The 72,089-nt window shown below is 28.3% G+C and overlaps 1 protein-coding gene across 4 annotated transcripts; it reads right to left on the reverse strand.

Moving 5' to 3' along the window:
- Nucleotides 1-28,049: 28,049 nt before the first annotated feature.
- Nucleotides 28,050-37,296, reverse strand: LOC111305740 (KH domain-containing protein At4g18375-like). Of its 4 annotated transcripts, none has more exons than XM_089750005.1 (8): nt 37,228-37,296; nt 36,077-36,850; nt 32,213-32,668; nt 31,821-32,066; nt 31,486-31,695; nt 29,328-29,383; nt 29,146-29,245; nt 28,050-28,671 (listed from the first exon to the last, which is right to left on the reverse strand). In XM_089750005.1, exons 2-8 carry the CDS (start codon nt 36,719-36,721, stop codon nt 28,273-28,275), a joined length of 2,112 nt encoding a protein of 703 aa, XP_089606131.1. In that variant the 5' UTR covers nt 36,722-36,850; nt 37,228-37,296; the 3' UTR covers nt 28,050-28,272. The 4 variants fall into 4 exon arrangements, with proteins under 4 accessions (XP_089606131.1, XP_022759238.2, XP_022759239.2 ...); XM_022903503.2 differs by having other exon boundaries at nt 37,165-37,296; XM_022903504.2 differs by having other exon boundaries at nt 36,077-36,918; nt 37,165-37,296.
- Between the last annotated feature and the right edge of the window lie 34,793 nt (nt 37,297-72,089).

A 72,089-nucleotide genomic window follows, 5' to 3' on the forward strand; every position in this document is an offset into this window, starting at 1 on the left:
GTTGTTTTAGGTTAAGTGAAGTTCTTTTCCAATAGATCATTGGTAGTTGAATTTTTACTTTTGAAATTTCATGCAATTATAGTACACAACAAATGCAATCTAGTTTCTGTTCATTTGTTTCTCTAATTTTTGCATGCTTTCTTCTACAATTTTTCTTTTCATTTAGTTCTTCAATCTCTTATACATCAAGTTTAATTGAAGGTCCATTTGATTAGCTTTCAATTTTTATTTTTTTTATACTTGTTGTGTCCACATCATGTAGTTAAAGCTTCTGTCTTGTTACATCAACGTGTAGATTCCTTTAGGTACTTTCATATCTTCATTCTTAAATTTGTGTTTAATATAGCTGCTTAGTGTTTGTGGAAAGTTCATATAGCATGTTGTAGATTTATTTTTCCTTTCATGATCATATATAGGCATTAAATTCAACTTCTCTACTTCTAGAATGTATGTGTGATTTTCATGAAAAGTTTGTAATTGCATTTTTGCATTTGATTTTTACATTTTACATTTTATCTTAGCTTTTATTTGATTTTTCATTTTAGGTTTAATTTTATTGAAATTGGTTGCATTTAGATATAGGCTGCTTTCATTTCATGTCTCAGTTTGTCCATTTTAATTTCAGAGAAATAATGAACTATTTTCATGACTTTTTTTTTTATTCGGTTTTAGCTTCTTACTTGCATTTTGATTTTCCTTTATTTTTCATATTAGTTTTTTTTACTTGATAATTTTATTTTAGTTTATTTTTCATGGATATTCTTTGATTGAATTAACTTTGAAAAAGTGTGGGGACAATAAGTACTTAGCTTAAAAACCTCTTTAACTAATAATCCTTATGAGATTGACATATAAGCCTTTTAGTTTTAATATTACTTGAACGGCCTATGCGCTTGCAAAGTTTTCCTAATCAACTAGTCGATTGGCAATCTAGATAATGTAGTCATAGGCATGATATTCAATAAGGATCCATTATCAATGAGCACCTTAGCTAGTGTATGATCTTTATATCTTGTGGAGATATGTAAAGCCTTACCATCACCCTTACCACCAGGCAAAATTTCATCATCGCTGAATGATATAAAATTTCTCACTGTGATGTTTTCCACTATCTAGTCAAGTTTCTCTAAAGATATATTATGAGCAACATAAGCCTCATTAAGTACTTTGAGCAAAACATTTCTATAAGGCTCAGAATTCAACAATGAGAGAATAAAAATTCGAGCTGGTAAGCGATTCAATTACTTCACCACACTATACTCACTATTGCTTGATAAGTTTCAAAAACTCACAAGCTTTTTCTTTTTTTTTTTATAATTGGATTCTTACATTCTCAATTTAGGATTAGGACTAGGTGAGTCTCTTAATCGTTAGGTGGTTTACCTTCTATTTCTAGGCTATCTCCCTTTTCTTTGTTTTTTTTTTTTTTGTGCTTTCTTAATTGCTTTTGAGGTATAGCACCACCTACTTCGAGTTATGCCCCCTACACTAATTATGTTTACTACATTTTTATTAGACAAGCCACATTGTAAGGATACATTATCCAAACCTAGTGATATGACATTCCAATCATATTTCTAGGAAACTGCCTTATTAGTTTCGTATGGAAATGGGTTAGGGACTTCAATTGTCACTTTTGGCATAGTTATACAAATTGGCTTATCCACCTTAACGCTTGATTTCTCTTCATAAACAATGGTGATAGGCTCGAAATTTATACATACTAGCTTATCAACCTTAACACTCGAGGTCTCTTCATAAAAGATGGTAACAGGCTAGAAATTTATTTGGTATGGCCTCCTCTAAGACAAATCTCCTATCACAACATTCATTAAATTCTCTTCATATTCATTATAAGATTTGACCAAGAAAGCATCATCATCATCTGCAACTCTTGTCTAAAGTCCTCACAATCCTGAAAAGAATGACCAACTGCTCCTATATGGAAATCACAAGTGTGGTTATGATTATATGTGAAATCCCCATTATCTAAGTCCCTAAGTTTTGGACAAATCATAATGGCTTTCACTAGGGTAGCAAATATTTGATCCATAAGAGTTCTGATCTCGTTGACCTTTTTTTTTATGTTCTAAATTATCTCGCTATTTAAAGCATGTATTGATCCTCTGCCATGATTAGGCAACGAATTGGCATCAACACTTGGTTTGACCTTTGTTATGGAATTCAAAGTCCCAGTATCAATCAGCCCTTGCACCTTATGTTTGAAAGCTATACAATTTTTTAAAGAATGGCCTTGAACCCTATAATGGTAGTCACAATAGGCTTCAGGATCATACCGCTTTGGATAAGGAAGTTTTAAAAGCTTTATAGTCAGGCCACCAAGCATTTTTGGAATAGTTGAAGGAATAGCTCTTTGTAGGTCATAGGAATTGGGTTAAATTGTGATTACGGTTGATTATTTTGGGGTTCCTTTCGATTAAAGTCTATGATGTTTGACTGGGTGAAAGGTCATGGTAGAAGTGCTCAAGGATAAAAATTGGTTTGGAAGGTAGGTAGCTGGGTTTACATTGGATGGTAATGGTACTGGTTCTAAGAAATGTTAAAAATGGTTAGGTATGAAGATTTGTATGTGGGATATGAGTGGTATAAAGTATAAGGTCTAGGTTTTGGTTTTTCAGTGGTGACAGCTTGTATTTCTGCTTCTTTCTTTCTAGGTGGTCCTTTTTTTTTTTATCCAAAAACATCACCCCCATCAATCTTCCCATTCTTAAAGGCATTTTCTATTATCTCACCTATAATCACCATATCAGCAAAGTTCTTTATGGCATAACTAATGATCATACCATAGTACAGGGCTTAAAGGATATTGATGAATAGAATAGTTATGTTTTTTTAGTAAGAGGAGGCTAAACTTAGGCGACAACATCTTGCTATCTTTGCGTATACTCCTTAAAGCCTCTGGTCTTTTTTTCCATGTTTTGTAAAAATAGTCTATCCAGAGCCATATTTATAACATGTTTTTATTGAGTAATAAATGCTCTAGCCAAATCTTTCTGTGAATATATTCGGCTCTTATCTAATTGACTACACCATCTAGCAACTAATCTAGTAAGGCTATCCTAAAAACAATAGATAAACAACTTGTCATTGTCGGTATGTCCCATCATTTTTTAACAAAACATGGTGATATGTGCCATGAGGCATTTGGTTCCATTGTATTTCTCAAAATTTTGCACTTTAAATTTTGGTGGGATTACCAGATCTAGGACCAACATGAGTTCACTTGCATCAATTGTACCAAAAATATTGACAATAGCTCGTAACCTTTCTTCCAAGAGGTCAAATTTTTTATGCACCTTTATATTCCTAGATTGTTCAAACATACCTTTCTTTAATTTCTTCTGTTCTCTTGGATTATATAAATATAAGACCATGATGGGATCAATATAACTTGCCCTAATGTTTAGACCAACGTGTCATTGACTTCATCATTGAATCATGAAGGAAGGTAAATTAAACTGAGCATATGGTTGTTTTTCAGGCTATGTCTTCCCTAATGGATAAAACGGATCTTTTCTGTCACTGGTGTTTTCTTAAGCCTAGACTCTTTCTCAGTGGTCACTTCTTCAGTTACTCAATTTTCTTTAATCATTTTTCTTATCATGCCCATCATGTAGCCATTTCTTTTCAAGTCTCCTCTCGAGACCTAGTCTTTTGTTCTATCAACTTATATTAAGACCTAATAATATGCTCTTACATCTCAAATTGAGTCTTCTCTATCTTTTCCATTTTAAATGCTTACTCATTTTCCATGATTTTGACTTGTAAGTGTTGTAACAATGACAAGAGGGCTAATATATGTTTCCTAATGGCCAAACTATCCTTGCACTTAATCGAGTTAAAGGGAAACTCTTTAGGATTTGTTATTTCAAGGCCCCTTTTATTCATTTTTAAAATTTCATGGTGCATTTTTTTTAAATTAATATTAAATGGAACACACGTATGATGCATGAATGCATGAATGTAAAGAATATGCTTGTTATGTATCCAATATTTGCAAAAGATCTTAAGTTAAACTTGAACCACTACATCACAATGTTACATTACTCAAATCACAATATTACAACCTTGAGTTTGCCATATTATCTTACTAAAGACTTTTTACACTCATACCACAATATTACAATATTAAAATTTTTAAAAGGAGTGCCCTAAATGCTTGTATTAGTCATAAGTACTATCTAAAAAATTAGTCAAACATAGGCCATGCTATCTTGGGTAGACTTCTTCCCATACTTACTTAGCTTCTTGGGCCATGTCCCTCACTTTAAAGCTGACTTCTCTTATCTGTTCTACCAGACAAGTGGCCTGAGATTCCTTCAGTAGACATTCATCATTCCAATATTATGCTTATTTGGCTCTAAGTTTCAATTGATCATGTTCTTCTCTCAAGACCTAAATGGCTTGACATTGATAGTGTACTTGTTTTAAGTCATCAACAAGACTTTGTAGCATTTTTTTTCTTCCACTGATTGACTAAGCTTTTCTTCCTTAGACATCAAATTGAACTAAAGCTTTTTTCTATTCTTTTTTCATTCTTTAATTTCATTGGTCATCTAAATGACGGATTTATGTAGGCTTTTAGATCTCTTCTTGTTTAGTTCAGAGTAATCCGATTATGGGATAAAATGTCAGATTTTCACCAGTACCTAAAGTCCCAAAATCAGAAACCCTCCTCTCCCTATGGTATTTTAAAATTCTAGGGAAAAAGTTATTTTATTTACAAATTTAACCTGAATAAAAAAATTGTCACATACCATTACCCTTTTGAAAAGCAAGTCTGAAACTTAATTTTAGCTTTTTTTTTAATTTTTCCTTATTTTTAATTTAGTTTTAATATATGGTAATTAAGGCATTTTTTCCTTGAAATTGATGATCAATTAAGGCGTTTCCTTTGAACAAAGGGCTTATTTGATGCTCTTTTTAGTTACTTTACAAAAGCATCAAACAAGGTGTTTCTTTGGATAAATGCCTTATTTGACCCATTCAAATAAGGTGTTTTATTTTTACAAATGTCTTATTTGATAAACGATCTTCCAGAATTTTTAGAAAAGCTAATAAGGTGTTTCTTTGAACAAATACCTTATTTGATGTTTTTTCCAACATATTTACAAAGCCCATTCAAATAACGCATTTTCTTTTTACAAATGCCTTATTTGATAGACGCTCTTTCAAAATCTTTACAAATTCAAATAAGGCATTTCCTTTGAACAAATGCCTTATTTGATGTTTTTTCCAACATATTTACAAAGGCAAATAAGGTGTTCAGCTTTTCCAAACAAATAATTGATTTTTTTTAATTTTAATATAGAAATTATGGCTTCATGTCTAGTTAAACGCCATAATTTGATATATTTAATTAAAAAATTATATTTAATTAAAAAAATTAAAATCTTTTTTTTTGTTATTAAAGGCATCATTTGTCGTTTGGGTTTTTTTTATTAAAACAAAATGAAAGGTTACCTATAGCTTGTCAAGGAGATTATGGTAATTATACACGAATTAATAAACCAAGATCCCCCAAACCAAATGAGTGAATCTAATTATGGGATACATTAAAAATCAAATAAAACCTCGAGTATCAAACTTTCTCACATATCACATTTTCCCCCAGAATTCAAGATTTCATGAACTAAACACCTCCTAAATGCTTACTAATGTAATCATGTAAGATTTCCCATCGGATGCAATCACTTTTGCCTTTTGTTTGGATATATGAGTTCACATTCTAAGTGGAGACCTTTATCATGTAGGCAAGTTTCTATCAAGATCCATGTTTTGACCTCGTCGATAGATTTTATTTGGATTGGGTAAATGCAATCATAGCAGTATACTTTTTGATCATTGAGGTCATATCTATCTATTGAACATGAAACATCTATAAACAAGGTCTCAAAACTAAACAAGGGAAGCAATATTACCAAATTTTTCCTTGAAAGCCATCTTTCTAAGTGTTGTTACACGATGCCAGATCTAGACAAACTCAGATATGTTGTTATGCTAAAGCCCCAATTCGATTTCTTTAGGCAAAGTTTCCTCTTCAAATTTTTTCAGATAGTTTTTTGTTCTGCTTTTGGTTTCTAATGATAAAGTTATTACCTCATTAACCTCTTCATACATGGTGGGCTTCAAAGTTAAGAACATCATATTTGTGTTTTCAAAGTAAGACAAAAAATCTTTTAATTGATATTTGCATATTGACAAGCACATCCCATATGCAAATGTTTTATGATGATGCATGATCATAAAAAAAAAAAAAAAGAAAGGAAAGCAAAACAAATTAGGGCTAATAATCAAATTAAAATAAATGTTCCTTTATATGTCCTAATTTATGGCGCCATTTACAAAATAAGTATGGCTCTATCTAAAGTTGGTCTCTCAAAGTTCACAGTTTAGTATTTAACAAAGTTTAAAAAGGTTCTCAAATTAATCCTCACTATCGTCCACTCCGGACTAGTAAGGCCTCCGATCCTCACCCATAATGGACTGCCAACGAAAAAGGTTTAATTTGAGTAAAAGTATTTCAATAGCTCCAGCGGAGGCATTAGAACCTTACGAATGCATAGATACTTTACTCTTTCCTAAAATGACAGATTTGGTAGCTCAGGTATAGAGCTCATGCATGAATGCAAATGAGCAAGTGTGTTAGAGAACACAGCAAGTATTAATTGAAACAATATAAATATTTCATAATTAGCAACAATATAAAACAAATAAACAAAATAACATAATTAATCGTGAAAAGATATTAAGAACTAAACAAAATTGTTATAATTATTTTTTTGGATTTTAATAAGGGATTAAAGTTAAATATTGAAAAGACCACAAAATCAATGTTTGAATGACTCATGCTTAATTTTTTGGCTTGACTCTCAAGTGTCTCCAGTGACTTTACCAAACTGTCGAAACAAATTTTTATCCAAGGGACTCAATCACTAAACTTGAAGAAAATTACATAAGTCACTACCAATCTTTTTTTGTACAAGTGCATTAGCCTCCTAAAAATCTTTTAATAAAAATCTCAAAATTAATTAAGATTTACTAAAATACATTTCAGTTTAGGAAAATCAAGATCAAAACCAATAGTACAGTTATGAGTCGAAAACGTATTAGAACCCTCACATTGCTTGTTCAAAAAATGGTATCAATTAAACATGTGTTATTCTTTAACTTTGATGATATGATCTTTTTTATATTTAAAGTTAATTTCCTTATATTTATTTATGAAAAAAAAATTTTGTTGTGAAATTATTATTATTATTATTATTATTATTATTATTATTATTATTATTATTATTATTATTATTATTATTATTATTACATTCTATAAATTTTTCAATGCTTTGACAAAATTTATAGAAAATCTTTATTCAAAAAAATTTCAAAAAAAATTGACCATTCACAAAATTCCTAAAATTTCATCATAAGATATTTTATTTATCTATTAAAGCTGATTTTAAAATTATCTCGACTCTTTAGTAAAATCCAAAAATTATTTCTCAAACTAATTTTAGAATTATCTAAACTCTTCAGTAAAATCTTTAAAAATCATTTCTCCTAGTAATAATTAAAAAAGAAAAACTCTTCCAATTTTTCTTAAAATTATTTCTCAAGAGATTTAATTAAACATTTGTTTTGTTTTTATTTATTATATATTATTTATTATTTTGTTATTATTTTTTATTTGAATAAATCTTTATTTAGTAAAAATAACTTTTTAGATTACTCCTATTCTTTGGCAAAATCCAAGCATATTTTTAACTTAATTAAAGAAAATTGAACTCTTTCAATTTCCTTCAAACATTGCATTTTAAAATATTTACTCAAATAATTTATTTTTACTTTTTATTTTTATAGCAAAAATAATTTCTTGAATCATTCCAACACTTTGGCAAAGTTCAAGAAATATTTATTATTTTACTTGTAAAATTTAAAGGAAAATAGAACTCTTTTCATTTTTCTTAATAAAAAAATTTTTTTGGGATTTTTTTTAGATTAAGAGTTATTATTTATTCTTGATTTTATATTTTATTAAAATTATTAGTCGTGATAACTATTTATTTTTTTGATTAAATAAAAATATATATTTAAAAAATTCTAACAAAAAATAATGAAAATAAAATAAAATAAAATAAAATTGAAATTAAAAAATGAAAATAAAATGGAAAAAGAAAATCTCACCAAACGGATAGAGGTTAGCACACAGGTCAGTACACAGGTTAATTAATCACTCCATGAGTCCACATGCCTCCAAAACGATGTCATTTTGGCAACCTATCAAATGCACCTTCTTGAGTTTTTCTTTTTTTTTTTTTCCTTCTGCTCTCTCTCTCTACATACTAGAGTTCTTTCTTTAAAAAATCCTCACCTCCACTAGCCATTGTGATTCCTATATTTCGGCTAATTGCCGCTATGTACTGTTGACAAAATCTTCAATCGGTGCCAATAAACCCAATTTCCAACCTAATCATTCGATTGTGGTGGCCAAAAATTTTAAATTTTTCTAGATTCTAAAGAACCCCAAATTTTTTTCAAAAATTCCCAAAAAATCCCAAAATGTTTCCTTTGATCTCCTAATCATTTTTCCTAAATTAGTTTCTTCTAGAAAAATCCTAAATGGCCTAGATTGAGAATTTCATTCTTGGCTCAATTTTTTTTGTTTCTAAATTTTTTTTGTTGGTTCCCCGAAGGGGATGTGACATATATTTTTTTTATAAGTTTTTTTTATGTGTGGGATTATTGTGTATTTGCAGTAACTTCTTCTAATCCCAAATAATGCCCTCTATGTCTCTTATGTTTATGCGAATTAGCTCTATTTATAGAGCCAATTTAGGGATCAAAATCTTAGATTTTTTTGGATTATTGTGAACTTTCTAGGGTTATCACTGATGCTAAGGTTCTGAACTTTATGCTTCAAAGTTAGGCAAAGAGGGCTGAAATTCGATGCATTTAATGCACTAAAGACTTCGAGAAAAAAGAAGAAAAAAAATAGGGAGATGTCAGAAGAACAATAAAAATGAAAAAAAGATAAAAGAAATAATAATAATAATAATAATAATAATAATAATAACAATAGTAACAATTTAAAATAATCTGGTACAAAATAACTAGATAAATTTAATTAAAGTATTTGATAGGATCTAAGTGGAATCAAGAATCGATTCAAATTTATTTTGATATAATACTCGATTTCTCAAACAAATAGGTGTTTATATTTGACCAAAGAATTTTGATCCAAACATAACTCATTTGCTTAGCCATGAAGAAAATGTGTTGCACAAGAACTCTACATATTCCGCCATGTAAAGAGAAAGACAAGTTGCAAGATCATGGACTCTACAAGCTCAATCTATTCAGCCAAGGTAATTCTTAAAGAGCTATCATGTATTTCTTCCATAATGAAGGCTAGGTGCATTCAGCCAAGATGAAATTAAAGTCTACCATGAAGCTTGTTGCTTAGCTTTAAAAAAATTCATTTGGAATAGGATTTTATCTAATTAAAATTCAAGACTTGGATAAAAACCAACTTAGTCATTAAACTCCAAGTCTTAGCCGAATCCAATGGAGGAGATTATCCAAAATTTGATCAAGATGTAAGCAAGGGCCAAGATTGAACCTCCAAGAACCCATTTAGCCAAGAACACTCAAGCGTAGAGAGTTTCATTCAGCCATGAAGCTTTGAAGATCAAAATTAAGCTTATCCAATTGTATTTGAATTAAAATCAAACACTTGTGAAGCCTATCCCCCTTGTCCAAACCCTCCACAATAAATAAAGAGGCTATTCACTCATTTTCATCATCTCTTACTTCCCTATTTTCTTAGTTATTTTAGTTCTTTAGGTGAGTTATTGGCTTAGGTGATGAATTTGCTAATAACCACAAAACTTTTGTTTTCTTTAAATTCTTTAATTCAAAAAGCATTATTTTCAAGATCTTTCTTTTTTGGTTTTCAAGACACAAATCTTGTTTTCCTTTCTTTAATATTGACAAGCAATTTTTTTCCAAGTTTAATCGAAGTTTTCTTTTATTTTTCTTTGTAAGATTCGGCCAACCTTTACCATCTTGTTCTTTAAATTCTTTTCATGTAACTTTTTTTCCAAGGTTTACTTAAAGCAATTTGACAATCTTTAATTTATTTATTTTGCAATCTTTTAAATCTTGTTTTATTAGATCTAGTCTTTGACAACAATTTTTTACTTCCCAAGTGGCAGTTAATGAAGTCAATATCTCTATCCACACATCACCTTTAATCTTTACTTAATCCTTGTAACCCTAAACCCTAATTTTCATTTGTCTAGATATAAGCTATTAGGTTTCACCCTTGGTAGTTGTGAGCAACCCAACAATATATTTTATAATCTCTAAGGAGACAATACTGGAATACTCTACTTTATTACTTAATCTATGCACTTACAAGCTTTATACAAAAAGCAACAATCAATGAAATATTGTTGGTTGAAAATGATAAGAAGTATATCGTTATGGTAAAAAATTAGTTATCTTTAAATGTTGAAATAAAGGACATAGGCAAAGAAGTTTACATGCTTGGTGTTAAAATCGAAAGAGATCATTCCAAGAAATTGTTGGCTTTTTACAAGAGCATGTTAAGAAAATTCTTAAATGATTCAATATACAAGACTAAAAACCAATTGATACACCTATGATGAAAAAAGAAAACCAAAGGCAAAAAATGTGTCCTAATTAGACTTATCAATATAAACATTACATAAAAAAATGAAGGTGACAATTTAAAATTTTAACATAAACAATATATGTGTTTAAGAAAAACCAAAAAATGTATTTCATGTTTTTCATATCGACACGAATTGTGACACACCATTTTCATATGAAATACAAGATGAATACATGAATTACCAATTTTTTACATAACATGAATACATAAATCGAGATGTCTACTCAAAATGCATAAAGCCTTATGTATGCTATGATGTGAATAAGGTCAAATATCTATTATGTAGTTACATGGTATATAGATATAGTCAATCCCATTGGAAAGCTATTAAGAAAATATTAAGGTATCTAAAAGGTATTGTAGATTATTCGTTGTACTATCTAGGTAATGATCTACAATTGATTGGTTATATGAACGTTGATTGGGGAAGAGATTTAGATGAAAGGAAATCTACATTTGGCTTTGTTTTTTGTTGAATAGTGGGACTATTTCATAGAGTAATAAGAAACAGACTTATGTGGCACTATCCACAACAGAAGTTGAAATTTTAGCATTTTTAGCAGTAATGCAAGATGTTGTTTTGCTTAAGAGATTCTTGAATCATTTTGAATTTAATAAACATAAGTCTAACTTAGTGTTAATGAATTACGATAGTCAAGCTGCAATCATATTCATAAAAAAATCCTAAAAATCGTTCAAAAACCAAAAACATATATCCTAAGTATAATTTTTTAGAGCTATGATTGTATAAAAAAAAGTCAACATGCAGTATATTTTTATGCATAAGATTATTATAAATCCATTTGTAAAGCCCATACCTAGATATATGTTTAATAGCCACATGAAACCTCTAGGATTGCATAGATGTTTAAGTATCTATACTAATTAATATGTTTTATGTGAACAACAATGACATTTTTCGTTGACTGATATTGGATATAATTAATACCATTAAGTTTAGTTTTTTATTCATGATGCATATACACATGTATATGCTATGCACATATACAATATGATTTAAAAGGTATAGTGGACTGAAGATTAGCCTTTACATATAGACAATTGCCTTAATACTTTCATGTTATATAAAGATGAGATTAGTTTTAAATTATGAAATTCGAGAGCCTAGCTTAAAACAAAATGGTCTTGGTAACAAATCGTGATGAGGTCAATTGATAATAAGATTTGTAAGAAAATGAAGAATTTTAGAATTCACTTTATCTATCTTAATATATTAGGTAGGAATCCTCTTAATTAATGCCATTAACTTTAGTTTTTTATTTATGATACATATAGACATGTATACGATATGCACATATACAATATGATTTAAAAGGTATATTGGACCGAAGATTAGCCTCTTCACATAGGCAATTGCCTCAATACCTTAGTGTTATATAAAGATGAGATTAGTTTTAAACTTTGAAATTTGAGAGCCTAGGTTAAAACAAAATGGCCTTGGTAACATATCGAGATGAGGTCAATTGATGATAAGATTTGCAAAGAAAATGAAGAATTTTATAGTTCACTTTATCTATCATAATATATCGGGTAGAAATCTTTTTGATTGTGATTAATCAAGTAGAGCTATGCACTTAGTTAGATACTAGAATACCTAAACTATCACATCTACAGTATTGATATATTGATGAAAGATATACATTCCATGAAAAAAGAAGAGTAATGCTATAGCATGTGTCTCAACCACATATGCACTATTTAAGCAACAAGGGTAACAAAAGAATAGATCTTTGCTTCCTAGTTATGTTAGACCCTTGAATCAAAAGGATTTCAATTCAGCACATTCAAATACTTTTGACTATTTTTTAAATTCTTAGTTTAGTGTTAGCTACTTAGAATGTTACCAATGATAATGAATGATTCAATCTAGTGGGACTTATTTAAAGAGTAGTTGAATTGAGCGAAAAGATTCTAAAAGAATGAAAAATCATTTCAATGTCACGCTTGGTTATATTCACTGGTCATCCAATTATGTTTAATGTGTCCATTTTAGTTGTATACTTGCTCTACTTGTGCTTATAAGTAATAGTTGTATAGCAACTAGTTGTGATTATTAACTGTTATTTATACCTAACAGTTGTATAGCAACTAGCACTCAAAGTATACTGGTTGAACAGCTTATTTTCTTGTATGAAACCATTGCAAAGAATAGATAAAATATTCTTTTGATCATGAGAGTTTGACACTCATTCTATACGAGTGGTAGATGTAAGAAAAATAAGTGTTAGGTTTACCCATAATGGGTGGCTAGAACCTAAATCGTTGGAAATTATCTTTTGTGGTTCTAATGTTTTAATCTTGAGCTTGAATTCAAATGATAACTACCTTGGGTAGTTTTTGTTAATTGATCTGAATTCAAATATGAAAAATTATCACCTTTTCCCTTTCTTTTTGTAAATATGGAATATGACCTTTATGAAAAAAAAATGATGACAAAATACTAAAAGAAAAGAAAAGTGAGAAAGACAGTTTGAAACAAAAAAAGAAAACTTGTAAAGGATATCTTACATTTTGATATTGAAGGAATTTTTTTTTGGAAACGAACAATGTTCAAATAAGTGATCTTGTTCCTAATCAGTAAATCAAATCAACAACATTTTTACAATTCTTGTAAGTTTATTCCACATTATGATATTTGATTATCATGTTTATACTTCATTAAAAAAAAAGTAAAAAACCTAAAGGTAAAAACCAATAGCCTTAGTTCTCATAAAGACACAACCAACTATAATCAACACACGTGGCAATAAATAAATTAAAAAAAAAAAAGAGAAACAATAGTTAAAATAGATTTTAAAAAAAGAACAAAAAAAAAAGAGTTTCAAGTAGGGTTTTCTTAAGGTTTTTGGATAACTAATAAATCTGAAAAAGGTTTAAAAATGGAGCTTTGAATGTTTTTAAAGCTAATGATGATTTGAGCTATTTTCAAGGTTGAAATCAAGGGGTTTTTTTACTTTTTTATATGGATTTTTAAAGCTTTTTTTTAGAGGTGAGTAAAGGTAGAATAGGTAACAAAAAGAAAAAAAATGCATGGCCAATAAGTATAGACACCTAATTTTATCCAAGTAGAATTTAGCCATTTAAAAAGCTTTTAAAATCTGACCCAATTTGAATCTAACTTTTTTTAATTTTGATAAGTTTTCAAAGGTGAATTTAAAACCAATTTGACCCAAATACCTCAGGGTCAAACTTCTCCAAGTCTAGTTAAAAAAGTCAAATTTAGTCAAAATTAATCAAAATCAATTAAACGAGATCGAACTTGGATCAATCCTTAAAATTCACAACTAAATGAGATCAATGACCCTTGGAGTTGATATTTGTGATTTTAATGTACTGAAAACCCTATTGTACTTTAAAAAGGATAAAATTACTAAAATGCCCTTTGGGGTATTTTGTAATTTGACCTCCTCGAAATTGGTTTTTCATGAAAACTTTCAAATGTTTAAACATTAATTGATGATTTTCTATGCATTGAAAACCTTGATCACTCCTCGAGAAGTATGAATTACTAAAATACCCTTATGAGCATTTTTGTAATTTGAACTTTTCAAGGTCAATTTTTTACAAAAACTTGCAAATAATGTTTTTATAATATTTAATGATTTTTAGTGTATTGAAAACCTTGATTGTACCTCAAAAAGTGTGAAAGTACTAAAATACCCTTAAAAGGTATTCTTGTAATTTGACCTTTCCAAGGTCAATTTCTTACAAAAATTTTCATATAATAATTTTATATTATTTTGATATTTTTAGTGCTTTAAAATTGTGAAAACAAATAAGGGATCTCAATTTTCCTAGAAAATTGCATTAAATGGTTAAAACTTTAACAAAGGGAATTTGGTCTTTTCACAAGGTTTTAGCTACACCAAAAAACCACATTTTATGCTGGATCTATCATGGACCATTGATCATTTGAAAGCCTTGATCGAAGGGTGAAGGTGATTGCTTGGTGAATAAACATGGGAGAAATAATAACAGTATGATAGAAATGTGATCAAAGGGCTATCATGCATTTATATGAGATATTTACTCATTATTTAGAGAGGAGGCAGTTGGGAGTTGGCATGAAAAATAAGGAGGAAAAGAAGAAAAACTAGAAAAATTTGTAGAGCTTTCTTGGAGGTATAATTTCTATTACTTTTTCTATTGTATTTCATAACATTTCATACCATTTTTCATAGTTTTCATATTGTTCATCCTTTAATTTTTCTATTTTTAAAAGAAAATCCATAGTTGTTTACCTCTTTATATACAAGCTTGATCCAAGTTTACAACCAACTGATCAATAGTTGTGTTTTGAAGCAAGGAAGAATCAAGAAAACATAAAAAAATCCACCATTAACAACTATTGGGAGATTCGGCCTAGCTTTCATCCCCCATAGCCAAACCTCCTCTTTGTTGTTTTTATATGTTTTTCTTGTTTTAAATAACATGCACAGATGTTTGGAGTGTTAAATTATTTGTTATTTGCATGATTGTTATTTAATTTAGTAGTTTGTGTGATGTATTTCGCCTGCATGCATGTTTCCATGGTTTCTTCTTTAAATAGTTTATTACATGTTTGATGAAATTTCTTTCATAGTTAAATGCTTTCATATGATAGTTGTTTTTATATTTGATGCATGTCTAAGCCAAATAAAATGAGCATTTTGTGAAAAGGCCAAATAAAGTATTCAACCAAGCTTTTCCATGCTTGTTCGAACCTCTCACTTGTTCATGATGGCTAAATGTTATTCATGCTATATGTGTTTGTTTGTGTTTTTAAATTGGATTTAATGAAATTTTCAATGAATAAAAATATTTATTAGTAAACCTTTTGGTGATTTTATGTTGTTACATATGTTTGATTCAAAACAAAAAAAAATGGTGGTGACATGTCTTGAGTTTTTGGCCAACAAATTCTCCCATAAAATAGCTTGGCCAAACCTTATGTGGTTTCTAAAACCTAGGTGCTTGATCCATATTGTTGCATGCATGTTTAGTTTGTAATATATTTTATAAATATGCCTAAGTTTGTAATATATTTGTTTTCATACATGTTACATGCATTAAAGTTTGCATTTTTATTAATGGCATTTTTGTTATTTTGTCACATGTATTTCTCATGAAAACCTAAACCCTAAACTCGAAACCAAATCCTAAACCAACCCTCAAACCCTAAACTTAGACATTAAATTAATCCCAAACCCTAAACCAACCCTCAAACCCTAAAACGAACAATTGATCTCATTCATACATTTGCATTTCCTGTTATTTTGTTGTCACGTGCATCCTTTAATTGCCATGCATTCATACTTTATCATTCATGTTAAATTATCATGCATACATCGTATATTATAATTTTGTTTATACATATTGCATATGTTTTATAAATGAGATTTTTCAAAGGAAAATTGTTTTAAATAAGATGACATCACAAATAAATATAGCATTTAAGATTTGGCCTAAATATAGGGAGACTCTCAATGGATATCATTATGAGAAGTCTCATCTCAAATTTTGTAGGTAATTTGAAAAATCCTAAGTTAGATGCATTTATGAAGTTCTACCTAAATGTAGGAAGGTGGAAGAAGTATTTCAATGCTTATAACTTTTTTCATTTTGATCCAAAAACAAATCATTTTGTTTTTCAAAAAAATAATAATAAATGATTTACTTTCAAAATAAAATTAAAAAAATAAAGAGATTAAGTTTTTTGGAATAACTAAAGGAATTAGTTTATAAATAATAAAGTGGGACCATTTTTATCAAAATCTAAGAATAATATACAATTAATTGGTACCATATTTGACGGGTGCTGTAAGGGTGCTAATCCTTCTCTACATGTAGTGGACTCCAGACCCAATTCTAATTTTCATAAACTAATAGACTTTAAAATTTTTAAATGTTTACTAAAAGGATAAAATATTTGGGTGGCCAATTACACCCAAAAAAAATTAATGGTGACTCATTATTTTAGTTTTTATTAAAATGATTTTAGTCCCCTTTTTTTATTTCCCTAAATTCGTCGGTTGGATTCCCAATCCTGCACGCTACGAAAATAGGCTAGTTTGAAACACCAAAATTCAACAACATTCACATGATCCAACTACCTAAACTAGTTCTTGTTTCTTTTTACAAGGAAAATAACGAATCAATTAATCATGCTTGGAGCTAAAAAAAAAGATTTAATATGACAAGTACCATTAAAAAAGATTTTCCCCTGTTATACCGCATATATGCTAGTATATATATTTGCCTTTTTCATTTTAATTTCTAGCATTATTTGCACTTTAAACTTTTGATTTGATTCAAGCTAACCTATATATATAACAGATAACACGTATATTGTAATTGATCTTTGAATTTTGTGTATTTGACATCAGTCACCATTTTTTACTTGAGACTAGGACTTTTATTGTAATTTTTTTGATGAATAGTTTTGGTTGATTTTGGGGATGATCCATTGGTAAGGAGAAATTCTTTGATAAGATTGATGGAGATGGTATTATTTGGGTTCTACTATAAGCTTAATTAGATGGAATCTTAATTAGTTGTTTAAATGAAATGGTTCTTGTTTCCTAGCTAAGTTCTTACGTTTGTTATTCAATGGGATTTAGAAAGCTTGTTGGTCCTTAGGACTTGGCATATATTGGTTTTGGATTTCAACTTTGGGTTTTAAATGGTTTTTGTAAATTAGAGGCTTTCTTTTGAAATGTTGTCATATTGTAATAGAACTATAGCTTGCTTTATCTTTTGAATAATAATAAAATCTATTTGGCTTAAAAAAAAAATTAGCACATATTTGCATAACGATGCAAAAAATTCTATAACAATATTATCGTATCCAGTTCAAGTAAACCAAGTGAGTAATTAAATTTGTTGATATAATTACTATTGCTATCATTGTCTTAAATTAGGTTATCACTGAATGATGTTTTAGTTGCTTTAATTTTCTCATAAAGCTTTGAAATTCTTACTTTCAATGTCTTAAACTCCTAGGATTTGGGCACAAAAGGTATAGAATATAGTTTTGTTTTGTATATTTAAATCTCTAGGGTTCTTTGCTAATAAAGTTTTTTAATGTTTGCAGAGTGTTTTTTAACTTTTCAATTCACAACAACAAGCAAGTTGAAAAAAGAAAGGCAACTTTAAAAGTCAGAATATTAGATGTATCCATAAATCCAAAATTAAGAGGACAATAAAAAAAAGTTGGAATTAAGCTAAAATGTATCTTAAATACAAAATAGAGTGATGGAATTTTAGAATGAATGACAAATTTTTCATTGCTACAGCCCATAGTTTTAAAAAATACTTTAAAGAAAAAAATAGTTTTAGTAATGGAAATGAATGCATTGTCAACAAAAATTTTTGTAGCTGAAAGCCTCTTTATTTCTAACAAAAAATCTCATTATCGACTGAAGACTCATAACAACATCAAATTTTCTTATTGAAGTTTTATGATAGAAATTCTGTAAGTAATGAATAGTACCAACAAAATAATGAGTATTAGAGTATTAGATCATAAATTTGTAAGTAATGAATAGTACCAACAAAACAACGAGTATTAGCAATGGAAAATTTCGTTGCTAAGTCCGTTATTTCTTGTAGTGATAAAAAAATACATGCTTTTAAATAAATAATATTTACGAAAATAAATATTTGTTGATGATTGTGTTTATTGTAAACTTTTTATTTGAAATATTAATAAATAACGTAAATTTAAGCTTTCAAGAATGATTTATTTTTGGAGAATTGAGTAGTGATGTTCGAAAAAAAAAGAAACGAAAGTGATAAAAGTCCTCCAAATATAGACAAAGTATTGGACTGCTTAGAGATTCTTTGCGATACAAGAAATTTTATTTATTTTTCAAATTAAATAAATTTTTTTTAAAAAGGAATAAATTGGTTCTTGTGCATCATGTTTACCTCTTTGTAGCATTTGCATCATAATGGTAAATGTAAATTTGCAATGAAGGATCTTTTGAAGTCCATATAATGATTTCCAAAATTTTTTAGATGAAGAAATTTTTTAAAATGTTGTCAAAATATTAGAGTATTGAAAAAAATTTTCGATACAAAATAACTTCATTAATTTTTCCAAAGCAAACAAATATGACTATTTTTTGAAACAAAAGTGATACAAGAAAAGAAAAAAAAAAGATTTTGCTTGTAATAAAATAAATTAAACAAGTTACTTTTAAATATTAAAATTATGCCATTTTTATTAATATTAGATAATAACATGTGATTAATTAATTTTTTAACGGGCACTATATTAATTTTTTTCACGCATAATGTTATTTTCAAATCCAACTTTATTTTACCTAAATTTAAAAAAAAAATTTAACAAATTTTAATTATCTTTAAATGTTTTTAAAAATTATATTTTTTTAAATTATTAATATTTTATTGTAAAAATTGTCCAACAATGAAGTCTTCAAACCAAAACCATTAGGACAGATTGAATAGAAAATGGGTACCATCACTTCTTCAATCTCCAGTCCAACTTTGTCATCGTTGTAAAAAACAATGTACTTTTTATTTTTTTGTGTCCTTTTCGAAATGATTATATCTCAAAAACATCATTTGAGTAACAAATAACAATAAGAAATCTGGCTTGGTAAATCGAGCATGACCACAAGCCTTTTATTTTTGGTCAATGCCCACCAGACTCATAAAATGTCGACTGAAATGCCCGTTGGGAATATATATATATATATATATATATATATATTTCGAATCAATCAACTAAATTGGTTAAAATCTCAACAAAGTTTGATATACGCAGCATAATTAGATTTCATGCATCCATCTGATCAAGTATTGAAAGTTGTAAAATTTCAAGTTTATTAAAAGTGTCTTCACCTTATAAAGGACGTGTTTGGTAGAAAGTTTTTTTATTTTTAAATTTAATTTTCTTTGATGGTATAAATCGATTGATTAACTTCATCATAGTTAAGGATAGTAATGGGTTGAGCCTAGATAAATTTTTATTCATTTCAAATTGATATTTACTTTATATTAATAATATTTGAATTTAATTTGATCTGAGAATTTTTTTTAATTTTTTATACTCAAATTCGATTTAATTCAATATTGTATAAAATTATTTTTGATTCGATTAAAAATTAATAAAATATTATTTTATAAAATATAAAATATTATTTTTTAATGTAGATATAAAATTATATATATATAAATATAAAATTAAATAATTAATTAAAAAATAATTATATATATATATATATATACTAGGTCAAATAAATGTAAGTTTACCTAAAATCTTGACCACAATATTTTTTGTACTATTATTCAATTTGACCCTGAACATTAAACTCAACTTTCAAAAAAAAAAAATCATTCTTAAGATATCGAGTCAAAATCCACTAAAAACATATTAAATTGTTATCTCTGATCAGAACTCATAGGCTTCATATTTATAGACTAGGTTAGGAACTTTTTTACAAAGTGATTCATTGAATTGTCGTCACATCGTCAACAAAGCAATTAAATTGTAGATGATTATGACTAGGAATACACGTATCTTTATTTATGTAGATTAATACATGCATCTTTATTTATGTTCTGAATGACACATTTATCTTTCAAGACTTAATTGTCGGTTGTACAAGTATCTCAAAATTATTTAACTAAGAATTTTGCCCGGACGCCGATGCAAGACAAAATTTTTTATTTAAATGCTAAAATTTTTTTAAAATTTATTTTATAAATATAAATATAATGTAAAAGATAAAATTAGCATTTAAATATTTTATTTAATTATAAGTATATTTATATCTTTATAAAAGAGTTAATATTGAATCTTCATCCGTAAAAAGTTATAGTTAATAAAAATAAAATAAAGAATTAATAAAATTTTCATGCATTATATCATTTTTTTATAAAATAAATAAAATTTTCGAATGTATTATTTAATTATATATTATTTAATTTAATTAAATATATATTTTTTCTTTTATTAATATCTTTTTTAAATTATAAAATCATAAAATAATAGTATGAAATAAAATATTTTTAATAAAATATATAATTTATTGAAAAACAAATAAGTATAAAATTAAAACCAATTTTAATATTTACATTAGAATTAATTAAAATAAATATTTTTTATTTTTTATTATCACAAAATTAATAGTTTATTTGGTATTTATTATATTTGATTAAATGCATATTTGTTCGCAACATTTTATTTTAATTTTTACATGATAAAATATTTTTATCTCACATTTATTTGTGGATTTTTAATTTACTTTTAATTGATTTTTTAATGATATTTTATTTTTATGGATTTTTTTGAGTTTTTTTTTTTTTTGCAAAAATAAAAATTGACAGTGAGATTTTAATTGGCTGCCAAATGGCAGTCAAGTAATTTTTGGATTTTTTTTACTTTATTTTTTTAAAAATAAAAAACAAAAACTTAAAATCGGTCTCTTAATCGGCTGCCAATGAAAATCAATTGAGCCCTAATTGAGAGATTATCTACAGCGTAATTGTAACTCACTTTTAATATTAAGTTATAGATATGAACCACATTGTTAGTTTCACAAAAATCAGCTTTAAAAAAATATTTTTTGCAAAAAATTTATATTTTTGACAAATAAAAATTTTTTTTGTTGTTTGATTATATTTTGAAATTCTTTTTTTAAAATAATATTGATAAAGTTATTAAAATATTAAAAATTATTTATTATTAATTATATTAAAATTATTTATTATTAAAATTATCAATATTAAAAATAATTATTATTTGAATAATAATAATTAATATTAAAATATAATATTAATATTAAACACTTAAAACAAAACATTTATTATTTATATCATGTTATTCAAGAGAAAGAACTAAAACTTAAAACATTTCAATCTCATGATGTGGAAGCAATTGCATCTCAATAAATAAAAAGGATGATAACCAAATAAGCGTTCAAATTTTATATAAAAAGAATTGAAAATAAACTATCAATTTTTATTACGTAGAATTAAAGATTATGAATTTTATTTTATTATAATTATATTTATCAAATTTAAAAATAGATGAATAAAGTTTAATTTTTTAAATTAATAAATTAGCATTTCCTCCCATATTCATCTTGCTCATTACATTAAATAAATGTAAGATTAACATGTAATTTGGTACTTAAACTATACCAATTTTAACGAATTGGTACTAGAACTTCAATTTCGTGTCATAAGTCATACTATTTTATATTTTTTCAAAAAATTAATTTTTAAATTCAAAAACAAAAAAAGAAAAATATTTTAAAATTAAAACTAGAAAACTAAAATATATAAATATATATTTTTGTTCTTTTTAAAAATAAAATCAAAAACTTCTTAAAAAAAAAATTTATTTTGAAATTAAAATTTTTGAAAAATTAAAAATTAAAATAAAATAAAATAAAAGAGTTAGGGGGAGAGAGGAAGGAAAGGGTAACGTAAGCGGCGTTGGAAGGAAGAGTTATAGCCAGAGCAAATTTCGCCAGCCAGCAATAAATCAGACTAATCTACCTCGAACCGGGCAGATCGGCACCAGTCTAGCATTTTTTAGCCGAATCACCATCAATGTGATTGGGCTGAAGCAAATCGACACAGTCTGCATCTCAACGTTGTTTCTCTCTCTTGATTCCCAGTTTTAATTTTTAATTTTTAATTTTATTTTAAGTTTTTTATTTTTTTCAAAAATATAAAATTAAAAAATATAAAGGCAGACATGGCCTTTTTATCTACACGTTAGGATTATACTGGTTATTTTTATGCTACGTCAATTTAATATTAAGGATGTTAACCAAATCGATAAAATGTTTGACGGAATTAAACTTTAAATACTTGATTATGAATTTTTATTCGTTAGGTACCAAATCGGCCTAATCTGCATCTTGACCTATCCAAGTAGTCGTCGACTAGCCTTCTTCCTTTCCTCCTACTTTCCTCCTTCCCTTCATTTCCCTATCTCTTGACTTTTTTTTTTTTTAATTTTTAATTTCAATTTTTTTTATTTTTTAAAAAATATAAAAACAGACGTTGCTTTTTTAGCCACGGTTACGGTTTTGCTCCTTTTTTTTAGGTCACATCAGTTTAATATTAATTGAATTAACCAATGGGGTAAAGTGTCGGACCAAGCTGAGTTCAAATACTAGATTGTGAATTTTTATTTATTAAATATTAAATTTTAAAATAATTCAGATATCAAATTTTATTTTAATTTATAAATTTATGAGGTATTTTTTATAAATTACATCAACAACCAAGAAGATTTTAACGAAAAATCTAATATATTATAATATCGAGATTATAATTATAATATAAAATAAAAGTTACATAACTTTAACTCTATGCAATAAAGAGCTGAAGATTCATTTTCTTCTTTTAGTAAAGCTTGAGGATCTATTTACTATCCCATAAATAAAAAATAAAAAATAAAAAATTTGGCATATTTTTTCAAGAAAAGGCAGGTACCCTTGTTTTTTTTTTTTTTTTTTTTTTTCATGCACGAATTAAGCATTTGACTTATTGCAATATTGTTCAGAAAGGACAACCTTATTTTGACAGTATAAAATCTGTTACTGAAAAACTTTGTCAACTCCATCCTTTAATGGTTTTTTTTTTTTTTTTTGGTTAATAAAATTGAAAAAATGTAGGGAAAATGCATTTTTTTAAGCTTTTTTGTCTTAAGTTGAATTGAGCAATAGATGAGGCGGCTGAGTGCGTGATGACCTCTCACAGCAATTTGTATAGTTTCAACGTGACATTAGAAGATTTGATTGATAATGAGGGTTTTACCGACATTTTATCCTTTTATATATGAAAATGATCATCAATCGTTCAAGTATATAAATTTCTTTTGGAAACATTTGTAATGCATTTGACTAACTTTAAGTGGATGATGGAAGCCTAATCAAAGATTTAAGTATAAACAACCAATTGCTTCTGTTTTGGGTTTGATGCATGCATTGAAATTAGTTAATAATTTTGAATAAAACCCTAATAAGTTTTACATTTATGGTATGATAATATGTTCAAATAAGTTGATGTAATCATTTAAAATATAAAATTTAATAGATTTAATATTCGAATCTAACACTTATAATCTTACAATTTTTTAATTAAAAAAAATCAGTGAATCCAAAATCATGGCCATAATTGTTTGGATCTACTGCAAAAACTCAAATGTTATACTTCATCATTTTTAAAGAGGGATCACGGCAATTAGGTTAAACCTTTAATTGTTTCAAACATATTTACAAATTCAATCGATCGTGATACGAGGTTAAGCAAGTCTAACCACAACTATAAATAAATAAATATATATATATATGGGAAAAAGAAGCATTATAGATTGATGAATTCCCCATTCCACCTACCAACCACCTCCAAAGAGCCCACCTGCTATCAATGACAAGAAGAATATAACAAGATTTTCAATAAGTTGGCCTCGTGGATCATGGTTAATTAGTGTTTTGACTAGAAGTATGACAAAAAAAACAGGATATATCAGTGGTGGATCTAAAACTTTTTGACTAAAAAATATAAAAAAGTTCTTAAATTATAATTAAAAATCATCTAATTTTTTTTATTACAATCCATCAATGCATTTAATATTTATTTGTATTTATTTAAGAACTTGATTGGCTTAATTGAGTAAAAACAAAATATTACAAACTTGATTGGTTATAATAAAATATTAAGAACTTAAATGATTATTAAATTATAATTCAAGGACATATTTTAGTCTTTAGCTTTTTTTAGAGGATGTCCATTTATAATATATATATATATATATATATATATAAACTTTCAATTTTATTGTCAAAATAAATAAATGTCCAATGAAAAATTTTGGAACTATTCAAGAAAAAAAAAATTTTATTTTTGAACACTTTAATATTACGTGTGGGTTCACCCCTAGATTTGACTTTTGCATTAAGCTTTAAGCACTTGTTCCCTTGAAGATAAAGTAAGTGCTTGACAGTAGAAACATTGAAGTGATTTTCACAAGAAAGACATCCGGCATTTGTTGTTGATTTGAAGAAAGATTTTCCATGGCAACAAAGTTGACTTGTATAGCCCCCACTACATTCAACCATTTTAGTATAATTATAGCCAAAATTGAAATTGAAAAGCCAATATGTTGCTTATGCTTTGATTCTATGTTCCATTGACAAGACAAGATAAAACAGAATGAAGAAATGACTGTTACAAAGAAAATGGAGAAACGTGGTGAATGTGACCTCGTAATCCTGTTGGAATGAGAAACAACCCTTGATTTTTCTTCTACTTCAAGCACGTGGTGACTGCCATACAAATTATCAACAGTTTTATTAATTTGAAATGAATTTAAAAAACAATTCAAGAGAATCCAAAAAAATGTTTCATAAATTTTTTTTGTTTTTCAATTTTTTGATATCCATGTACACTCACTATCAAACTCAGACTCGCCACCATTAATTGCTGCCAACATTATTATCAAATGTTGCAAGGAGATTTTATCAAACCCTAAATCAAACAATGGACACAAGTGTTTGCCACTAAAACCACATGCCCCATCAAGCATCCATGGCATAGCTCAAACCCCGAACTTTGGCAAGTACGGAACACTACTATTAAACCAAACAATTCAATGGCTGGGATATGATCTTTTTTAATAGCAAGCAAAATCCCATATCTATTCCTAGTAGCCTATTTCCCACTTTCAAGAAAACGACTTCGGAGTTTGTTTAATTAATATATAGGAATACCAATTGAAGGGTACTGCAAAATTTGAAAACAATATTACTTACAATTATTTTTATTATAATTTTATAATTATTCAATCATAATAAAAAATTATATACAAATTTACCATTTATAAGTATAAACTTCATATAAAATTTTAATAAATCTCATATAATTTTAAATTATAATAATTAATTATATTATAATTATTGCAAATGTATTCGTCATCAAAATACAATTGATTCCACATGACATGGTTCCTCTCCAATATTGTAGAATATCCCCCATTTTAGGAATTTGATAATCAAAATTTTTATTTAAAGATTATCAGAAAATTGAATTTTTGTACTATTTTTTTTGTTTGAAGATTGTCAAAATTTTACCGATAGATAACGTAGTTGTTTTATTTTATCAATTGATAGGTATGAAATATGAGCAATGAGAATGTTTCTTCCCAAAGATTTTTCCCTCCGATGGCTTAACCATTCAAGGATTTGACTTTAAACTCTCTTGAATATATTGAAAATCATCATAGTTGCATGAAGAGAAAATTAAAAAAAACATTAATGTTATCGAATGCCCTAAAACTGCTATAAAATACCCTTCGAGCCCTCAAGAGCAGACTCATTAAGGTTTTGCATTTGCCTTTTAAGCCTCGTATGTTTTCATCAAGCATGCAACTAAGAACATTGGAGAAAATACCAAATTAAGCATGCAACTAAGAGCCCAAAGTTAGGGGTTTCAGAATTTACCCATAACTAGAATCAGAATCATTTGAGTGAAATGCTGGTCCAAGAATCACCAGCCCGGTTAATTACAGTAAACAGGCATCTGAAGTTTGAATTTGATGAAGTGCAATCCAACACAACTACACAGAGTTCACCTGATAGAAGAAAGTTTAGAACAAATGCTTTGCCCTTTTCTAAGGCAACAAGACAAATTTAATGGCATGAAATGTGGTTGCGTGGGCACTTACTGATTTTCTAGTGCACTTCAGACAACATGGGATGGTGATGCTTCCTGTAACAAATCCAAGACCCTTGCATATTTAATTGAAATGACAAGCTGTATGCACCAAAGAATGCATAAAAAATCATTACTCTTTAACTTGTATATGTTTAGTTTTTATACTATCAAATAGACTAAAAAATAAAAATTGTTCTAAAAAAGACGCTCTGGCGTTTAGGTTTGACGTTCTAAGCTACGGGTCTTGAAATCCAAATCTTAAGAATGAAGAGTTGGATTTACGGGCAACAAGTCTACAAATGTACCACAAATGTACCAAAAATGAACCCAACAAATAAAAATGTGACAAAAATGATATATACGATTAGCAAATTTGTCACCGTAGCTCGAAGGGAACATGAGATCTAGATTTGGAATGACAAGACGAAAAAATTGTCACCAAGGATCTACCACAAACTGCTCATACAAGTTGCAAAGTGGGAGAAGCACTTTCCTACTTGAGGATAGAAAGACAATCTACAAGGAAACTCCTGTTTTTTCATCATGGGTTTTAGGTGTTTGCTAGGCTTATCCATTTTTTTGTTGCATTGAAATGGACTTAGGCTTATAGATGTAAGGATAATTGTACTTCCCTGTACCCAGTGGAAGGCAGGCAACAAAATTTAAGGTCAACCCATGTTTTCTCCAAGTGCGATTAACATGCTATGTCACGTTTAATAGGAATTGACCATTAATTAAGCTTTTGATATTTCACACACTGACAAATGTAATGCCAATTCTGAGTGCACAGAATTAAACAAATAGGATAACAAATATCACTATCTTATTAACATGAATGAACTGAAAAGAGATCTAACTAATTGATCAAAATAATAATGATACTCCAATAACCTCAAAATGAGCCCAACACTAAAACTGTTAATCCATCTACGCCTTGGACTACATAAGATTAAATAAGGCCCTATTTGGTTCGCACTTTTGTTTTTTTTCTCTTTTCAATACAAAGTGAAAACAAAAATTAAAAAAAAAAAAACTAAAAACAAGGACAAAGAGCAAAAAGCAAAAAGCAAAAAAACCAAAGCATCAACCAAAACGGAATCCTATCCATGGTTCAATTGGATAGAACAATTAAAGTAAAACGTATAAGTTGACAAAATCGAAAGAAGATTTCTTTTCAGGAAAATTAGGGATAGAAAGCTAATGACCTTATGAGAAAAAAACCACCTACGAATCTTTAATCTTACATAGTTTTACATGAACTTTACAAATTACTTTATTTGATCCCTAATCTGCTTTTAAGCTACAAAGAGGTTTAGTAGCCAACCTGAGTCCATGTGAGAAGATTGAGTGCAACCCAGCTCCTTCAACAAGGAAGCAAGGCTCTCCCGTGCAAAACATAGCTCTAGCTCTAGCTCACCACTCTACCATGAGAGAGCGTTGCAGCTTGTGTTTCCACCCCAATCCACACCACTCAATTAATGCTGTCAAACGAACATATATGAAAAGTATGAAAATTAGCAAAGATAAGACTGAGCACAAAGAATTACATAAACAAATCGACTACAGTCAAAAATACCATCCATTACAAAGGATCAACAGCATATCCTTTTTCTAAGCTGGTTTACCAATTCAGTTGTCAAACAATCAACATCTAATTTGTCTATACGAAAGTCCAGATACAGCAAGAAAGGATATAAGTTTACAACTTCAACAATAGTAAAAAACTGTCCTTTACTTAATAATTAAATCAAAAGCATCCAGTAACGTGATAACTTATGTAATCTCTAATATGTTGATACCTATGACAAATAAAAACACAGAAGGTAAAATATAGTACAAAAATGCCCCTATTGAAGTTAATACTGGTAGGCGCCTTGCTGTGCACTGTAATTGTGGTAAGCACTTTGTGGAGCATTGAAGTTGGCATAGGCCCCTTGCTGAACATTAAGCGGATAGGGACTTTGCTGCACACTCAAATTATGATAAGGGCTTTGATGAGCATGCCTGTTTTGATAGGGGCTCTGTGGAGCATTCACATTTTGGTAGGGGCTATATTGAGTATTCATGTTCTGATATGAACTTTGCTGAATGTTTGAATTCTGATATGACCTTGGTTGTGCAAGCATGCTTTGTCCAGAAGAAGCCATGAATGAGTGAAAATTGCTTTGAGTGGCAGATAGACGCTCAGAAGATCCACAGAACTCTTCAGAGCCACCGGTTAGAGGATCATCAAGCTTTACTCTTGCACCTGAAGCCTACACTTGATAAAAAAAATATATAAAGATAAATATATATATATATATATATATATTAGCAGTCCTATCCCTTTCTTTTTCCATTGTGCTTAACCTAAAAACATATACTCCACCAATATACAACATACTAACTAATATAAATTTTTTCATTCAATAATAACCATTGCAACACCCAAGTCTACATTTAATTTTAATTTGTTATATAGATATCTGAAAGCAGTGGAAGATAAATGATAGGTGGGATGCTACACTTTCCACCACGAGAAATGAAGGATTTCCTACATGTTCCTATTATTAAACATTTAAAGAGAGACCATTTTAAAACAATATTGTACTACCATTCCAACAGAAACACAAACACCACTAATCATTAAGCCATGCCAGATCTTTAATTTGCTCATTGTTTTAGGTGAAATCTTCGAACTATATCATGTTCTAGGTTATGGTCCACCAAAAACCTTCAGGATCAAATACCTCACTACCATTGAAAATAGTGCTTCCTCCGATGCCTATTACAGAAGTTGACACATTTTTAGAAACTTTAGCCTCTAAAGCACTGTTCATATTTGAGTATCTGCAAAAACAGAATGCAACAAACTGAATCCATTAAGTTAAACATGAGAATTACACCAAGAAAGTTTCAATTACACCAGTACCTAGAAGCAGCTGGAGGAACAGAATAATTCTGAGGTTCATATTCACGTCCACCACCCTTCAGAATAGCATAAAGAATATTTTAGCTATTTAACCAAATAATAAGACACCTTGAAAATCCAAAGAATGAAAATGTGCAACCAGAAAAAACTATTTCTCCAGACAAAACTACATACTCAGCATGGTACCGAAAGAAAATAGTCTTTTCATGAGCTTTTAAATTTTAAATAAATATGAACCTGACCTATAATAGATTATTAACTAGATCTAGTACTCATTGGACGGACCAACCCCAAGAAATATTAGAAATCAATTAAATGTATTAAAGAAACCTATAAAACCTATGAAAGGGTATCAATAAATACAATAAAATATGGTTCCAAGTATACATAAAAATATATGTTCGCTATATACATGGTTATAAACTGCTAGCCATAGAGTTAAATGTTTGGATCATCCACTGAATCAAACTAAATTAACCAACAAAAATCATGATCTAAAATTTACTTTCAGTACTCTATACAATTTTCAGAGAAACTTGCTGGGGAACATTTGTGTGCCCACAGATGCAAGAAAAGGGAAAATTTTCAAGTAAACCAATTGAAATTCATGCTCAAACTCCAAAAGTTGCTACATTTTCACACACATTTCCTGAAACGAGTTGATTGCCTTTGTTGTACGCTAATCAACAACCGCTGGTTATTTGCCATCATATACCAATGTCAGCAACCAGTAGAAAGGTCGGCAACCACCAACAGTGCCTGCCATTGTGACATCGCTATTGACCATGATTGATAACTGTTTCCTAATACACACTATCAGCTATCATAACTAAATTGCCCTAATAACCAGGATAGACCACAAACCATGACTGCTAGTTCCTGCTTCCCTCTTAAGCTCTTCTTCCCCAACCCCCCTCCAACCCAAGAAAAACCTCAAAAAAGTTACTAACATAAAAAAATAAATTCTAAAGCAACTTTCACTAAGTAAAATTTTTAAGTTTTTTTTAGATCAAACTACAATTCTCCTTTTCCTTTCTAAGAGAGTACCTTAACACTGTTTGGTAGGAGAGAAAGAGGGTGGAAGGACTAGTTTCTTTCCACCGTTCCCTTCGTTTGGTAGGAGGAAAATGGGAAGGGGGAAGGGAAGTACGTAGATTTACACCTTTCCTTTCCCTCCTATCCTATCCTTCCAAATGTGGGAGAAAAACATTCATTCAACTTAAATTAACAATTTTATTTACAACTTTACCCCTAGCAGCTTTCTTTCCCTCTATTTTCCATCCTTCGTACCAAACACAAACAAGGAAAGATAACTTCCCTTCCTCAACTTCCCTTTTGGTTTCGTCACCTATTTCCCTCCCTCAATTTTCTTTCCTACCAAACATCGTGTTAAGGAAATTAGTGACAATTAAATCATTTTGTGATATCATTGTCCCAGAAATTTACGAATGCTTGTATTCTAAACACAATTTACAAACATAACTTTTCTAACTTCAAATATATATACTTTGTATATGACATAGATAGCAATAATTTATACATCCATTACAACAAGTTCATAATTTATTGACAAATACAATCACAAAATCCATACAGATAGAGTAAACAAAGTACTTTATCTGGATTACCACAACATTTGTTATAAACAGTGAAAGCTAAGTCGATAAAAGCTATGCTGACTGAATGACCCCTACAACCCAATGCAAAAGATTCTATACAGTGAACAACCTAAACTCAAAATGACTTGAGTCATAATAACTTGAACTAAAATGGCTTGCAATCAATCCAAATCTCAAACATAGATTGAGCATAACTTTTATTATTTTCTCATTTGAACTGTCAATTTGAAAAAAAATAATTAATATAATAAAATTTATTATCAGAAGAGACTAGAGCTCAACGCAACCTAAATTGATTCTAAAAAGGCAATGACCCAAACCTAAACATCTTACAATTTTAAATTACCAAACGTAAAATGACCTAAACCCAAAATGACCCAAATATTAATTGACTCAAAATGACCCAATCCAAACCTTGTCAACAATTCCAATCACCAAAAACGGTTAACTGCATAATTATAGTTTGAACTTTAGGATGGATAAAGTATTAAAGAAACTAAAGCAAAACAAGAGCACATAAACTAGATAAGGAAATATACCCTGAAAGGTTCATTTCCACTAGAGCGGCCAGGTCCTATTGCAGCAACTGGTGGTAGACCACCCGGCATGCTCCTTGCAGGACCAAATCCATGGACAGGCCCAACAGAAGCAGGTTCTGCTCCAGCATTCACATCTCGCAAAGTTCTTACTCTAAGTCTCGAAGCAATCTCGGCCAAAGCATCCTTAGCAACGCCAAAATTGCCAGATATCTTAATCGAAAATATGAATTAGTTTACATAAACCCAAAGCTGAAATATTGAAAATATCAGGCCTTAGGGAAATGAACAAAAGAACAAAATACCCTTAGTGATAAATATATCTTTAACAAGATTACCTGTACTAGCTCTTCATCATCAGATGCACACTTAGGCTTATCATCCTTCGAGTAAACACGAATATCTGCCTGGGTTCTCCTCCTCATCTCATTGATTACATGACCTCCTTGCCCAAGAATGCAGCCAACCTTACTTGATGGAACAAGCAACCTAGTAGTAATTGTACCTTTCTCAGACAATTCACTAGTTTTATTCTGAAGCTGTAGAATGGCATCTATTGTTTGTGATCGAGGGTTCCAAAGAGCCTAGAATAAGATATGCACTAGCATAAGCACTTATTAAGTATAAAACAGTATGAAATTTGGGAAGCAGCAAAGAGTTGATATTCAAAAGGCTAAAAAGGGTTAAAATAATTTTTCTCAAAGGAATGAAGCTATTTTCTAGGAAAGACCTCAATTGCTGAGACACGAATCACACGCTCATCGGACTCCGTTGATGCATCCTCAACATGAATGCCTGCTCCTGTTTCCTGCTGTAACTGTTTAACATTAAAGCCACCCTTGCCAATTACACCACCAATCTTTCCAGCTAGGCACAAAATTTTCATCGAAAATTCAGCTGAAGCTTCAGCACCACGTGCTGGAGGAATGCTGCTGAAGCTACCTGGCACAAATCCAGATGGCCGGTTTCCATGGTGGCCCATCCATGGCATTGGTTGAATATCACGGGGAGAAGAATTCCGCTGAGACCGCATTGAATTGTTGAGTGGAACAGCATTCGGAGGAAAATTCTGGCCAGCATGAGGCACAGGGAAGCTCAAAGGAGGGTTGTCTTTTCGTGGATTCTGATGCAAGAGTGTGGAAACTTCATAGAGAGCCCTCTTTGCAACATCTTGCTTTCCTGATATCTGCAGCAACCAAAAACTACAGTTTGTACGGAATTGCAAGAAAATACAAATTTGTAAGAAACAATCATCTGACAACAGTTTTTCAAAAGTCAAACCATGAATTGTGAAGGATACTTTATAATCCTGTAAAAACTATAGACTTTCTGCCCAGCAACTAGGAAAATATACAAGAAATGAGAAATAATAAGTTCATTGAAACGCAGGACAAGGATTTCATTACATCATAGCACTGAAAATTGATGGACGTACACCCCATAGCATGTTGCCACCAAAAGCAAAACCCTGTATTTTTTCTAGAGAATCTACTAATTGTTCCAGAGCAACTAGAAAGAGATTCTTTAACCAGAAAGAATTCAGTTCAGATGTAGGATATCTATCCAGAAGTTTTCGCAACTCAATCATGTGACAGGAGAAAGAGATTCAGAAAACCACTTCAACTATTTGACAATCAGATGTAAAGGCTAACAAAACTACATCTAAAACCTTCCTAGTCAAATAAAACTCAAAAATACATAAGGCAGGCCTCCAAAATTTATATGCATGTCAGATAAATGTAAAAGGCATAGACAGAAAGGTAAAGAAGTGGACCAAAATAAAAATATCATTCAAAATGTAGCTCATCTGTAGGATGTCAGTCACTTTGTTACTTTCCTAGGCCAATATGACAACGTAAAAAAGCAACATCACTACACCCACCTCTCATCCTTCGCTTCTTCTGCCACTTAACCAAAAGAATGCAAGCTTCAAGTTCATTCCAATTTGGCATAGACAGAATATATCTTAGAAAAACAAATTTGACCCCAGAAAATTCTTACTTACTAAACACAAAATTTGCTCATACAGATCCATTCACCCTGCAGATAAAATGGCATGACACATCTTTAAGACAAGCAATGGCCAGCAATCTGATCAGCCGCTTGGAAACCAAGCTTAGCCAAGAACAGCTGGTATGAACAAGTAAACCTCCACCCTCTATACGGATTCACAAGGAAGAATTCAAGTGAGAAATAGATCAAGCTTTGAAGCATCATAAAGAAAATATATCAAAGCTAAAGGTCTCCCACCCCACATCACCATCTGGCATTGCACACTAAGGAAATTTGTTATGTTCAACTAGAAATACCATCACATCACCTCACATCATGAAAAATCCTCCAAATCAGATATCACAACCTAAATTAATCCAACGCTATTCCTACGAACCAACCAATGATCCTATGCAATTCAATATTATCTACATTGACATGTACATAAATGCTTGAGATCCAATGCAAAGTAATTGGTCCTTGGCCATCTGATAAGATTAAGAAAGTCATAAATTGAAGATACACATCCATTACCCTATCCTATATATGATAATTATCCAAAGTACAAGCTTGAACAGATGGAAGCAAGAAACATTTATAGCAATAATTTCTTGCCATCAACAATCTCTGCTAGCAGTAGAGGAGACAATGAAACCACTCATCAAGAAATTATCAGATTCTAGCCATTCAACCCTCCTTTACAAACCACAAAATCTTAAAACATATGAATTTGCTTTAAACACACATCAAAGGGATCTGCTGGGCTTGACAAGTCCAAGCTCCACTTTACTGACAGAAGTGTAAGGGGAAAAATAATTTTAGAAAGAAAACATGCAAACCAAAATATGGAGCAGCACCAAAATTTACTTAGCTAAAGACCATTGGCACTATCATTATTCGACCAAAAAAATATCTTTATCAAGTTCCAAATGGAGCTAATAGTTCATTTTTGCATGACTTGCTTCTGCAAGCCCCAAGCCCAAACCTAGATAGGTGGAAACCACTCATTATTGTAAGCCAAACCACCAGCAAGTATTTGTCCTGCTACCAACAGAAGGGGAAGACATGAGGCTTGGTGGAACAGAAAGGTCAATAGGTCTTTTGACCATATATGCAGCTAACTAATCAATTATTTCTAGTCAAATGATGCAAAAGTCTAACAACCAATTAGTCATCATGTTCGGGCAACTAGGTCATAGCATGTAGGCTATGCCTACATTGTCACAACAATTGAGCAATGATCTCTCCCGCAAAAAGGCCAAAAATGAAGTAAAATTTGTAAAAGCCCCCTTATCATAATAGTGGGGGTGGCAATAGCCTTCTCACTTGGTCAAGCATAAGGCTAATCAAGTGATGTCATTCCTTCAAAGAAAAGTCCTAACTCATGTGAAATTGACTTGTGTAAGATATAAAGGACGTTTAAATTAACACGATAATGAGACATAACCCGTGCCCACATGCCAGTTTATGCAACCCACACTATTAACACATACAATGTATATAACTCTGTACCCCTATAAACAATCCTCTGGAGAAACATTGTTGTCAAATATCATCCTCAAACTTCTACTGTCTCAGTCACACTTTCAGAATATTTATACATTATAGGCCATCCTCGCTCCATGAAATGGAGATGGGCCAAAAAATAAATGCTAAAGGCCAAACTGCTCAAAGATAGCACTTCATTTAACTCCAAGTTAGCAGTCCAAACATCAATTTCAGAGCATTGAAGCATCAAGATATAGGTAGTAATACTTTAACTTCTAAATTAGAACCTCAATTAGTATTTGCATAACATTTAAGCAGTAACAGGTTCTCACTACGAACCTTTATTGGTAATGATTGTGAAAACGTGACAAAAAGGAGGAAATAAATCATATTTATCTCTACTTTTTTGATACGAATCATATTTTCCTTTAATTCACTGGAAGAACTTAATGGGATTGATGCTGACTATAACTACTCCACTCAACTAAACCTTAATCCCAATCCAAATAAAGTAAGCTATATAATCATTTTTCCACACTTAAATGTAGTGCAAGGAAAATAATATTCAGCGAACCAATCATATCAAACAAATAGCTAGAAGTGAGAAAAAGGAGCAGCCTACAAATCATATGTAAGCTAAATTTATTAACAAATAAAAAATAATAATTTTTGTTGAAGATAGACTGCATCTTATTCATGGTTTTAAGTATTTAAAAGAAAGAATCAATTCTGAGAGATGAATTTCAACAATAAGACTGGAAGATGAACTTGGGAAAAGTTATGATATTCACCATTTTGCACACACACAGACCAAGAATGGAGGATCTTACCAAGATTAAGAAAAACAATTAAACCTTTCATAAAAACAAATAACATAAAATCAGAGGAAGGGCAATAGAAAGAAGAAAATGACAAGTGGCATCCAAGCATGGTATGAACTCAATCGGCATTGAAGTTCAAATATATTGTCAAGAGTTCTTCTAAGAAAAAGGAAATTCAAACACATTACACAAAAGATACATACAAGAGACGTTCAACACTTTGGCATGTTGATTTCTTAGTCAAACACATACAAAAAACAAAAAATGCATACAGCGTATAAGTTAGTAGATACCTGCACTAATTCATCAGTTGCCATTGCACAAGCAGGAAGATGATCAGCCGGAAGAACACGGATACTAGCACCTGTGCCACTTCGCAACCCTTGAATCACATCACCCCGTCTCCCTAAGAGGCATCCTACCATATTATTCGGAACAAGAAGCCGTGCAGTGACAACAGTATTCCCATTATCATCATCCGATGCCATCCCACCAAAAAGATCTTCCTCAACAATCCTATCATGAACTTTCAACAGAGCATCCTGTGCAGCACAGCAAGGCTCCATCTCTAGCACCACCTCTTTTTCATTCTCAGCACCCGAATCCTCATCAAAATTATGTTTTTTCACCTTTATGGGTGAACTAAAAATAATAATAACTCTCTCATCGCAACCAAGAACTGAATCACTAACCGTAATCTTAGCCTGGGTCTCCTCCCTTAATGCTTTTACTATATTCCCACCCTTCCCAATGACACCACCAATTTTTCTGGAAGGACAAAGTACACGATAAACAGTGTCTCCAGGATTAGAATTCCCGGAAGACTGTTCATGGCCAGAATTAGTAACCCATTTCGGTTTCCTATTATTATTGACCCCTTTTCTTTTAAAGGGCGTGTTCATCTGTTTCTTAAAAAAATTCCTCTTCCTCCCATCCATTTCAAGGCAAAAATTTCCTCAAAAAAAAAATTCAAGCAGGGCTTACGCTAAGCAAAATTCTCCAAAGAAAATGAGTAAAATATTCCCAGCTACAAAACTAAAACCAATGCAGAGAACAAAATAAGCTACCTGTTGAAGATAAAAGTTAAAGATTACAGGCGTCAGTTGGTAGGGTTCGTCTAAGCTTGAAGCAAGGGCTGATACAAAATTAAATAAATATAAACGTTTATTTCTTTTAAATGTAAGGAATATTAAGATTGTTAAAGTAATTTTAGTTTTCAAATTTACATTTAAAGAAATCTTTTTATTTTGAGCTGAAATTTTGAGAATTATTTCAGAATGAATTGAGATTTAGTAATGAAAAATGAAGAAATGAGGAAAAAATTTAGGGTTTCGGAGAGGAAGTCGAAAAAAGAGAAGAAAGAAAGGGGGTAGTGGCTTACCTGAGAATGATATTAAAGGAGGGATGGAGGGAGAGTTGACGGAGAGAAAAGAACAGTACTTGCCTCTTTGTTGCTGGAGTTGGTGCTCTTTCCATGTGTATGTATGGTGCGAGACGGAATTTTGGGGAAGTCACACAAACACACAGCCTGTTTTATTTTATTATTATTTTTTTCGCCTTGTTTTTGGTGCGGGAGAGCTGGTGGGGGGTAAGGGTAAAAAATTATTGAAAAATTCAAAAATAGATATGAGATGGTAGTAATCGATTTGGATTTAATTTTTTATTCGATTTAAAATAAATTTAGATATTAAATATATATTATGTTTAGATTAAATTTTAAATTAATAGGTGAAAAATTAAAAAAAAATTAATTGAATTGAATTATATATATATTTTTAATGATATATATTTTAAATTTTTATAAAATAAAAATAATAATTTTATATCAAAATTTATTTAAATATATTAAAATTTATATTAAAATAATATATAAAAATTAAAAATTAAGACTTAAAAATCAATAAATCCAACTAACCAAATCAATAAATTTGATTTGATTTAGTTTGGATTGAATGAAAGTTCGTATTTGGATTCGAATTGAATTTTAAATTTTCATAATATTATATTATATTCAAAAAATTCGAACAAAATTAGATTTGGATTAAAATGGTTATCCCCCCTAAGTAGGGGAGTGTTGGCCATTTTGAAAGCTTGGGCCTAGTCTTGGGATAATTCTTTTTTTTTTTTTGTTTTAGGGTTAACCCCGTATTAATATTCCTTAAACATTTTTAAAAAAATTAATTTAATTTAAGAGAAATTATTAAATACATTAATATTGGAGTCTTTTAATTTCACAAATAGAGTTAACAAGATAATACATATCTCTTAATGTATATTAAAATAAATTTTAATTTTAATTTTAAAAAATATGACATGTGTTATCTTATTAATCTCGATTATAAAGTTAAAAAATATCACTAATAGTTTATCAAATAATTTATCTTAATTTAATTGGTGAAGTCATTCTTTGTTTGAGATGCACCATTCATTTTGTTATATTTTAGTGGTCACATCATCAGTTTTTCAATAGTAAGATTATTAACATCTACACATAACTTCAAAGCAAACATTTTCCACCTATCAAGTTAGCTATATCACCATTATCCATAAAATATAAAAAAGATAATCAAATGTTTAATGTCATGAATGGTCCCTAAATTATAGTAAAATGTCCAATGTGCTATCTAAACTTTAAAAAGCTCTAATATAATTCTATAGCAATGAATTTGTTAAATAATATAATACTTAAAAAATTATTTGTCATCCATGTATTATTATTTGAAACTAGCCACCTTAAAGGTAAGTATCATACTAGTTAACATTGTTAAATTTCAGTTATTACATTAAATATTTTATTATAATTTAGAGGTTATTTATGATATTAACCCATAATTAAATCAAATATGCAACTATTTTCGTCACCCACTTTATTTTTTTTACTTTGTTGTCCATTTCTTACTTTATTCCTTCTCCTCATACATTTAATTAACTTAAGTATTGGAGTGTGTCCTAAAGTGCTATTATTGGTGCAAGCTATCCAATGAGACCAAGAACCTGAAATCACAAGGTCAAAGGTAAGTTAGAAGTAAACCTGGAGTTTTTTTCAATATTTGTGCTCCAACGCTCAAGTTATTGCTATGAAAAAATAAAGAAAAAGAGAAATCTAAGAGAGAGAGAGATAAAGAATGAATGGCCATATTTGGTGTGATTGAGGAATTTATACTTATAGAGTAAGAATGCCAAGATTTAGTAGCCCAAGCTCTGAAAGTTAAGCTTATAACTAACAATGCTAGCTTAATCTAACCTAGCAAGTGGATGTCCAATTGAAGGATAACAAGTCAGCATGTCCATGTACTTTTAGGTGGTAGGTCAAACTAGCCAAACTAGTGTGAATCCTTAAATTTTAGGTTGGCTCACCACATCACAATACCCTTACTATGTTAATGACCCATCTTCTAAGAAAAAAAATTCATAATGCCTTTATGACCATAAAATGACCCTAATAGTTTGTCCCTTCATTAAATAACCTAAGGTGTCAAATGACTGAAAGGCTAATCCGATTGATCTGTTAACATTGAGTCGAGCCAAAAGTTGAGCATAGATTTAGTAAAATTTTTGAAATGCAATGATGAGGAGATAATTTTCATGGGAGGTCCAACATGGCTTTTCAAAGTTTGTATGCTTAAATGGCTTTGGTTTTTCGACCTAAAGCTCTCATTTTTGTTGTTTGTGTAGTGTGGCTGACATGCACTTGTTTCTTGCATAGATTGGCTGCTAATTTATCTCAATCTACATCTATTAAAAAGAGATAAATTTATACGAGATTTTAAATTTTGGGTAATTCTTTGAATTTAAATAGAAAAGCTAAAAGGTCAACCTCAATTTATGTACTATCACGTGGCACAATTTAGACTGCTCAGTCAGTATTAGCTTTGCCTATATAAAACATGCCTAAGACTTTCATTTTCTTATACTTTTAACATTTTCTTTGCTTTTCTGCTCTCGTGCCATCCTATTCTTTCACTAATCTTACTAACTTTTTTAGCTTTTTTTTTTTCAAACTTTTTCATCCCCTTTGATTACCTTGATACTTTTCCCAACTTTTAATATGTCTTCTAGTTCAGATTTATCTAACTTTAAGGTATAAGCTAAAGAGGGTTAGCTCGACCAGGGCAAGGTAAATGTTCTTTTAGATGATGAGATCTCTTTTATTATTACAATAAAAAACTATAGCCAAACTACCTACTGGTTGAATACAATATCTACAAAGGATAAAAAATAGATTGAAGAGACTACTTGAGTTAGGGGTGAGAGCATTCTTCATGGAATGGATGAGTTTTAGCGGTAATAAGTTCTTACCTTTAAAATTTTTTTATTCCAACTAATATGGTCAATTCAACTCCTTCACCTAACCTTCTTTTATTTTTTTTGGCCTATTCCTTCTTAGTTTTTCTTTCAAATACATCTTTTAGCCAAACCTTTATTATTGTTAAACCTTTAATAATTCTTCATAATGCGTAAACCATCATAGATTCGATCTCATATTCTAATTTTGGATCATTAACTGACTTTGAGTCTTTCATTTCTTAATCATTCTCATCTTTTTCCAACATCATAAAGGTTCTTGGTCTTACATAAGTTCAAGAATCTTTTCAACCTCTAGTGGCTGAACAAACTAGTAATGAAACTTATTTAATTAAGTAGGTTAAGGGATTTAGGCAAGCTGATAGGTTCGACCAAGCTGAAAAATGGGTAAAAGTGATGATGAAAAAGTAAAAAGTTCTAACGTTAAAATGTATGCCTTTATTCTTTTTTACACACATCATGAGTTCGACACCAATCTTATAGACATGATGAAAACTTTAAAGGCCCAAACCGACCTCTTTTAATGTCATTAAAAAGGTTGGATATTAGGGTAATTTTCTTATTAACTTCTTACTATAACTATTTTCTAGTTCAAATATCTTCTAACTTTCACGTTAATTTTTTTAGTTGAAGATATGGCTAGTCAAAAGACATTAGGTTTTGACATGACTAGGTTTACTCAGCCTTTTAAGGGAAAAAAAAGGGAGAATGATCCTCCTTAGCTTGGTGGTTTATCCCATAACAGCAAAATTATCGACCTAACTCTTTAGCATTCTCAAATCGAAGGTAAAAGTTTTGCAATAATATAGAAAGTGAAATAAAAGGTGGCCATGAAGAAGCCTAAAATGAGGCCAATGATTAAATCCTTATCTTTTGGTGCTACGCCCAAGGTCTAACCATCTTTGGGCAAATACCTTATTACCCTTAAGTTTGATGTGATGGAAAGTGCCTTTGATAACCTTGAGGTAGTAAAAAAAATCACACGTATAATGATCATCAATAAGGGTAAGTTACAGATCGATTTATTCTTTTTCTTTCCTTTTTTACCTTAAAAAATTTTACAAAGTCTAAGTTCAATTTTTTTTTGTCTTGTAGATTTTGACCAACTCCCTCCATCTATCCCTTAAAATATAGGTCAAACCCTAGTGCACTCTTACAAAGCCATTACTCACTTCTATAAAGTTGTGCAAGATGTGAACAAGTATACTAAAAACATAAATTCCATTATTGATAACACTAAGAAGCTTAAGATCTCTAATGCTGAGTATAAAAAAACCAATGATAAACTTGACAAAAAGGTTGAGAGCTGGTCTAGTAGTTCAAAAACATCTCTATTTAGAAAATCACAGCTAAGTCTCTTTATCAAGAATCTAATCTTAAGCAATCTGTTATTTTGGCAAAGGTCTACAATATACAGATAAACTTTGCTTTGGAATAGGTGTTCAACTTTTTTAATTTAGTGTTTAAAAAAGTAAACTTCATATATGTTGACCTCAACCTTTATATAATTAACGTCAATAATATGAAGTCTCAACAAGTTATGATAAAGAAAATAAACCAAGATAAGGAGTAGTAGCAACATGATGAAAATAATATAAAGATGGACCAGACCAAAAGGAAGGCTGGATGTTGAAAATCCTAAGGTTCAAATCGAGAAGCCTAGAGTACCTACTGGTAAGGCTTAGCCTAAAGATAGAGTCTGACTTACTTTTTAGAAAAATTTGTTAAGATTTGTTGATGTTCATGTTTTGCTTTTTTTTTTTTTGAAATTATGAGTTTTCATTCCTCTTTTACATCTTCGAGCTTGGTATCATTTGATTTAATATAACCGTTCAAATCAATACTCAAATAAAATCTTTTAACTCAACCATTATAGCTTCATATGATTTTTTTCTTAAAATTAATCAACAATTAGGTCAACTTTATCCTTACTTTGGGTAGGGGATTTTATAAAGGATATTTGTTGAACATTCATAGAAGAATTTATTCAACTTTGAGCTTTATTTATCTTAAACTTTGGATTTACAAGTAGATTGAATATTCATAAGCTAGCTCAACTACGTAGCCTTTATTAGTAGTAGATCTTTAAATTATCTACATTTCATATCCCCGGGATGGAATTTACATTCAAATCTTATAATTCGTAGGTACAAGATTAGGCAACTTCTTTAACAATATATGGTTCTTTTTAGTTTAAAACCAACTTTCTTCATCGATCATCGACCTCGGACTTTAACTTTTTTAAGTACTAAGTAGTCATTATGTATCTCTTTTTGTTGAACCCTCTTATTATAGTAGTTCAAGAATTTATATTGATATGTAGCTATTCTTGTCAATGTTACATCACTTAGCTCCTAAGTTAGATTTAGGTTTGCTTTTAAAGCTTTTTCATTTCCTTTGTCATTGCTCAGTTCAACACAAAAGCTCAATAAATTAATCTCAACTAATACCATGACTTTTATTCTAAAGGCTAAATTAAAAGGAGTTTCTCTTGTACGAATCTTAGTAGAGGTTTTTAGCACCTATAATACTCAAAAAAATTTCTTAACTCATTTTCCTTTGGCATCATTCATTTTTTTTTTTTAGCATTTTAGGTATAGTTTTGTTGGTTACCTCAGTCTGACTATTAGATTGTGAACGGGTAACCAAGGTGAACCCAGGTTAATACTAAGATTAAAACATCATTTTTTGAAATTTGGATTATTGAAATATTTTTTATTAACTGTTATTATAGATTGAGGTGCCTAAATCGACAAATTATGTTTTTCCATATAAAATTTTCAACTTGTGACTCTATATTGGTTACCAGTATTATACCCTCTGACCATTCGGTGAAATAATCGACAACTACTAACACAAACTTTCTTTGCCCAAATGTTGGGGTGAATGGTCAAAGCACATGCATTTTTCATTACATAAAGGGTTATGGGCTTATTATTAGAGTCAGCTCAGCCATAGGTAAATGTTGTACATAGGTAAACCTTTGATATTTATTACATCTTCTAACCAAATCAATTGCATACTTCCTTATGTCAACCAATAATATCCTTGCCATAATACTTTATAAGCTAAGGGACAAGGTTAAAGTAATTCTCATAGATTTTTTCATGAATTTCTCTAAGTACATAATTTGTTTCTCCTTCATCTACATTGCTTCAATATGGTAAATTGAATGATCTTCTATATAACTTCCCATTGATGATGTTGTACCAAGGTGGTTTCCTAATTAATGCTTTTGCTTAAAATTTATCTTTAGGTAATTCTCTCGACATCAAATGCACTTTGATAAAGGACATCCATGATCTTTTTTCTTTAATTTGCTTGCTCGTTCATGCTTTTCTCAAGAATTCTTCAACCAATATATAAACTGAGTTGTTTATTTTTAATTTCAAATGCCAATTTGGACAATGAATCGGCCAAAGTGTTTCCTGACCTTAAAATCTTCTTTGACCTTTTGAAACATGTGTAGCAAGGTGTTTACTTTTTCAAAAAACGCATTTGGTTCGAGAGATTCCATAAATTTTCCTTCAAAATCTTGATGGTGGGCATTTGATTCCCGCATTTGGTTTATGGTAATTTGATTATGGGAGAAAATATTAGATTTTCACTAGTACCCAAAGTTCCAAAATCATAAAGTTACCTCTCTTTATGGTATTCTAAGATCCAAAGGGGAAAATTGCCTTATTTTCAAATTTAACTTGAATAAAAAATTATCACATAGTTGTTACCCTTTTAAAAAGCATATTTGGAAATGACCAGAACTCCATTGTAGGCTTTATGAGTTACACCTTAATTTTATCTTTTTTATATTGCAATTAAGGTGATTGACATGAAAAAATACCTTAATTTGTAATCAATTATGGCGTTTCATCCTTAAAATGCCTTAAATTGATAAAGGCACCAATTAAAGTGTTTTCTTCATTGAAATGTTTTAGTTGATAATTTGTTAAAAAAATTTTATTTTTTTGCTCTCAAAGACCATGTTACGACATAAATGATTTTTAGTCACAGTATGGTGAAGATTAAAATGTCTATCAATAAAGGCTTTTGTATAGAAAAATGCTTTAATTGGTTATCAATTAAGGTGTATTTCCTACAAATGCTTTAATTATCACATATTAAAATTTTGTTTTCCATCTCGAAAATCGTGTTCTAACAATATGAACATTGTAATGTCTAATCATGAAGTAGAAGAGCCTATATTTTATACATTAAATAAGATGTTTGTATATATGGAATGCCTTATTTGATGTTTTCATCATGTTTCAATAACCAATACATTTCTAATTTTTATTTCAATAGATCTTATCTCATAGCATTTACTTTTCTCTTTGAACTAATTTTAGCTCTAACATCTATCATTTAATTTTCGTTTTATTAAGTATATCTTCATTTTTTACACAAAATGGTATGTATATTTTTTTATTGATATTTTTTTATCTAATCTATATTATTTGTTGCCTTTCAATTTTTTTTCTTATTTGTAGATGTCGTTTAGATCTGGATTTATGTTTCTAATATAAATGCCTTTTTTATGGTTTATTTATTTTAGCTCATTCATCTAAAAATGTTTTGTTGTTGATTTATATTTTTCTGTAATGATGTTTGATAGATTCTATGTACCATAAAAAAAGATTTACTTTCCATTTATATTTTCAACTTTAATGATATTATGTTTTCTAAATAGTTATGACTGGTTTATCACTAAGAAGAAAGATGTAATTGATTACATTGCTTATGATGCATTTGAACCAAATGAAGACTTTGTTACATGTGTTATGTTTTGTTGCTATAACTTTATTACATATGAATGTTAGAAAATGACGTAAACTATCATATGGTGAAACATCTTATGATAAGCTACATATTAGAAAATTAAATGCAATGGTTTTTTAGAATGATATACAGTGTGTAGATAATACTAGAATGAACAAGAGAGCTTTTGCAAAATTATGTCATTTACCTAAAACAGAAGGGGGGTTACAATCATTTAGACATATGTCAATAGAATAACTAGTTATTAACTTCCTCTACATCATTGCCCATCATACAAACATAGGGCTATGAAATGTCAAATGACCTAATTTAGAGAGATGATTATTAGATAATTCTATATTGTGTTGAATTCTGTTTAAAGATTGCATACGGTATTGTTTAAAAACCTGAACTGACACCAAAATATTCAATAAACAATAGATGAAATGGTTTAAGGGTCGTTTGGGTGCCTTAGATGGGACATACATTAAAGTCAATGTAGATGTAGTTGACAGGCCTAAATACAGACTAAGAAAAATGAAATTGCTACCAATGTCCTTAGTATTTGTACCCCAAATATGTAATTTATATATATTCTACCAAGATGGGAAGGTTCTGTAACAGATAGTAGAGTGCTAAGAGATGTCATTACATACAAGAATGGGTTGAAGATCATATAAGGTATTATTTTTATTATTTTTATTATGTTCGTGGCATGTCAATAACAAAACACCTTTTTTTCCATATTATTAATGTTGTAAAGCGGATAATAGGTAATTACCATTTGTGTGATGCCGGATACATAAATGGAAAAGGATTCTTGGTACCTTATAAAGGTCAATGATACCATCTTAGTGATTGAAAGGTAGAACTCTAATCGACAACCCCATAGAAATATTTCAATATAAAACACTCTCAAGTAAGAAATTATATCAAGAGATGTTTTGGTATACTGACAGCTAGATGGGCAATTTTAAAAGAAAAGTCATTTTATTCAATAAAAACACAATCTAGAATCATTTTTGCTTGTTGTCTTCTCCATAATTTTATTAGGTCTAAGATGATTTTTAATCCTATTAAAAGTGATGTTGTTAAAGGAAGTATTAGCCAACTAGATGAATTTGAACATCAAGATTTGATTATGCATGTTGAGCCATCTGATTCTTGAACTTGATTTAGAGACAATCTGACTAATGAAATGTTCACCCATTGGTTGCAATCCCGGAGATAAGAACATTATAGAAATGTTTTGTATGTTATAACGTTTGCTCAATGATTTTTATTGTATGTACCATATGGTTGATTGCAAAATTTTACTTTATATCAATGTTAAATATATGTTTATGTTATATTTTTTATTCTTGAGTGTTCGATGTATATTACAATTTGAAGTACATACTTTGTTTTCTTTCCAGGTGTATTCATTTATTTCATTCCCTTGATGAGTTTTTGATTTACTATATTGATATTATTACATAATGTCTAACCATGTGATTAGGAATTGAATATGTCTTCATCGCATGCCAATCCATCATAATCTATTTGAGGCCTACCTAGAAGAAGAAATGAAAGTTTGAGGATAGGCAACCATTCATGGACTGGAAGTAGGATTCCTATATGGTTCAATGTCTACATTCTTTAGCTAAAAATCCTAGATAGAGAGTAGATAATGAGACATTTTGCATTAGATATTTAGGTTATGTTGAACGATTACTGGAGCAACTCATTCCTACTTCACAACTAAAAGCCACCCCCATATAAAATCTAGAGTTAAAGATAAGAATTTATGTAGAATTATAAGGTATCAAAAAATAATTGGCTCATTTGTACATGCATTGACCTACATAATGAGAATGGGTAGTGATAGTGCCATTTTTATGACTAATCAAATTTGGGTCAATGAATATGAATCTATAGGTCATTTATCTCACATTTATCTCTCTGTATATGGGGCTACATGATAACAATCAATAGTACCATTTAATAATACACTTAATATAAAATAATTGATATTAACTTTAGATATTTAATTTAATTGATAAGCTAACCTCATACAGATAACAATATTAGAAGTAGATATCTCATTTAAGGTACAAAATGCCTCAATTTTTGGCCCCTCAATGTAAGAGAAGGATGGATGATCAAATAACCGATAGTCCCCCTCAATGACAATAATGTTTCCTCTGGATAAATGATTAAGTGCATAATTAGATAATGCATTAATGGCAGACTCTGCAGGGGTCATCATCTAAGTCTGAACATCCTGTTACAATATATTATGAAATATAAGTATTAAAACCAATTCAAAAAATATAAAATACAAATAAATATTGAATGAATAAACAAATTGAAAATAATGAAGATTATTGGAGTTTGGGTTTGCTGCAAGACTTGATTCGCAAAGCATTTCCCTTATAGATGTCGGTAACAAACTACCCTCGAGACATGTTAGGCTGCATTGTTGCCAACATCACTCCTAAAGCTGCTAGTTGTTGCTGTTAATCATTCAAGCATTGCTCTTGCTCACCAAGTTTTTGTCATTGCTACTAAATGATTATTTCATATTCTATATTTTTTATTGGAGGCGGGTTAAGTTGATTCTTGAAGAATTGTGATGGTGACACAAATCTACCAACCTCTTAAACTCGACCATGCCTTTCTTTGTCATAACTAGTTGGTAGTTCATTGGATTCATATCTCATAGCAAGTTCATCTTGAAACATAAAAAGATGATGCGTAATAAACTATATACAATATATAGTCATGCATACAAGCACAAACATATCATAAGTGATAAAATAACGAATTAAACTTATAATTCTTTTAGCCATTTCTTCAGTTGTTTCATCTACGAACAATCCATCTGTATGCATGTCTTTTTTTCACACATCCCATCTAGAAACTTCGGTTCTAGAGTTAAATAATTTCTAAAAAATTAAGGCCATATAAGAATCAGAATCTATGTTCACATGTTCATAAATATTCATATGCGAATATTAAACAAGCGTGTGAATACTTACAAAATCATGCTTACCATTTGCATAACCCTTTTCTTAATGTCTAATGGTAATATACTTGTTTGGTCTGATTTGTTGTTCTTTGGTTTTTTTTAAAGAAATAAGGTAAATCACATATTAAGATATCGCATATATTAAACAAAATATTACAAGCAATTAACAAATTGGATATGCATATTGAGAATTCATCTAATAGAAGATCTCAAACAAACTGCGACCACTTTTCATAATTGATAATATTTGTATATGACGTTAGAGGATCAGCCAACAATTTAAAATTATCAACGAATAGTAAAATTTATTAAGTTGTCAATCTGCTTTTAAAGTTTTTGAATGTTTTTCCAGCCGGTTGCAATACAAGCTTTTTATACTCAAATAGGATGTTGAATCATTCCTAATAAATTTAAAACAATTAGTGTCAACACATTATTTCAATTCAAATTCCAAATTAACAAAAATTTAAATATTATTCAATAAATATATCACAATCGACTCTCATATACTATCTTTTTTTATCATCAAGACCCATCTGCCAATTATGGTACGTAATAGAAATACTATATCGAACAACCAATGTGGCTAGCCAACTTAACACCTTCATCCAACATAGGCTACCCACTTTAATTGAACTCGACGCAAATTTTTGTCCCAGTAGCTTTAATTTGTTTACCACATCCCTTTGATTTTCTTATTTTCACTACGGGTGTGTTTTTTTCATGTTTAGTAAAATGAGTCATATGTTCTTCAGATGCCATAATACCTGTAATTTTGATCAAAATTATATGAAATAGACCAAACTATCTCTCTATATATTATGCATAGTAAAAGCAATCAATATTCATTACAGTAAAGAGACCAATATACAGAAAATATAACAAAACCAATAATATTATATAGGTACAAGCCATAGTGTGTTTTATCATATCATAAAAGTTCCATACAAAACAAATGAGTACAAATATAACAACTATTTTCCACAAAACCATTTAGCAAACCATTAATCAATTAAAGCATTATAAAAAAATAAAAGAATCATTTAAGGTATTTTTATACACAAATGCCTTAAATGCTTGATCATTTAAGGCATTTATGTAATCGAACTTCCTAAATGATCTTATTATAAAATTGAAAAGAGATCAATTAAGGCGTTTGGTTACATAAACGCCTTAATTGATCCTTTTTATAAATTTTATATGAAAGATCAATTAAGGTGTTTCATGTAAGCAAACACCTTAATTGATCTCTTTATAAATTTTGGAAAAGGTCAATTAAGGCATTTATGTAACCAAATGCCTTAATTGATCTCTATAAATTTGCAAAATATCAATTAAGGCATTTGGTTACACAAATGCCTTAATTGATCTTGTTTTTAATTTATAAAAAGAATCAATTAATTAAGGCATGCAAAAATACCAGACACCTTAATTGATCATTTTTCTAACCCTTTTTCCCTATCAATTAAGGCATTAATATTTTCAAATGTCTTGATTAATGATGTTTTATAAATAAAAACAACAATCAATTGTTATATTTTTATTTTTTTGCTGCTAAAGGCATTATTTGTCATTTGGATATTTATTATTAATAAAACAAAATGAAAACTTGTCGATGATAAAGAATTAATATACGTAAATTTTCTTAAACCAAATGAGTGAATTTAAATATGAGATGCCTAGAAAATGAAAGAAAACCCCAAGTATCACATTTTTTTGGAGATCACACTTTCTCTTAAAATCCAAGATTTCATGAACCAAACTCTCCCTAAGTATTATTTCATTCATTTTTCTTTGGCTCCGAAATCTCCATTTACCTGCCTAACTACTAAAAGTGAATCACTCTATATGAAGAGGTTTTTTACATTTAGATCGATTGCTAGTTTTAGACCTGTAATCAACACTTCATACTCTGCCTTATTATTTAAAGTCTTAAATCAAAACTTCAATGCATATTGAAATAGTATATTCTTAAAACTGATTAAGATAAAACCAGCTCTACTTTTTCATTTGTGGCTGACCCATCTGCATAAAGTTTTCATGTCTCTTCCTTCTTTCAATTATCAGCTTAACTAGGTTCTTTTTTAAGCTCATTTAAAGTACATTCAACTAAAGAAATTCTAATACCTGTGATTTAAGTGCCCACCTGGGTAGTATGTATATGTCAAATTCATTGAGCTCAACCGTCGACTTGATCAATTTTCCTAACAGCTTGAGTTTTTGTAAAACCTACCTTAAAGATTTGTCGATTAAGACATTTATGGTATAAGACTGGAGATATGGTTTTAAGTTCTTAGCTGACATAGTAAAAACATAGGCTAGTTTCTTTATCTTCTAGTAGTTAAGCTCAACTTTTGTTAAAGCTTTACTAATGAAATACACTGGTCTCTACTATCTTTCTTCTTTTTCTCAAACTAAGATTAAGCTAATGGATTGACCAATAGTTGTAATATAGAGGTATAATATCTCATCAAGCCTAGGTTTCAACAATATTAGAGTGAGGAGAGAAACTTTTTAACCTCTTTAAAAGCGTATTTATGTGTAATGCCCATTGAAAGTTTGAGATATTTATAATTATCTTAAAAATTGGTAAAAATTGATCTATCGACCTAGACATAAACCTACTCAGCCTTACTATCCTTTTTGTTAACTTTTATACTTCTTTTAAGAAGATCAGTGGACTCATATCCAGAATACCTCAAATTTTCTTAATATTAGCTTCTATACCTCTCTGATTTATCATATATCTTACAAATTTGCCCAAGGTAACTTCGAAGGCACATTTACTTGGGTTGATTTTATGTCGTATTTATTCAAAATGTTGAACATTTCTTTTAGCTCTTTTAAATGCTCATTAGAGCTCTCACTTTTAACTATCATGTCATTAACATATACCTCTATGTTATGATTGATGTGAACCTTGAACATTTTGTTGACCAATCTCTAATAGGTCATCCTTGTATTTTTTTAATCTAAATGGCATCAATTCATAGTAGTATAACTTTTTCAATCATAAAATTTATCTTTTCCTCTTCTTCTTTTAATAATTTGATCAGATTATATCTTGAGTATGCATCAATGAAACTGAGTAGGCCTTACTTGGCACTATCATCTACAATCGATCTATGCTTGGTAAAAAAAACTATCTTTTAGATAAGCCTTATTGAGATAGGTAAAATCAACATACATTATTTACTTCTTTTGTGTTTTTTCACCACTTTCACATTAGCTATCTACTCAAGGTAATATGCTTCCCTAATGAATCCAGTCTTTAATAATTTGTCGACCTCTTCTTCTATTAGTTTTTATTTTTCAAAGGCAAAGCACTTTTTTTTTGTTAAACTGATTTCACTCTTAAGTCAGTTTTTAACCTGTGGACTATTATTGAAAGATTTATTTCAAGCATATCTAATAAGGTCCATGCAAATAGATTGACATTATCTCTTAATATTTGTATCAAATTTTTTTGTTAAGCTTGGTTCCTATTTGCATATATTTTTTTTTGATTATTTTCAAAAAAATGGCACAAGTATGAGATTTTTCACTAGTTTTGGTTAGGTAAGATTAGTTTGAGGCTTTTGATCACTGATTTCCTTTTATTCATTTAAATCAGAATCAATTCTTATGAAAAGGATAATTTTCAAAGTGAATTTTTATGTATTGATTTATTTTCTCAATTGGTAGGAAAACAAACTCATACATTAAGATGCCAAACTTAATATTTATTCAAATGAATTCATATAGATTCAATGGTATGTTGCTTATAGTATTAATTTTTTTGCTTGCTTAAAAGCTTAGCTTCATAAACTTATTTGCAAATTTCAAGCTTAAGAGCTTGTTTTCACTCTTAGCTCTTAAAAGAGCTATTTATCATTTCTTTCTTTCCTAGTCGATCATATTCTTCTTACCCTTTGACTTTTTTTTTATCTTTCCTTCCTCTATCATGACCTTGACCTTTATTTTTCTTTTCTCTTAGTTTTTTAGTGCTGGTTAAGCTCAAAGTCTGCTTTTAGTCTGCTTTCTCATAATGGTAACATAACATTACCTTACCATGGAATGGTCACCTCAAACCACTCATATTCTATTAAAAGTAAGAAATTTGATTACAAGGTGAAGAGTTGATCCTATAATTTTTATAGCATACTAACTCGATCGACCTAAGATCAAGTTGTATGATGAAAGGACATCCATCACCATAAATTCAATAATCAATGTGAGAGTCTCAACCTAATCCTTAGTGTGATCAATAACTTGATAGTGTCTTTGATTGACACATGTTCATTCCCAAAACCAATCAAGTTGATGTTGAAGGGTTCTAACATATCCTCAGTAATTTTTATCTTCAACATGGTGAAGTAATTAAGAACATCAGTTAAGCTTTAATTATCAAAGAGTATCCTTTTTATCACATGATTGTACATTATGACCTATATGATGAAGGCATCATCATGGGAAATTGGATTCCCTCCAAGTCTTCTGAACTAAAAAAGACTAATTGATCTTTCTAATTTTATAGTTTCTTAGTCACAGACAAATGGCAATCATAATTCTCATATCAAACTTCTTTTTGGCAAATGTTGAGGCCCTGTCAATAATGACATTAATAATCTATATAATGGGTTAGTTGTCTATATCATTTATCTACTCATCTTTCTAATCAAGGCTTATGATCGGTATCACCTTGATCATCACCTCTTCTTCTATCCTCATGGTTTCTCCTTGACTACTCTTTTCTTTCTCTTCCCCTAAAATTTTTTATATTATGTCCCTATTTTTTATTGTTCACAAACTTGTTAACCGATCTTTTTTGATCAAATTTTTTATTTCATTCATCATATCTATACAATCCCTAATGTTATGGCCATGATCCTTATGGAAAACACATTTTTTAATCAGATTTTTTTTTGCTATTTTATCTTAATAACTTAGGCCATTTGGGCTAAATGTCCCTTTCAATTTGCATTAGAATCTTCTCTTAAGGGGTATTCAATACAATATAACTATCGTATCTCTTATTCGGGCTCCTTAGCCTAAAGTACCATTTTATTGATTTCTTTTTTTTTAGGGATTGTCTCTTTTTTTTTTCCTTTTTTAGGTCGAGGTGTGGGGATGTCCCTCTCTTACCTTGACTCTTTTTTATTATAGGTTTAACATTTATATACTTTTCATCTAATACAAACACGTTGGCTAGAGTCTTTAAAAGTTCTAGGAAAAAAGTAAGCTTGAAATGATATTCTCTACCACTTACCCCACTTGTCAAGGCAGCTACAAAAACACTTTTCTCTAAGTCTTTTACTTGAAAAGCTTCAGCCTTAAAATGTGTGACATACTCTTTCAAAGATTTATTATGTCCTTGGTGGATAGACATTAGAGTCAATGTAATTTTCTTTGTTCAATGACTGCTAACTAAATAAGTCAAGAAAAATGGCTAAGTTATTTGAAAATTGATACTGATCTAGGTTCCAACTAGTATACTATGATCGATCTGCTTTTCTAAAGGTAGTGGCAAGTCTTTTGCACATCAAGGGCTAATCAAGTTCTCGTATTAGCATATTAGTTTTATAAAGTTCAAGATGATCAAATAGATCAGTAGTACTATCATAAGTCTCAAGAGTGGGTATCTTGAGTCTCTTTAATGGTAAAGCTCAATCCATATCCTTAATAAAGGGAAATGTTCCCAAAACTTGAGCTTGTCACCAAAGGTAGAAACATTGTTTTTGAGCTTATTCTTCATCACCTCTATCTGAGCTTCTAAATTGGGCTAGGGTTTTTAGGTAGTCTATTTGGACTTCAAATTGGTCTGTGTTTGGGTATTTATGGGATAATAACTTTAGGGTTTCATTTTCTTTAAAAGTCAACAAAATAGTTGCACTATCATCACAAGTCTATAGTTTTTATGTTTGTGGGTTTTTAAGAGCTATAGAAATTGGTTCTTTCAAGGTTTATGTAAGATTTAGATTCTAGATTAGTTTTTTAAGTGATTGTAGTTTGGGTCAAAGCTTCAAATTATTCCATTGCTGGAGTTGTTTGTGTAGGCTAGTCTTGGTTTAGTTAACTAAGCTTGGTGTCAGTCTTAGTTGCAAAAGTGGTGTCTTATTTTTTTGAAACTCTCTTCTCAGGATAAATAGGAATTGATCCCCTACTTGGCACACCAAAATGTTAGTGCCGAATTAAACAACTAGGCCAAAAACTGAAATCAAAAGGTTATAGGTCGGGTAAAAGCAAAAGCTAGAAGTTTTTTTAACATTTATGCTTCAACTTAAGTCAATGGTCAAAAAGAGAGAAAGAGAAAAAAATCTAAGGAAGAGAGAGGGAACTTAATGCCCATACTTAGAGTGAGAAGGCTATTTATATTTGTAGGGTGAGAGTGCCAAGCTTAGGTGGCCTGAGCTCTGAAAGTCCGGCTTAGGGTTGACAATGCTAGCCCAACCTAACCTCGTAGGTGGAAATTGAAGGATGACAAGTCAGCATGCCCATATGCTTTCAGGTGACTGCACAAGCTGACATAGATCTTTAGATTTTAAGTTAGCTTGCCACATCAGCTTAGGTCTAAATGACTAAATTACCCTTCCTATATTATGAGTCACCCTCTAAGGAAAAAAATCCATAATGCCTTTATAACCATAAAATGTCCCTAACAATTATCTTTAGTACCGGTTAATCTTTTTTTTCTATGATAGGTTAACATGCTTACCAACTTAGCTTTCAAATAATCCCTTCCTCACCAAACCCAAAAATAGAGCAACATATGTAAAAAAGAAAAATGAAATTCCAAACCAATCATTCTTACTTAAAAAAAAGTGTCAACAGAACTAGTAGTGTAATTGTAAGATTGTAGGCTATTCAGACTTAACGTTATTTTAGCATTGCTATTGAGGTTAAAAAAAGTTTGGGTTGGAAAAAATACGTAAGAAAAGTGTGGTTAAAAATTTTAAATGTTTAATATTGCTGTAAAAAAAATGCTGTGAATAATTTAAATGCCTAAAAAAATGCATAAAATAATAAAATATTAAAAACATAAGGTAATATAGAGATTTTCTATCCCTAAAACACATTTCATTGTAAAAGTATCTCTTAAATAGTTTTTTTTTTAGGTTACAAAACCAAGCTTTTAAACTTAAAAGTCTTTTTTCTTTTTTAGCATTAAGGTTGGATGAAAACAGTTTTTGAATGCAAAAACTACTTTCAACAACAATGCTATACTAGGTCTTACTAATAATAAATTAGCTAAAAAAACTTACTGATAATAAGTTATTTGACTAAATTCAAAAAGTTTTTACTCAATATGCTTATGTATTACTTCTTGCTATAGAGTAAAAACAATAGCTTAAGCTCAAGTGGTTTGAGTAGTATAGGTCTGATAAATTGGTGATTTAAGTATTTTATTTAAATAATATTTTATTATTTAATTTTAATCCTAAAATTTATCTTTTAAATATTAACGTATTACTATAAAATGATTTTTTCTATTCTAAAATAGTTAGTGAGGATCAAGCCGCAATTAAGTTTGACTTTTAAAAAGAAAAGTATATCAATATTAACTTGACCAATGAATGCTTCTAAATTCTCATGAAAGCTTTTAGGTTTTCAAATACAATTTAATAAATGATATATTATTCGTAAAAAAATATAAGCACAAAAATAAAATAAAACAAATTTGTTGACAATATTAATCCGATGCTTAATCACCTCTAAATTTTCATAAAAGGTTTTAGATTTTCTAATATGATTTAAAAAATTATACATGCATAAAAAACTAAGACAAATCCTATTTTGTCTTAACACTTTTATGACGTAGGAGAATACTAGTTCCAACGAAGGCATTTATGTCTTAAAATTATTTTAAAGAAAAAAATAATTTTTTTTAATAATACGATCAAATAAATCTCTAAACTTTGCTTAGGTCAAATTTTCTCTTTGAATGATTTTAAAACTGAACTCTCTCACATCAATCTGAATAATGATAAAAGAAATAAATGATAAAAGAAATGATATTATGCATAAGCATGAATAATGATAAAAGAAATAATGATATTAAATATAACCATAAATAATGCAAATTTAAAGAATAATGATTTTAGGTGTATAATTTGGACTATTTTATTTTTCTCATTTCTTAAATATACATTTTAAAAGAAGGACTTAGGATTTACTAATGGCAAAAACAAGATGAAGGGCATTTCCAACTCTTCTCCAAAGTTTAGAAATAAGAATTCCCATAAATGTGATAATCATGTACCGTTCTATTTTTTAACCCATGTTTGTTGTTTTTCAAGGTTAAATGAATTTATAAAGTCTTTTAGCATGTGAAATAAAAGCTTTGCTTTTAGCCACATGAATTTGAATAAAGACTAAAGTTTGGCCCCACTTCACCCAGGTTATTTTTTATTTATATATATGATCAAATTATGTCAACAGTTTTTATAGCTTATCAAAATTTGAAATTTAGTTTTTTTTTTAATGTAATTCATACAAATATAGTTATCATACTATTTTGATTTAATAATTTTAGTAAAATCTCTAACTCCATCAAATTTTTGCCATTAAAAATGCTGACATGGTTGTTGACTTAATGACATGATATTGACTTACTAACATGACTTTAACTTTGCTGATGTGGCAACTTAGATAGATGAAATCAATTGTTAATTATACAAATAATTTTTTACTCACACGAAATTTACACTTTCATCCCACTAGTATAATTTATAAAAATCTCATTTTCATATAAGTTGAATTTGATAATTTTGGTCCAATCATCATTAACTTTATTGACGTAGCCATTGACTTTGTTGATATGATATTGACTTTATTGACATGACAACCTAGATGGTTGAAATCAATTTATTTTGACTGACATGATTTTTTTTTTATTAGGGAATCGATCCTACTTAAAAAAGGATCGATCCTTTTTATTTGAAAAACTTTAAGGAACTTTTCCATTAAAAAATGAATCAATTTTATAACTTACACAATCCATCAAATCTTTTTTTTTTTAATTTTATTCAATTTAAGGTTGAATTTTATAAAAAAAAAATTGGTGTTAATTAAATAAAAAAATTTTCTCCCTTATTATTAGGCAAATTAAAAGAGGAAATCAAATCAAGAGATTGAACAAAGACATCGAGAGGGTGACTAAAGACTTTGACAAACTTTGACTTCAATTTATCAAATCAAATATGGCTTTCTTCCAATTTAGATCCTTTTTCATATACTGATTCAAGTGAAGAATAAATTAAAATTAAAAACTCTTTGTGTTTCACCGTTGCTCTGTTTTACCCTAGATTTCTATGTTTTTTCACATCAAATATACCAAAACAAAACAAATTCTAAAAATAATTATTTTATTTATAATTTATTTATTTTACATCTTTTAGATAAATTTTTACTCTTATGCAGAGCTCAACTAAAATGCCACGTAACGGCTTTTTTTTGTACTTTTTCTTTTTTTTGGTTTAGAAGTGTTTTTTTTTTATATTTTATTTTTTAATTTCAATTTTTTATTTTTTTATGGGACCAATTTCTTTGACTATCTATTGTAAAGCCTACTTTTGTGCTTTGTATCTTTTTTTTTTTTTTTTTTCATTTTTACTCTTTTTTATATTTATAGTTATATTTTTTATTTAGGGAACTAATTTTTTTTAATTAATTTTTACAGGAGACTCACTGTTTTTTGCTTTTCTTTTTCCAAACATTTTTTTCTTGGGTGTCACGTGTCCTTTTTTTAGTTCTTTATATTTAATATACATTTTCGAAATCTTTTAGACCCATTTGATACCAAATGTTCACTTTTGTTCTTTTCTTCTCTTTCTTTGGTTTTTTTAAACTTAATAAATATTTTTTATATTTTAATTTTTTTGTCCATTTGATACCAAAGATATGCCACATGTTTGATTTTTTCCATGTTTACTTTTTCTTTTTTTATTTATTTAATAAATAATTTTTTAGATTTTATTTTTTAGACTCACTTGATATCAAGGTTAGCCACATGTCGAGCCATTTAATTTTTTTTTACTTCTTAATTTTTTAATATTTACATTTTCCTTTTAAATATATTTAAATATATTAAAATTTTTTATAATGGGCCCATTTTATAATTATTATTAAATTCTTTTTTAATTTAATAATTTTTTAAAAATGGATATTAACTTTAGTGCCAACATTATATCTAGATTTATTTTTTTTCTTTTTTCAATCTTTTTTTTTTATTTTTTTAAAAATTCATGATATCAATTATTCAAAAAAATTATCATAATTGATGTTTTACACTAATTAACTTTCTTCTTTTTTTGGCTTCTCATCATTTCTTTTCCCTTTTTTAAGTTTTTCTCTTCTTTTCTTTTTTTTTTATATTTAATAAATATAGTTAATATTTTTTATTTTTATGTGTGAAGCCAAGTTTTTATTATCGAATAAAGATATTTTCCCTTTTTTCACACTTTTTTAATTAGATAATTTTATAAAAATGGATATTAACGAAAGAGTCAACATAGCATCTTAATTTGATTTTTTTCTTTTTTGGCCTTTGCCTTTTTTTTTAGCTTTAAGGTTTAAGAAAATGATATTTTTTTAATCAATATTATCAAATTGCCCCTACAACAAAATCTGAGTTAGGTCAGATGTGATTTTAGAGTGTTTTGTCTCACCTAAGTACATATAAATATATGTTTTGTTATTCATTTAATTTTATATTTATATATATGTATTATATTAATAAAATTATTATTTAACACCTTAATTTAATAAATTCATGTGCCATTCACATTTGACTTCATTTTCTTCTTTTTTTTTGTTATTTCCTTTGTTTTTTTTTTTTTTTTTAAGTTTTACTCTTTTTAATTACTTAAATTTTGTAAAAAGAAATCAATAGACATAGTAATGAAAAAACAAATCATACCCCATCAATTTCGATTTGCCATGGTTCAATCAATGACAGATCTTGACATATAAATATGAAATGACTAATTAATAATATATTATATGTTTTTATTATATATATGTGCACAAACACATAATATACAAACAACATATTAGTAAAAAGTAACCAATTTATAAAATTATAACATGGAAATATTAGTATGACAACATTAAACATTTAAGAATTACAAGAGTTTTAAGTTAATTGTAGAATTATTAATTACACCATCTTTCAATGAATTATGAAATTTTTTTATTTTCTTAGAAATTTAAAATTGAAATAAAAGAATATAAATAAATCAATAATTAAACAATATATTTTATCAAAACAAAAAAAAATTAATATAATTTTAAAAGAACAAAGTTGACACTTTGAGACTAGAAGTTTTGGTTTTTTTTCTTAACCTTTTATAAAGCGGTTCCATTTTTTTTTTTGTTGAAAAAAATTTTAAAATAACATGAGATAAAAATATAGAATAAAATTAAAAATAGAAATTATATGTAGAGAGATATTGTAATAAGCTAAAAAGAAGACATATTTAATACTTAATTGAAGATACGAAGTCTCTTTGAGAAAGTTAGAAAGTTAATTTAATTTTTGTTAACTTGACATGATTTTAAGAATTTATAAATGACTATTTATTAATACAATAAATAGACACATAACAACGTAATTTAAGTTATTTTAAATTGCATTAAAACATAAAATTAACATTTAAAATCACAGAAATGTAAATTAATAGTATTAATTTAGACAATCAACTTAAATTTATTTAATATTACTGTGTACATGCTAAAGACTTTCTAAATACAATAAAGAACCCCGTTGGATTCAATATTTGTGGGTTTTAAAAAAATTTAAGATCAGATCAAGGTTTTTTTTTTTTTTTTTAAATCAAGGTCCAATCGGAAGATAGTTTAAGGTCTTTAACTTGTTTTTAGTGCGTGTGTGTATGTGTATATATACATAATTATTTATTTTATTTTATATTTATATTTTTGTATTACATTAATTAAGTTATTATTTAATATTTTAACTTAAAAAATACTATATTTATAAATAATTAAGATGTGAACCATTCATCCGTCGATTATATAAATTTTATTTATTTTGACTTTTATATTTCTTTGCTTTCTTTTTTTTCTTTTTTGTCAACATTTTTTAGAAAAAATTATTTTAGATAAATATGTGAAAAAATCCAATAAAGTTGTCCAAATAACACCCTAATTTATTTTTTCTCTTTTTTAAAATTACATAAATTTGGCAAAATAATTTATATTTGATTGGTTTCAATTCGACAAAAGGTGTGTTTTCTAATTTTTTTGCATTTTGCATTTTCCTTTATTATTATTTTATTAGATAAATTTTGTAAGAAAATAAAGTTAATGGATATATCCATGTGGCACCATTATTTGTTTATTTTCTTTCATTTTTATTTTATTTTTGTGTTTTTTTAATTAAATCAATTTTACAATGAAATAAACTATTTGATAAAGATCTAAAACAATTAATATCTTATATGTTCCAATCCATCTAAATTCGATGTGGATGTTTTTATAAAAATCAGTATCGAATCAAATTAATTTGATTTTTTTAAAAAGTAGGAACGAGTTAAAAGCAAATTTAAGATGCTTAACCCATTTCACCCCATAGTATATATAAAAGTATAAATTTTATTAACTATTTAATTATATACATTTTTATTATATTACTAAAATTATTATTTTATACCTTAATTTAATATATAAACACTTTAAAGTCAATTTTGATGTCTACATGACACATCAATGATCTATCTTTTACTTTTACTTTTTCTTTTTTTATTTTATTTTTTCTTTTCTTGATTTTTATTAACAAATTTATTATTTTATATATTAATCTAAATAACAAAATTTTAAACTCAATTGAGATGTCCACGTAATACATAAATAAGCTCATTTTTCCTTTAGATAGTGTTTGGTATGGAGTAATACTTTAAAATCATGATAATCAACACATAGTGATTAAATCATTGTGTTAAGTAAGCATTCAATGATCTTATATGGTGGTGATCTTGGATCACCGAGAATGATTCAATCACTGCCTTTAAGAGTGATCTAATTTTCATCCAAAAGAGTGAAATTTTTATCATCGAGGTGATAAAAATATGTAAAATTTACAATAGTCAAATATTATCCGTTTAATATTTGAATTAAAAACTTATTTTCTTTTAAAATTGTAATTATTTTTATTATAATTTTTTATATTTTCAAATTAATATTCATTATAACAAGTTCAAAAATAATTTTTGTATTTTGTATTTCTTAATATTTTATATATAAGATTAAAATTGTAATTTTTTTGTTTTCTTTTATTATAAAGTTAATTGATTAGTTTTATTTTTTGATTCAAATGTTTTCTTTACACAATTTATATATAAAAATTAGTTTATCTATCAATAAATATATTTATTAATTTTATTCTAAAATAAATAAAATATTATTAATATTTTACAAATTATTATTTTTAAATAACTTTAAAATCATTAACTTTATAACTATTAAAATGTGCATGATTATTTTCATATTTTTAAATAAAATAATATTTGATTTTTGATAATAACAAATGCAATGATCTTAATTCCTAATAATTAATTATTGTTTACTAAACAAAGTGCTTTCAAATCACATGATAAGATCACCTTGATAATAAGATCACCTTGGTGATTATGTTACCATAGTGATCTTACAAAAAATACCAAATGCTACTTTTGGTTTCTATTCTCTTTTGCATTTTTTTTATTAGATAAATTTCATAGCAAAAGTTGTGGATTGATAGAGATATCAAAACAATTCATATCCAAATGGGCTTCAATTCATCCTGATTCAATAAAGGCAGATTTTTTAAAATTAGGATCAAATCGAGATGAATCGAATTTTTTATAGAAATAAGATTGAAGCGAATGCATGTTTTAGAATGAGTTGTCCTGATTCATTTCGATGTGTATATAATATTATATATTTTATTACTAATTTAATTTTATATTTATATATTTATTATATTAATAAAATTTTTATTTAATACCTTAATTTAAAAAATTAATATTTTAAATTCATTAAGGGTGTGCATATGTCACCTTCTATGACCTTTTTTATATTTTTTAATTTTTAAATATTTTCTTTTTCCTTTTTTCTCATTTTTGTCCTTTTTTTCAATTTTTGGTTTTTATTAAATAAATCTTGTGATAATATAAGGCCAATTGAAATATTCACATATTACCTCTATTTGTTTTTTAACATTTTTCCTTTTGTTTATTTCTTTTAATTAAGTAAATTTTGCAGCAAAAAAAAAATCAGTGAATAGGATTGTTTTGTTACACTTATTGATTTATTAATTTCATTATGAACATTATTAACTACAAATAAAAAATTTGAACCCACAACAATGCACAAGCAATGTTGCTAGTTTAAATAAAAATAACTTTTTTTTCTAGATTTGGATTATTAAGTACAAAAACTAGAGAGAAACAGTTTTAGATAAACTCAAAAGTGTTGGCAATATAATTTTTTATGGGTAACTAGTTTTTTAAATATTTATAAACTTTCCTAATTAAACTTATATTAAAAATAACATTAAGGAAAATTTATTAAATAATAATTATTTATTTAAATAGTTTTATTTGTTTAATACATATACTAATATTAATATAATTATATTTTGTTAATTAGAGTTTTTCATTTATAAGGGAAAGATCTACTTGCCAAAAATTGTCATTTAAACCAAAACAAATTGATTTCATTCTTTAAAGTTGTCAAATTAGCAAAGTTAATATGACATCAGTAAAGTCAACAGTCACATCAACAAAATCAATGATCACATCAGCAAATTTAACAAGGTACTGATAGTACTAGTAATTAGACCAATGTTATCAAATTCAACTTGCACAAGGACAAGATTTTTACAAATTATATTAGAGGAACTAAAGTTCAAATTTTATGTGAGTGCGAGGACGTATGCATAATTTGACAAATTGATTTTATCCATCAAAATTGCCACATCAGTAAAGTCAACAACACGTCATCAAGCTAATGGCTACAACAATATTTTTAACAACAAATATTTTACAGAATTAATGATTGGACTATAATTATAAAATTAAAATAGTATAAAAAAAACTATATTTGTTTGAATTATAGTAAAATGACTAAATTTCAAATTTCAATAAAATGCAGGGACTATTGACATTATTTAACCTTAATATATCAATAAATTATATAGATATAGAATTAAGGATAGTAATGCAATTAATTATCACCTATACTTAAGATTAAATGCATTCTTTATTTTAATATTTACAAAAAAAAAAGTTTTGTACTTATATGAAAAGAAAAAAAATGAACGTTAACTTTAATTCAATCTAGTGTTATAAAATATATACATATATATATATATATATATATATAAGAGCAACAACTATCATATAGTAAGGGATAAGTTATAATATGATTTAGCATAATTTTTTCTATCATTTAACCATCATTATATTTTTCTTTTGATTCAATACCTAAAGTTTCAAAAAAAATTTCACATATATCAATCCAAATTATTAGTCAATATTTTAACTTTTTACCAACTGCTTATAAATATAGTAATTTTTTAACGCAATAATTATTTGTAAACTTTTATAAGATGTCAAATACAAATTTTCAAAATAAATATAAATTTTAATACCCATCCAACTCCAATTTATCATAAAAATCAACATGAATTTACACTTACAACTAACCCAAATGAACCTAATAATATAATTTTTTTTAATTCAACAATCATTATGAATCTCTAAAAAATCAAATATAAAAGCTCTAAAAAATCAAATTCTAATATAAAGCCAAAATATTGATTTCCATTCAACCCCAACATTTATATTTTTTTGTACGAGAGGGATCAGAGCTTAAAAGATATAACAAAAGAATTGTTGCAAGTACTGGAGATCGAATTTTAAATTTATAAGAATTCAGGCAACTTTTATATAACATAAGTATAGATGATAAAAATAAATTTCGGTATTTTTTATATTTGAAATACTTAATTTTAAAAAATAAATTAAAAATTAAAAATTAAAAACAAAGAATGTCACTTGACATCTTGTGGTAACAAAAGGAAGACCTTATATGGTTATGACATAGTTTTTACCCCCATTTTGCTTGGGGTTGCTTGAGATCAATATTTCTTTCAGGATGTGTTATAAAGATAGAATTAAGACATTTAAATGCACTATATTTGCATTTATGTACTAAAATAGATAATTAGTTATATACTAGTGTGAAGGCATGCGTAATGCTATGGGTTTGTTTCAATAATAAAAAAAAGTTGTTTATGATGAAAGAAAGATAAGAAATATAGTAATTTGAAGTTAAAGTTTTAAAATAATTTGAAAAATAGTTTTTTGCATTGTAACATATGGTCCATGATTTATTTTTTTCAAGAACAAATACAGTGATAAAATAATAATAGTCTGGGAGATGCTTGTAAAAATAACTCAAAATATGCTACAGAAACAATATGTCAAAAAATTGTTAATAGAAATTTTGAATGCATGCTTTACTTGATTTTATTTATGATTGAAACAATATGATAATATATGGTAGTAGTATATGCATATTGCTTATCAATATGGGATAAGTATTACTATTACATATCTACAAAATAAGTGCAATTTTCTAAGATTTACAAAAAAAATAAAGTGTATTAACTCTATACATGTACAAGTTCATCTTAGAGTAGCTTGGTTGTGGATGGCAACATTGTCTTCGAAGTAAAAAAAGTTGATTTAACATGAGCAAAAAAATTGGAAGCTAATCATCTTCATTCATTCTTTATTTTTTATACTTATAAAAAATCAGCATTCTCTATAAATATAAGTAATTGAAAAACAAAACAAATGTTAAAATATGAAATATATAGTTTAATATTGTTTGAAAGAGAAACATAAAAAAAAAAAATTAGTAGCAGAATTGTACAACTATCTTCAACAGATGAAATTGAGTAAAACAATTCAATTTGTCACTTAGAATAAACAAAATAAATAAAATGAAAATACAAAAAGAATAATTGAATATAAATACTTACTGTTTGATAAGAAATGTAACAAAAATATAGCAACTTGTCAATTCATTTTCCTACTATAAATCAAGCTTGTTTTTACATTTTTTTCAACTTTTCTAAACCAATTGAAGTGATAGTATCTTTTTTTTTTTGAATTGAAAAGTTGATGTAGACAAGGATATACCTTCATTTTTCCTGTAGGAGATTCTTCAAGAAGGTTATAGTCAGCTATGCTTTTCTTTGTAGGAGACTCTTCAGGGAACAAATATTGTGGGATCATGGATTTTTTTCTTCATGTTCATTGCACCAAAATGATTTATGATCTGATCGTAAAGTTTTCAAGCATTGATTGCAAGCATTATAAAATGATCCATTAGATGGATCAACATCTATAATTAGTGCTTTACAACAAAATCTTGCATTTTATAAATAAACCTAAAAATATATATATATATATATATATATAACTATGAGATGTTTAAAAACAACAAAGCTTAAATATCATTAAAACGGTTCAAAAACAACACTGTAAAAGAAGCTGACATTTATTTCTAAAAATGTTAGTTTATGTTAGTATGTCATTGTCACACACTAATATAATTTCCTGGTCAACTTTGTTATACAGATGCAATAATGGAATTTAATATATTTGATAGAATTCGGTAAAAAATTTTGTCCATCACTAATTTAACACTTCCTGATCCTTTTCAAATAATCTAAGTGGACTAATCTAGTTAATGAAAATGGTAGGTTACTTACTTAGAGTACATAATATTAGTTTAAAACTATATTCATTCATGTTTAAATAAGCTATATTTTCTACTAAAACTTGGCTAACAATTCCTGGTCATCTTTATACTTCATCAAATTCAAAAAAAGAACTAGTATGAGATCTAATTGTTTCTAGATGGAATAGATGACATGATATTTCACTTTTAGATAGAGTTTTGTTCATGCCACTGATGATCCCTTTTCAATAAAATCATTTTTCAAGGAGCTCTAGTCAAGATATTCATGATTGATACCCACAATGAATTAAAATCTACAAACTACCATTTTGTTTAATGTAAATTCATATGACCAATGGGTGTTACACTAGAAAGACTCATGATTTGAACGTAAAGATTTCAAGCAATGATTACATCTGTTATAGAACTATGCATTAGATGGATCAATAATTATAATTGTTGCTTTACAATAGAATATTCCATTCTATAAATGAAGCAAAAAAAAAAGATATTTAAAAGCAATAAAGGTTAAATTGCATAAAAACAGTTTAAAAATAATATTATAAAAGAAGTTGTTATTTATTTGTATAAATGTCAGTCTATGTTAGTATGTGAGTGTCACACATTGATACAATTTCTTACTTAACTTTGTCATAGAGATGCGGTAATGGAATTTAACATATCTCATAAAATCCATCCAAAAATTTTAACCACCACTGGTTTCACACAGCTTGATCTCTTTAACAATACTATAAAAACAAAATGATAAGTTATTTACTTAGAGTACATAATATTAGTTTAAAACTATATTCATTCATGTCTAAATAAGCTATATTTTCTATTGTAAAACTTATCTAAAGATTGCTTGTCATGCTTGTACTTGATCAAATTTAAATAAGAAGCCAATATGAGATTTAATTGTAACCAAATCGAACAAATGACAGGATATTTCTATCCTAGAATGAGTTTTGCTCATGCCACCAATGATCCTTTTAGCAGGACCATTTTTTAAAGGGCTCCAGCCAAGAGATTCATGATTCATATCAACAATGAATTAAGATTGATAAACTACCATTATGTTTACTATAAATTCATATGACAAATGGGTCCTAAATTGTTCTTATAGTATTCATATTAGGTAATATTTGTTTTGTTTTGTATCTATCATAATGATTTTTCATCTATGGGAAACTTGATCGCTAGACTTGGTAAAAATTTTCAGAGTTGCCACCAATATTTTTTATAGGGTGTGTTTGACCACCCAAAAATATCATTTTTTAATAAAAATCCTAAAATTAATTAAGATTTACTAAAAGAAGTTTAGGTCTACCAAATTAGGGCTTGGTTCGAGAGCACGGTTACAAGTGAGGAAGGTTTTAGCACCCTCACATTGCATGTTCGAGGAATGATATCAATTAAACATGTGTAATCTTTTAATTTTAATGATGCAGTCTTTTTTATATTTAAATTTAATTTCTTAACATTTATTTATAAAAAAATATTTCTTTGTTGTGAAATTAACATTATTATAATTGTTTCATATTCTATAAATTCTTTAATTCTTTGGCAGAATTTATAGAAAATCATTATTTAGAAAATATTTTGAAGAAATTAACCATTCACAAAATTCTCGAAATCTCATCATAAGATATTTTATTTATTTGTTAAAACAATTTTAGGAACATCCTGACTCTTTATTTATTGTTTATTATTTTTACATTTTTTACTATATTATTTAAAAAAATTTTAGATTATCCCAACTTATCGACAAAATCTAAAAAATATTAATCTTTTATTTGTATTAAAGAAAATCGAACTCTTTCAATTTTCTTTAAAAAAATTACATTTTTTTTAAAATATTCAAAATATTAATTATTATTATCTCTTATTTATTTATTTATTTTATTATTATTTTTTATATTGTTTAAATAAATTTTTATTCTAATAAAAATAATTTTGGATTATTCTAACTCTATGGTAAAATTCAAAAATTTATTTTTACATGTAACAATTAAAAAAACCCAAACTGTTTTAGTTTTATCTAAAAATTACATTTAAAAGATTCATTTAAACAATTTATCTTTTTTCATACTATTTATCTTTTTTTAAAATTTTATTTTTATCAAAAATTATATTTTAAATTATCCCAACACTTTGGTAAAATTTAAATAACCTTTTTGCTTGTAATAAAATGTTATTTTCCTTAAATAGTTATTATTATTAATTAATTTTTTTGCATATATATTTTTTAGGTCCATATTTTATTTTAGTTTTTGTTTTGTTTTATTTATTTATTTCTAAAAGAATTATTACTAGTAATAATATAAAATAACAATAATAATAATAATAATAATAATAATAATATCATAAATAATAACATAAAAATCAACACAAAATAAATAAAATAAAAAGAAAAATAAAAATGAAAAGAAAAAGAAAATGGGAAAACCTGCCAAATGGATTGGGTCGGAGTGCGGGTTGACACGCAGATCTTTCACGGGTTAGACGCCCATAACAACATCGTTTTAGAGGACTTTAAATAAGCCAAAATCAATTTTTTTTTTATTTTCTCAATTCCCTTCTCTCCACCCTAAAGCTCCTCTCTTTAAAACCCAAACTTCTTCTCACCAGCCACTATAGATACCCAATTTTTGATCGATCGCCGCCATGCACTAGTAGCTGAAAACTTCAATCAATGTCAAAAAATTCAAAAATCTCAAATTCCAGCCAACTATTCAGTTTTTGGTGGTCGAAAAATTAAATGGTTATCAAAAAATTCAAACTTTTTTAGTTTTCAATGACGTAAAAAAGTTTTTCAAAATTTTTCAAAAAATTCCAAATTGATCTTTTTTGTTTTCTAAACACTCTATAAAAATCAATTTGTTCAAAAAAAAATCTCAAACCTCATAGATCAAGAATTTCATTCTTAGAAGGTCTTTTTTTGTTTTTGAAATTTTTTTTTGTGTTTGTTGTTGGTTCCTCATTAAGAGGACTAAGGGGGTTTTTTTTTATAGCTTCTGTGGTTCTTGTTTCTTTTTTTTTTTTTTTTTTTACAGAACCCCTAGGCTTCCCCATTTTTCTTTTTGTTTTCCCTTTTTTTTGGTTGTAAGAATTGGCTCCATTTATAGAGCCTCTGGGATTCAAATCCTATATCTCTTGGGATCTTTTGTGAAAAATTTGGAGGCCTGTCCGATGACTAAAAGTCATCAGATTTCAAATGTCAAGTTAGGCAGTGTCAGAGAGAAAAAAAAAAACCATTTCGGCAGCTTGATTTCAGCTACTAGAGTAAAAACTAAAAATTATTTTTTAATTTTTTATTAATTAATTAATTAATAATAATAATATAAACAAAATTATATTGAAAACAAAATTGGTGCCTACAGTTGCCCCTATTTGCTTATTTATGAGAATTAGGAATAAAACAAAGATAAAAATACATCAATTTTGTTTGGGCAAACACATACAAAAGATGAAACATTGAACATAAAGTTTTTTTTTTAAAGAAAATTTGAAAAGCTCCTTTAAACAGAGGTTTGACAACTTTTGAAAATTTAAAAATGCTCTTTTGACCAAAGGCAACGAAACTTCAAATTCAAAAAAGCTCCTCTAACCAAAGGCAATGAAACTTTAAATTTAAAAGGCTCCTCTAACTAGAGGTAATAAAACTTTAAATTTAAAAGGCTCTTCTAACTAGAGGTAATAAAACTTTAAATTTAAAAGACTCTTCTAACCAGAGGTTACGAAACTTTAAATGTTAAAATGCTCTAATGAAACTTTAAATTTAAAAGGCTCATTTAACCAAAGTAATGAAACTTTAAATTTAAAAGGCTCCTCTAACCAAAGGTAACAAAACTTTAAATGTTAAAAAGCTCTTCTAACCAGAGGCAATGAACTTTAAATTCAAAAGGCTCCTTTAATCAGAGGTAATAAAACTTTAAATGTTAAAAGGCTCCTATGACCAGAGGTAATGAAGTTTAAATTTAAAAGGTTCCTTTAACCAGAGGCAACGAAACTTTAAATGTTAAAATGTTCTTTGACTAGAGGCAATGAACTTTAAATATTATAAGGCTTCTCTAACTAGAGGCAACAAACTTTATATGGCTTATTTAACCAAAAGCAACAAACTTTAAATTAAAATCTGAAATGACTTATAGTTTATTTCCTTTACTTTTACAAATCATGCCTAATTTTGATAGAGTCCTTTAATCAAAGGCTCTTAAAATTAAAAAGCTTCTATGACTAGAAGCTTTAAAACTTTAAATGTTAAAAGGCTCATTTGACTAAAGACAATGAACTTTAAATTTAAAAGGCTAAGAGGTAATGGTATTTGAAAGATTCTTCTAAACAAGGGCTTCATATTTTTTTTACTTTTGACTTTTTCTTTTGTTGGTCTTGGATTATCCTAGACCCATATATCTCTTGTATCACATACGTGCATGAATGACATTTTCATGTTTTTGCAATACCATGCAATGAATGATGATCATGATACAAATGAAGAGACCGTATTCTTTTTTTATTTTTTTTGTCACTTTTTTTAATCCTAAAAAATTTTCAATGTTTGTTTCTTTTCTTTTTTTTTCTTGAATTCCATGCATTCTAGCAGTTGATTAAGTTCAGATAAAAAGATTTCTCTCCATATTATCCATATTCAATGTTTACTACTTTTATGACTTATAAGCCTTCCTTCTCATTGACTTTTGTTCTTTATTTTTTTACTTATCATTTTAAATTTCCTTCAAAATAATATGTGTTTTTCATGGTCGTTGTTGTTCTTTCATCATCTTTTGAATTTTACAACAATTGTAACACATTGCACATTTGAGTGGGGTAAAAGAAAGATAAACAAAGATGTATTTTATTCCAAGAAAAAGGATAAGTGTTTCATGTATTATCCAAAAGGAAATAACAAAGAAAACAAGTAATCAGATAACGAATATTCAGATAATCATGAACAAATTCATCATGGATTTTTTTTTTTAAAACTCTTGATTGGTGCTTTTGACTTTCTGAAAATGAAACAGACTAAGTTAGCCCAAAACCAATGAGATCTTTTGGCACATATTGAGAATTGGCCCACTCCATTCAATACTTTTTTCTAATCTAAGTTGCCTTGTCAAGTTTTCAACTCAAATATTTTTTTCAGTTTCTTTTGCTTTTTCATCTTTTTTTAAACATAATATTTTTTTATTGCATCGGTATTGATTGGATTTAGTAGATCATCCCTATCTATTCTTGCCAATATTAGTGCCCCATCATAAAAAGCTTTTTTCCACCACATATGGGCCTTCCCAATTAGGAGTCTATTTTCCTTGAGGATCTTATTAGTTGGGAAGAATCTTCTTTAATCTTAATTCTCCCTCTCAAAATTGTTGTGGGTGAACTTTTTTGTCATAAGCTTGCATAGTTCTTTTTTGATACAATTGACCATAGTAAAGTGCAGCTCATCTCTTTTCTTCAATAAGATTTAATTGTTCATATCGAGCGCAAGCCCACTCAGCTACTTCCAACTCAACTTCCATAAGAACACGTAAAGAAGGAATTTCAACTTTAATGGGTAACACTACTTCCATCCCATATACCAATGAAAATGGTGTAGCTTCTGTAGATGTGCAAATCAAAGTTCGATAAGCATGTAATTCAAATTGTAGCTTTTTATGTCAATCTTTATACACATCTATCATTTTTTCAACAATTTTCTTTATGTTCTTATTGGTCGCTTCAATTACCCTATTCGTCTTTGGATGATAAGAAACTGATTTATGGTGTTTGATTTTAAACTGAACACAAACCTTAGTGATAATTTTATTATTCAAATTAAGGGCATTATCTGAAATGATCTTTTTTAGAATACTATATTAACATATAATCTCTTTTTTAATGAACTTGCAAACCACCATTCTTGTCACATTAGCATATGAAGCCCTTTTTACAATTGCCACTAAGATGAATCGATGTCTATTTAAAGCTTTTGGTATAATGGGCCCTTTCACATCTATTCCCTACATAGAGAAAGGCTAAGGTGTTTACATAACATGCAAGGACGTTGGAGGAACTTGCATATTGTTTGCATAAATTTGATATTTGTAACATTTTCTAGCATAATTGATGCAATTTTTTTCCATTGTCAACTAATAGTTCCTGCTTTCATGATTTGCTTTGTCATCATGTAACCATTTACATGAGTTTCACAAACACCTTCGTGGATTTCTTTTATCAACTTTTTGGCTTCAACAGCATTCACATATCTTAATAGTGTTTTGTCTTTACTTCTCTTATATAAAATTTCTCCATCTAGAAAGAAACTCATTGTCAATATTTTCAAGGTTCTCTTATCATTCTCTTTTATGTGCCTTGGGTATTACTGATACTTAACATATTGTAATATGTCAAAATATCATGGTTTTCCATCAACTTTTTCATCAACATTTGAACAATGAGCTGGTTTCTCTTATAAGCTCAACTTGATGGGTTGGATTTTAATAGTTTCATTTAACTTAAAAATT

The sequence above is a fragment of the Durio zibethinus genome, chromosome 21 (assembly GCF_047325235.1).
Source record: "Durio zibethinus cultivar Kanyao isolate XHJ-2024 chromosome 21, ASM4732523v1, whole genome shotgun sequence".
NCBI classification, from domain to species: Eukaryota; Viridiplantae; Streptophyta; class Magnoliopsida; order Malvales; family Malvaceae; genus Durio; species Durio zibethinus.

What these genes read in the sequence shown, in the direction of transcription:
- LOC111305740 (XM_089750005.1), bottom strand. Translation starts at nt 36,721, where the DNA reads ATGGATGGGAGGAAGAGGAATTTTTTTAAGAAACAGATGAACACGCCC. An exon ending in CAACTGATGAATTAGTGCAG is followed by an intron (nt 32,669 to 36,076) that starts GTATCTACTAAC and finishes TGGTTGCTGCAG; the next exon opens with ATATCAGGAAAGCAAGATGT. An exon ending in GTTCCTCCAGCTGCTTCTAG is followed by an intron (nt 29,246 to 29,327) that starts GTACTGGTGTAA and finishes CTGTTTTTGCAG; the next exon opens with ATACTCAAATATGAACAGTG.